The 72,089-nt window shown below is 38.2% G+C and overlaps 1 protein-coding gene across 2 annotated transcripts; it reads left to right on the forward strand.

Moving 5' to 3' along the window:
* The first annotated feature begins 9,059 nt into the window (after positions 1-9,059).
* On the forward strand, positions 9,060-43,610 carry LOC127795319 (probable apyrase 7). Of its 2 annotated transcripts, XM_052326923.1 has the most exons (3): positions 9,060-10,540; positions 42,815-43,004; positions 43,074-43,610. In XM_052326923.1, the coding sequence occupies exons 1-3, from the start codon at positions 9,421-9,423 to the stop codon at positions 43,360-43,362; spliced, it is 1,599 nt and encodes a 532-aa protein (XP_052182883.1). In that variant the 5' UTR covers positions 9,060-9,420; the 3' UTR covers positions 43,363-43,610. The 2 variants fall into 2 exon arrangements, with proteins under 2 accessions (XP_052182883.1, XP_052182882.1); XM_052326922.1 differs by having other exon boundaries at positions 9,061-10,540; positions 42,815-43,610.
* The last annotated feature ends 28,479 nt before the right edge of the window (positions 43,611-72,089 follow it).

Genomic DNA, 72,089 nt, shown 5'->3' on the forward strand with positions numbered 1-72,089 from the left:
TATTCCTAGTCCTTAGATTCTTTGGATGTGAACTCCGATTGATCGAGTATGGACTAGCATAAGGGTTACTACTTCGTTCGATATGGGGATACTGATGGGAGGATGGTGTGTCACGTACTATATGACATGAGATGTGGCTAGTAGACCTACGGGTGGTAGTTGGGGGATGATCAATCGAATATGACATCAATGACTAACGACATGACATGATGGATAATGGTCGTGTCATCAGTTGAGATGGTGTGTTGATCCTTGGACTTGAACCAATACGGTTGTTTTATGTATTGGTGTGCGGGATTTGCTATTAAGCAGAACCATCCAATTGAGAGGTGAGAATGTTTATCTATCTGGCTTTGTATTGCTAGTACATAGAGATAGGTGTTGAGAATAGTATACGTCGCCCTCGTCGGTATTTGATGGGTAAACGTCCTATGTGGTCTACTATTGATGTGACGAGACAATCGCTGACCAGGGTTGATTGAAAGTTAGGAAAGGTGTTTCCTGATGTGTCATCTAGTCACATTAATGAGGTCTGACACATAGTTGTTGAGTTTGTCACTCCATGACTCTCGCTTAGTTGGGATGTTAGGTTATGGAAAGATTATAACACACAGTAATCAACAACTGTAATAAGTTCACTTGAAGTAAGACTTCATTGCTACCTATACTGTCATGAATCATTGTTAAACATTATTTAGGAACTCTCAGAATGTTATCGGGATTTACAGAAGTTTCGATGATTGGTCAAAAGGTTGATCGATACTGAAAATGGTTTCAATGTTATCTGATTGCTAGCGAGTAATGAAGCTTGTAATACCCAAAAAATTTTATGGGCTTCAGTGTAAGTTTTTAGAAGTTATTAGGGCAAAAGTGTAAATTTTCAAAGTTGTGGGGTTAAAGCATAATTTTTGGATACTTGAGGACTTGATGGTAAGGGGCCAAAGTGCAAGAGAATGAAAGAAGAAGGACTGGAATGCAAAAATTACAGTGTGAACACTACAACAGTCGGCCATCGATGTCAAATCCCGTACTATGGCCGCCGACCATCGACATCAAATCACCGTTTCAGGCTGGGTTAGGGCCATCATGGCCTAGGGTATGGCCATCGGTGCAAGGTAGAGCCCTGATTGGCCTGTGGGTTGGTCGAAAAAGGCTATAAATAGTAGGATTTTGGCCGAGGCTTTTATCAAAATTTTGATTGAAAATCCGAGCATTGGGAAAGAAATTGAAAGAAATGGGTAGAGGGCTTTTGTTTTTCAAGTAAGAGAGAGACAATTTGGAAAATTTGAGAAATTTTGGTGTAATTTTGAGGGTGTTTTAAAGTTTCACTCGAAGAATTGAGCTTCATCAAAGATGTACTATAATCGGCCAAATCAAGGGGTTTTTGGCTAGATTTTCAAGCCATTAGGGGATTCATCGTGTTCAAAAAAAAGAATAGAGCAAGAAAGAGGGAGAAAAATAAAGAAAAGAAGCAAAACCAGTCGTCGACTGCGAGGAGAAGGCCGAAAAAGACGAGTAGCAAATCGGGCGCATGAAGTGCACATGCGAGGCAAGCGGGTGCGCGTGCATGCATGACGCATGAGGTAAGGAAAAATAGAAAAAAAAAAAAGGAGAAAAATAGGAAATTTAATTCAATTAATTTTTTCTAAAATTTTGGTTAGGAAAAATACCTAGACACATGTTTCAAGGTAGGGCATGAGTTTTGAGAAAGCTTGAACAATTAAATCAATGTGAATGGTTTGCCCAAAAATTTATACGTGGTATAATTTGCTTAAATAAGCATGAAATTGCGAAGGATTCGCCAAGTTTATGTGACATATGTGCATCTTGTCATACATATACATATTCATTTTATATTATCTCGATAAATGTGATATTGCATTGGGTATGATATTATTGACATATCGTTATTTATGTCATCTATGTTAACCATGATGGTTGATAGAAATGAAGTGCTAGGGCACACAACAAGAGGGGGGTGAATTGGTTATTTTAAATTAATGACTTTCAAAAACTTTAAACAATGTAAAATATTTTTCAATGAAAAATTGATATGAGAAACAAGTGAGGAATGGATAGGTCCTAAAAAGGAAATTAAAGAATACAAGTACACAAAAACACAAAGATTTATAGTAGTTCAGCTTATCCAAGCATAGTCTACTACCTTAGCTCCTCACTAAGGTTTTTAAACTCAATCCACTAAAAACACCTACATAAAACCAAGTAGGTCATCTAGTCCAAAGACTAGAAAAAATACAACCTCGTATCAAATAGATAGGCCCTCAAGCTCTACAAGTTTGGAAACAAGTGAACACAATAGTAAAAAGAGAGTTCTAAGAGTTTAACCTCTTAGTTACAAGTTCTTTCAATAAAGGATAAGGCTTGAAAGAAATTAAACAATAAATATATTACAAGACTTTACAATAAATGAGTGAGAGAAAGAAATGTAAGCTCAATAAATTCTCTTGGACATTTGTTAGCTTGGTAGTTGAATCATCTAAGAGCTATAAATGTTCTTCTAGACGAACATTTATTGAAGTGGGTGCTAGCATCCAAAAATCTGATCGTTGGGGTTGTTGGGCGTTCATTTAATGCACTTTCGAATTAGTCATTGAATTTCCTGTGATAAAAACGGTCGATAGATGCAAGGATCGGTCAACAGATTAGTAAAAATTCAAATATCAGTCGACAGTTCATTTGAAACTGTCGACAGGTTCTTGTGCTGGTATTTTATCGGTCAACAGATGCATAAGCATTGGTTGACAGATGGCTTGCAACCTTTTGAAGCAATAAGGTTGGGCATTCTACCAGTCAACAAATGCATGAGCATCAGTTGACAGATGGACTAAAAAAATAAAAGGTCAGTTGACAGATGATGAGAAATATGTCAATGGATAAATGTCATTTCAAAAGTAAGCATTCTGTCGATCGACAGCCCAACGACAATCTATTGACAACTAGAAGCAAGTTTCAAAAACAAGCATTCTACCAGTCGATAGGCTTTTACCAAATGTCGACAGTTTGGCCAAAATTTGAAAAACGGTAGACATGTCACTTTGACCAGTCGAAAGATGACCTTACTTCTTTGAAAAAGTTTGACTCATTTTGAATCCATTTTAACTAATAGTTCAAGCGATCTTTTAAATATAATTTTTCATAGCTATATGTATAAAGATTGATTTGATCATAATGGCTAGTTTCACAAACATGTTGATTTTTTAACGATAAATTATATTCGATAAGGAATTCGAAAAACCAATTGTCATTTTTCATCATCAAAACTAATCACTCAAATTTGAACATAAAATCGGTGACTTGATTTGAATATCAAGTGGGATGTTTCCCTAATAGTTTGACCTGTATTTCTCCAAGTGTGATTACCAGAATAACAATAGGGGTATCCCGTGTCGTGTGTGCATGCCGAGATGACTACCTAGGGTTCTATACTAGGGCTAGAATTCTAGCAAAAACTACTGTAGGGTGTTTATTGATTTTATGCCCATGCATCATACATTCATGAAAATTGTTTTAAACCCTCATTTAGAAGTTTATCTTCTAATTTGGATCTTTTCCCTAGGATATTCAACGTTCTAGGCGAGACAAGCAATGGGAAAGGAAAAGAGATTGCTGAAATGTGATTATTCTGATAGTTGTGTAATAGGTCCTATGCCCGTGCTAGGCAAGTTGTGAGAATCTTGATAGGTGGTATGTTTTAACTATTTTTATGTTAAATTTGTTTGTCGAATATTATAATTTTTGTGGTTATTGAGAATGATTTTGTACGGATTAATTTCCCTCGCAATTATAATATTCCTTTAGGTTTCGATTTTGCTTCTCCAAATGTTTAATTTACCATTCCTTAGCTTATCATTTAGAATGTTAAATATATATATATATATATTAGGGATTTTTAAATATAGTATTTTGAGAATTTAGGTATGGTATTGTGAGAAAAAAATATATATTTAAAAAAGAATCCCAGAATAGTGACACACCTTGGAAAGGTTGGTCGTTACAAACTTAGAAAGTCACACACCATATAGTGTTGTGTTTTGTATTAATATCATGTGCCCAAAATATCTCTGTAAATGGTTAGTCAAAAGTTGGCACTTGCCCCTTGTCAATAGTGCATAGTGTATAGTGTGAAATCAATTATTGATTGCACAGTAGATTGGCAAGGTGGATTGCAAATAGTGTATAATGCATATTAAAATCAATTATTGATTACATAGTGAAATCAATTATTGATTGCACAGTAACCAGGATGGCTGCGCAGACGTGAGGTTGATTTCAATTTGGAGAAGGAAGAAGGAAATAAAGGGGAGAGGGAGAATTCTTTTTAAAAGTAGAGGCTGTCTCTCTCTCTCTCTACGCTGCTCTATTCTTCCTCTAAAAATATCATATAAATTATACTTGTAATTGTTACACATATAATTTTGAGACGCGAACACTGATAATATGTAGATCATATATGTCTAGTACATGAAGAGGTAACTGGAACGATATCTTGTTGCATACTAGGTATGGATAGACTAAGGCCACCACAACATGAGGTGGAACACGATCTCAATATAGAAATTGTTCCTGTACCCAACCTTACATCAGACAACATATATGCATTTATTTATGTATTCAATTGTTGAATATGTATGTTGCTTAAATACCCAAATTTAGTATGGCGTGTATATTATATTCCACTGTGTGTATATGATACACAATAAAAAAATTTATTTTTACCTATACCACTGTACTAGTGATTCCTTTTAGATTTGACATAGGCACCGAGTTTAGTGAGTTTAATCAGTTCATGACTCTTACTCGGCCATGATGTTAGTCGATTGTAGGATTATAGAGCATGGTAATCGAAGAACCTTAATGGATTCATCTGAAGTTCATATTTCATTGTTGTTAGGATTGTCTTGAGTCTTGGCTAGGGGATACTCGAGATATTTTATGATACTTTGGGGATTTGGAGAGATTCTCATAGTAGGTCAAAGCGTTTGACTAGCATTAAGAAGTTGACATGTCTTGACTGCTACATGGCTATAACCCTAGAAAGTCACATACACACCGAGTGTTGTGCCTATTAGTGATCAATTGTTGTAAGTGTGTCCCTCTTTGATCCACTTGTTGTTGGACAACTTATTGCTACCTTTGGGACTGCTCTAGCTTCGAGTCACATTCTCTAAGAGGGTGCTAGCCATGCTCTAGGGAAGGATTCGGTGGAAGCTTATGCGTGGATGGACTAGGACCATTTCATTTGAGGAAGCGAGTTGGTTACCAGCTTGCAGAGACGTGAGAGCTTCTTGGAGCAACTTTCGTGGACAATTGACAGACTTCTTCGATCATTCTTTTCATATCCACTACCTCGTGAACATTAAATGCTGATGGGTCCTCAATTTTGTTGATTTTTTTCACAAGACCATTTTCTAGAGCTTGTTCTTCTTCAGTAGATGTGCTTTTGATAGTCTCGAGGTACTTCACTTTTTAAGGATCCTTTTGGGCTCCCTTGCGCCTTTTTAATGTGACTTGCGAGGCAATATTTTGTAATAACTAATAACCCAGTAACTTCTTGTAGTGCTCGCATTCCTTCTTCATGTTGGCATCGCAAGGCTTCATACTCCACCCGTGGCACCACAGAAAGAGTTTCTTCGATTGGGTCTGTGAGTCTCGTGGGACAAGTTTTCCATTAACCTTTGGGAATGGATTCCCAACTGGCCTTAAAAGGGAGCCCCCGAAGGGCCCTAGGGCTAAGAATCTTGAGTAGTATGAGGCAGATTGTCTAGTGGTGGTCTAGCAGGGGTGATGGACCGTCTCATGATCCGAGTGAACACCTTAAGGACTGAGCCTCCGCTCATTCTTGATTCTGTTCATTGGTGGTGCTTCTCGTTCGGGGCATTGCAGACTGATTCGTTGGCTTTTCAATGGTGCTAATTGTTGTTGCCACGATACAACAATGAATATATTTGACTATGAATATTGTTGTTTGACTGTTTGAGTTTGCAAAGAAGAAAACAATTAGAGGGCGCGAAAAGATTCCCATGCAAACACTCTTGATAGAGACCTTTTTTGGAATGAAGGGTTGCTTATTTATAGAGGAGAACCAGACAATCCTAATCTTCTTGGTTTGGGATTTTTTATAGATGATATTTATTTTAATATTCTAATATCTTATCAGAATTATGATTTTTAATAGATAATATTTATCTTTTTTGTACAAAGGTTTTTTTAGGATTCCTAAAGGATAATGTCTATTCTTTTTATGGGACCCTCGAAGGGATTTTCACATGTCGGTTTTATCCATTTTGTGCGTTACATTGGACCTTTCCTCCCCAAATTAAGGGAAAGTTTACACCTTTTTAGCTTAAAATGTTATTTCGGCTTTTATTTATTTTTTTGGGGACTTTTAATAGACTTTTGTCTGTGACTATATTGCATAATTGATTATGTCCACTCATCTAAAAATAGTGCATAAAATTCACACATTAGGTATACCAAAGAGGACAAAGAAAGACTCACGTCAACCCAGCTAACATTACTATTAGATTTCATGTCTGGTTCAAGCAGTGTAAACATTGCCATTATCCATGTATATTAGTTTGGAGTTAGTATTATTTTGGGAAATCTTTGTAAAAGTAATATTACTTCAGTAAAAAAAAAAAAAATTGAAAATAAGAGCAAATAATAATTAAAAAGTTAAGTTGGCAATTCAAACGTGTGAAATTAGCATTTAGAATATGCGTGCATTATTAATTAGGTGACAAAGAAACAAAAGGGAAAAGAAGGGAAGCAGGAAATGGAAATTTTCGCAATTTATCACTTTTTTTTAAAAAAAAAATTCAGAGTTTGCCCCTAATTTTGAAGCTATATATTTAAATACCACTTCATTACGACTTATAGCGACTTTTAAAAAATCCCACTTTGTGGTAGAGATAGCTCACTTAAAGACTTATAACGACTTTTAAAAAATCCCACTTTGTGCTAGAGATAGCTCACTTAAAATAGAACGGGGTCGTGTTTTTAAAGGAGTCAAATGTAACTGGACCCCTCTCATATTCTTCCTCCGTTTAATTCTGACTCGTTCAAAAATTCTAACCAAAATTTTCAGACCTAACACTTTTGTGGCTAGTTTTTATATAACAGTTTAAGGTACATCCAACTGTCCCATAGCCATTATTTTTCTAATAATTTATAACTTAATGATTTTTATATATATGCATTGTGATTATAGGTAATATTGTGTATGCATGTAATGGGTTGTGGTAGTAGCGATTTTTCATAAAAGTCACTATGTCCAAAGACAGTTCTATTTTGGCCTATTTAGGTTGCATCTCTTATTTGCCAAATCATTTAAAGAATAAAATTAAAGAATTCTTTCAAGCATGAGGATAGAACTGCCTGACCACAAGAAGCTCTAATCTAAACATATAATTGTCTTTGTAGTAGTAGCAGCTCTAAATGAAAGCTACATTTTCAGTATACCTTTCTTGGATGACTCTTTCTTACCAGGGGTCTGCTTAGCTCTTTGATTTTATTGGAGAAGGTAAATCGTAGGATATGTCTTGTGGAGGTTAGATTTCAAACTTATGACCCATCAAAATAACACCGACATATCATGGCTTATTCTTTGCTATCAGAGCAATGCCCTGAGTGACTTCAATATGTGGAAGGCAAGCTGTTATTTTGTTAAGCCTGCGTTCTATTTACTTTTTAATTTTTAATTTTGAATTCATTTTTAATTTTTTATTTTGCTAGTCTGTTTTCAGAAAATTGAAAACGCGTTATCTTTGTCATTTTAAAAAATTATTTTTCAAAACGGAAAACTAGAAAATGCATTATCTTTGAAATTTTGAAAATAATTTTAAAATAATATTTTATTAAATGAATTTAATTATTTAAAAAAATTAAAATTATTTAATTTTAAATGAATAAATAAATAAATTGACTTGAAAAAAAATAGCTAGTGAAATCATAATATAATGATGATAAATAAGAAGCATTACAATAAAAATTAAAAACATAAACTGATATTACATAATATGATTATAAATGATTAGATTACATCAAACAATTTAATAATAAGTGAGATACAATTACAAGTCTCAATACAAATACTAAAAATAAACATAGTTCAAAAATTAAAATAATAAAATAAATATATTATTTAACATATATACATATATATATTGTTATTATTATTTATTATACATATTATTATTAATCCCTTTCTCTCCTACGCCCCTTTCTCTTCCCTCTGTAATCCTCTCTTTGTCTGAGAGACCCAATCCCTCCCCCAAGAAACCCACACAGTTTTACTCTCTCTCTCTCTTTCTCTTCTTCTCTTTCTTGGCCTCCATATCTCTAGTGACTTAAATCCAGTAATAGATAGGCGTCAAGGAAGAGAAACTAGTAGGTCGACGTGTACCGACGAACAATGGAGTCGTGGCCGAGAGGGGCTAGTCCTCGTTGGCGGCTGTTGTTTGCTTCCGCTGTGACCGACGACTATGAGAAGAGAGGAAGAGAAGGAAGCGGTGGTGGTGAATTTGGCCGGGGATAGTGATGGCCTTGAAGAAATGAAGAGAATAAAGCGGTGGGGTAGTAGATTTGGCTTGAAAAGAAGAAGAGAAGAAAGCAGTGGCTGGCGACGATGGCTTGAAGAGAATAAGAAAAGGAAGCGGTGGTCAACTGTGATGGCGAATCTAACTTGAAGAGAAGGAAGCAGTGGCCGGCGATGATGGTTTGAAGAGAATGAAGAGAGGAAGATGGTAAGAGAATATCAAAATAAGGAAAATAAAACCTATTTTTCGTGTTTTGAGTTGGAGATTTGTTTTGGATGAAAATATAGGTTTTCTTTATAATTTTTTTTATTTTTAAAAATAATAAAGAGAACTCGTTTTCATTATTTTACAAAATTAAAAATTAAAAATGTTAAAGGAACATAATCTAAATAATTTCAAATTAGCGGCAAGTTGTGGGAAAGTGTAAAAATAAAATCCAAGAACATAATGGAAACGACGTCGTTTGCAATTGGTTAGGGAGTGGCTTCCCTTCGTCATCCTACAGCTATGTTGCCTTCCAATTGGTTTCGGTTGATCGCCGCCGGGCCGGCGCTGCAGTTGTCCCAACACTTGCTCCATCCGACGCATAGGCTCAAACGTAGTAAGTGAATTTCATAGATCATAATGAAAGGATCGCAGATTCATTCGTTTGAATTCTGATTGATAAATATTTATTGCTGATGTATGCGGATTAAGGATTTATTGCGAGATACATTCTCGTCATAGTTGATGAATGGTTGGTTCGTTTATCGATTCGATTGAACCTATGTATGTAATTCTCTGTAAGTAACTTTGAATGGGCACATCTTGTAGTTGGAATTAGTTGCAAGATTTGCTCTTCTTTTATGCTGGTAGTTTGGCAATGGAACCGAGAGCGCCGTCAAAATTCAAATTTCCAGTGAGTCAGGCCCTTTTATTCATTCTTTTATTACCGTCAGTCAGTGCGCATGTTGTTTCAAGATCATCGAAGACTCAATACATGCCGAGAAGATCTTTTTTTACTGTGGTAGTGGATTGTGGTAGTACGGGCACTCGGCTAACTGTGTATGAGTGGATCATAAAAGGTGATCTAAGTGACGGCGGCTGGCCTGTTATGATTAATTCTTTTCCTGACAATTACAGTAATAATAGTCATTGGAGTAAAGATGGTTGTCGGTATCACTGCTTGCAAACGGAACCTGGCCTAGACAAATTTGTTGGCAATTCATCTGGAGTCAGAGTGTCGCTGGAGCCGCTGATTGAATGGGCAGAACAGTGGGTACCTCCCGAAAGGCATGGCGATACTCCTATTTTTGTTTTAGCTACTGCTGGGCTGAGGAGGTTATCAAGGGAGGATGCTAGGCGGGTTTTGGAGGATGTGGAGGCTATTGTTAAGGAACATTCATTTGTGTACAGAAAAAGTTGGATAAGGATTTTGAGTGGCAAAGAAGAAGCTTATTATGGTTGGGTTGCTCTTAATTATAAATTAGGCAGCTTTAACAAGTTCACCAAGTTGCCTACTTTGGGAGTTCTAGATTTAGGAGGTTCATCCTTACAAGTAGTAGCAGAAGTAGATGAATCCAAAGATGATGAACACTTTCTGAGATCAAAAGTTGGATTTGTTGAACATCAGATTTTAGCTTACTCATTGCCCGCATTTGGTTTGAATGAGGCATTTGATAGGTCAGTTGTTATGCTTAGTCATTCAGATGCACTCAGAGAAAGTGTTGGTGGTACATTTGAAGTCAGTCATCCTTGTTTGGGTTCCAGTTTTGTGCAAAATTATACTTGCAGTGGTTGCTTTGTTCCTACTTCTACTGATCTGGGAGGTTCACATAGTCAACTGCAGAGAAATAAATTAGATTCAGTACTTCTAGTCGGAGATCCAAATTGGGAGCAGTGCAAAGTTCTTGCAAGGGCTGCTGCAATCAATTCAAGCAGTTATGATTGGCAATGGCTAACAGAAAGTTCAATGTGCAAAACTGGCTGGGCTTCTTCAAATGGTTAGTTCTATGCTCTTTACCTCTATTCATTTGGCATTCAACTGTTAAAATGTTATATTGTAAAATATTGATATCTAGAACAACACAACAATGACAACAATTATAAGTCTTAATTCCACTAGGTGAGTCGGTTACATGAATTCTAGGTCTTCAACCATCTCTATCCATTGTCATATCCTCTGTAAATCCATTATACCCTTTGTCAAGTTTAAGGGTTCTTACTAAGTTTTCTTTAGTTTTTGTTTACCTTGTTTGTTACAAATTTTTTCTATTTTATTCACTGGCCTCTTAGGTACGTCTATAGGTCTTCTTTTCACATGTTCAAATCTTCTTAATCACATTTGGCACAATTTATCTTTAGTAGGCACCACTTCAATCTTGTTATGTACAGTCTTATTTTTAATTATGACTTTTCTTGTATGATTTCACATCAGCATAACATCATTAGCTCAATTATACTCATATTTTGCATATGTTGTATTTACCTACTCAACATTCTGAGACATACAACAAATGATGGTTTTATACCAATCTGGTAAAACTTCCCTTGTACTTTTGAATAGATTTTACAAATCAAATGAAATGTTGGATGCACTTCTCAACTCTAACCATTATTTTGAACAATCGATCTGATAAATCTAAAATGATGTTTTCTAGGAATAACTTGATCTTAAAGTCTCATACAACATCATCCATGCTTCTATTCTTATTGAACTTACGCTCCATATATTCAATTCTCACTAAGATGTTTCTCCATAATTCAAGCTTAATATTCTTGTTCTTTTTTTTTTTTTTTTAGTCATCCACTAAGATAATGTCGTCTTGAAATAGCATACAACAAGGCATCTTATCTTAGATGTTCTTTGTGAGTTTATCTATCTAAGAGCAAAGTGGTAAGGGCTCACCTCAGAGCTTTTAGATAATCAAATTGTAATTGGAAAAATCTTGGTATTGTTTTTAAAAAACCATATGGGTGAATGATTTGTGTTGTTTCTTATTAATACCATTGAGTTAATTATATACAGGAAGTAATGGGCCATGGGCCATGCAGTACAAGTGTTGTATAAAAGCGTAGTACAATTAGTACTAATGTAGTATAATTATTAAACTACAATATATGTATACACTATTCTAACACTCCTTCTCAAGCTGGAGAATATAGATCATATACACCAATCTGGATACAAATAAAACCAATGTGAGGATCTTTGAGAGACTTAGTAAAGATATATGCCCCTTGGTCAGCTAAGTTGACAAAACTAGTAGCAATACATTCGGACAAAATCTTCTCTCTTATAAAGTGACAATCTATTTTAATATGCTTGGTCCTCTTATGAAAAACTGGATTAGTGGCGATATGTAACGCTGCTTGATTATCACAAATTAACTTCATTTGCACTACCTCTCCAAACTATAATTCTTGAAGTAATTGTTTCAACCATATAAGTTCACACGTTGCTAGAGCCATGGCACAATATTTAGCTTCTGCACTTAACCTGGCAACAACGTTTTACTTCTTACTCTTCTAGGATACTAGATTTCCACCAATAAGAATATGTTACGACCCTAGGATTTGCCTAGAGTCTAGGAAGGAATTTGGTAAGAATTAGAGGTAGATAGGGCAGAAAGGGAGGGAAGAACAGAATGGACAGAACTGAGGAAGAAGGGCGAAAGACGGGAGAGAGAACTAGGAGAATTGAGAGAGGGAAAATGAGAGAATTCAAATCATTCATTAAGCTAACTTCCTCTACCTATTCAAGCCTATTTATAGGCTTACAATGGAAGATGCTAACAACAATAACAGAAAATGCAACTATTGCAACTAATAAGGAAAACACATAACATGTATTACTAATATATCCTTGGGGTTCCTTGGGGTTGTGACAATCCCCACCCCTTCAAACAATTCTTGTCCCCAAGAATTGACAGTTGTTGACCCCATTCCTCAGCCGATTCCAGCTTTAGCAATCTAGTTTCTTCTTCGCCTTTTCTTGTGCTTATCTCATATTCTCCTTTTTTTTTGCCTTTCCACATCTTTTTCTCCATAGACACATCTCCCAAACCAAATGGTCGTAACCTCCTCTTCCACAATATCAAAACTCTCGAACCAAATGGCAGCAACCTTTTCTTTCTTCATCATCTGAATCTGGTCCACACCAGGTGAAATGACAGCAATACTGTCATACAGTTCGAGATCAAAATTGCTCAAAACGGCAAGGTTAGTTTCTTCGGCTAGAATTTCCTTGACTTGTGACTCCTCAACAGTAATAGTACTATTACTTGCTGTAACACCAAATCCAGCCTTTGAAGCTCTTTCCTCATCTTCAGTAGGGACCTCCTCAAGTGGAGAAACTTTTACTTGCTGATTGCTGGAGTGTACCCCAAAGGCTCACTTTCAGCAGATTTTTCCTCAAGTGGAACCGCAATCTCTTCTTCAGCAATTGCCTTTCCTTTCTTGTCATTATGAATTGCCTGATCTAATTCAGGTTTTTCCTTATTCTTTGCAGCTACCATTCCCATTTTTAGGACCTCATTAGCCTCATACTTCTCATCAGTTGCATGAACACCATTTTCCTCTTCCACTGCTACTTCATCAACTTCTTGCATTACTTGATTAGCAACCTTAGGAGTTCCTTCGATCTGTTGGTTGCTATTAGGGTAACCTTTAGGCAGTAGCCTATGCTTTTGGTATATGGGTCCCAGCGCCAACTCTTGTAGCCTAGCCTTCTCTGTTGCTTGATGTACCATGGCTGAAAACATCATTCTCACCATAGGCCTCAGTGTATCATTAAGACCATTAATGAATCTTGATAAAAAAAATAAGACTTGACCAAAGTTGGATGGAAATTGAGTACAAGTGCTTTCAATTTCTCAAACTTGACCAGGTATTCCATAACCAAGCCCTCTTGTTTTAGCTTGTTGAGCTCTTCTTTATAGCTCTCATCTCCGATCTGATTGAAGGAAGTAGAGTATTCCCTAGAAAAGCATTCTATTGGAATACTAACCTGAAATTTATGTGAAAATAGAATCAAAAAGTCGTCCAATTGTCTACTGAGGTCCTTGATTCCTTCCCTTGTTGCAGCACATAGTCCTTCATCCATCTCCTCCGTTTAATTCCTTGAAAATTCACTGCTATAACAATCTCTTGCTCACCTTCTAAGGATCTCTTCGGAAATTTATTTCGGTACTAAAATTCAGCAACCTAAGCCAACGTAATGGTTGCTTTCAATTCAACAACGGTTGCTTCCAATTCAGCAACCTTAATTCTTGTTGCCTAACAACCTCCAAATCAATATTTTTTTTGAAATTTGATAGCAACTGCGATGGTTCCAATTGCTTAGATTCACTTCTCACCACTTCTTGCTCAAGAATCAACGTTGGAGATTACCAAACCGAGATTCATCCATCTGAAATTAATAACTGAGGATCGTTAGCCTGTTCTAATTCAGCAACCACCTTCCTGAATCGTCCCTGGCTCGCTTCTGAAACACTTCTGCTGCGCAACTCTTCTTCTTAAACTTGATCGAGTTTGTTTAGCCTTCCGGTTCGCCTACTCACAGCTTCCAACTTCACAAGAATTCCATCACTATAACCTTGCAAAGCAGCCTCGATCAGCCCTATCCTGATTCGCTTAACTCGCAAGCAGCAACCGAGATCTGAATTTCTGCTCCTGATCGCGCTTGCCTTCTTGCCTCAATCACATGCAGCGAGTTTGCCGAAATCAAAGTGATTCAAGGATTGCCTCCTCCTCACCCAATCACCGACCTGTGCTTGGGATTCCCCTGAATTCTTGAATCGCCCACTGTCTCCAGAATTCCTGGAATTTGCTACTCTTGATTTGCCTTCTAATTCCACTCGATATCCCGTTGGAATTCTCTTGGCCTGCATCGTCTTCACTCCCGGGTCGAAGTTGCTTTGCTCGGCTTCGATTTTTAGATCCGAACTTGCTTTGCTCAACTACGCCTTCCAATCCGTGTTCAATTCTGCCTTGCAACTGGTCGCTGTGTTGGATTGCCTAGCCCGCTCAATTTCGGTTCATCTTTTCTACCTTCTAGTCGACTTCTCCAAATTGACAACATGAGAATCGCTGTTAGCGGAAATCTGCTTCTGGACAGTTTCCGATCTCAATTGCCTAAGGCTTTGCTTCTCATCGCGACTTCCTTCTCGCCGGATTCAGTGCCTTCTTCTCTTACCCGATCATCGTCCAAGGCCTAGAGAACCACTAGCTTTGCTGCAATCTTCTTGGAGTCACTGTCGCCACCCAATCACCGACCAAAGCTCCGTAACCACTAGAATTCCTTATCTCTGCCTTGGCTCAAAATCGCAGCACTCCGCTTCTAGATTACAGCTCTTGACTGACTTAAGTCAGAGATCATCTAGTTGCAATTCGCCGGAATTCCACCGACCTTTGTCCAGTCGTAATTGATAGATTCGCCTCAAGCTCCATTGCCAATGCCAACGATTTGTTGTTATGAACTTAATCACTGCTTGCAGAAATCATATTGGACAGGATCACTCACTATGAATCCACCAATTTTGGAAATTGCTTGGTTAGATACGATTTTGCTTCGCCTACAATTTGTCACCTGCTGGAGTTTGACAAACCTCAATTCCGAGCCGATTGTTTGATCTCGATCACTCGAAATTCGCCTTGGCTAATTGCTAAAGCTTCTGGATCACAGCCGAGAGTTGTCGGAATTACTTAATAGAGAGAACCGCCGAAGAGCGGTGGCTCTGATACCAAATGTTATGACCCTAGGATTTGCCTAGGGTCTAGGAAGGAATTTGGTAAGAATTAGAGGTAGATAGGGCAGAAAGGGAGGGAAGAACAGAATGGACAAAACTGAGGAAGAAGAGAGAAAGACGGGAGAGAGAACTAGGAGAATTGAGAGAGGGAAAATGAGAGAATTCAAATCATTCATTAAGCTAGCTTCCTCTAACCACTCAAGCCTATTTATAAGCTTACAATGGAAGATGCTAACAACAATAACAAAAAATGCAACTACTGCAACTAATAAGGAAAACACATAACATGTATTACTAATATATCCTTGGGGTTCCTTGGGGTCGTGATAGAATATAGTACCCTGAAGTAGAGTGTCTATCTGAAGAAGACCCTACCTAGTTTGCATCAGAATACCCAATCACTTGAGTATGCCCTTTATCTTCATACAACAATCCTTGGCCTGATGCTTCTTTGATATATTTGAGGATGCGAATCACAGCATCCCAATGATTGTCACACGGAAACTGTAGGAATTGGCTAACTACACTCTCAGCAAAAGAAATATCTGATCGAGTAATAGTGGGATAGTTTAGCTTTCCAACAAGTCTTTGGTATCTTTTAGGATTTGCTAAAGAGTCCCCTTATCCTAGTAAGAGTTTAACATTAGGGTCCATGGGCGTATCAACAAGTCTGCAATCTAACATGCTTGTTTCTTCAAGAATATCTAAAGCGTATTTTCTTTGTGAGACGATAATACCATTATTGGATTAGGCTATCTCAATACCAAGAAAATACTTAATTTTTCCCAAATCTTTAGTTTAGAAATGAGTAAAGAGATCCTTGTAGAATACCATCTTGATCATTTCCGGTGATGATGATATTGTCTACATGCACAACAAGATAGATGCATTTGCCATGTGATGAATGGCGAAAGAAAACAGAATGGTCTACCTCACTGTGAATCATGCCAAAGTCTCAAACAATGGGACTAAATTGCCCAAACCAAGTTCATGGTGATTGTTTCAGTCCATAAAAGGAGTGGCGGAGCTGGCATACCAAACCAAACTCTCTTTGAGCAACAAAGCCCGACGGTTGCTCCATGTAGACCTTCTCCTAAAGATCACCATGAAGAAAGACATTTTTGATGTCTAGCTTGTCATGCTCCAACCTAGGGTTTGTAAGGGAATTTGGAAGAAATCGGGAAAGGGAGAATAGGAAGGGAGGGAGAATTGTGAAGAATTGAGGAGAATTAGACAGATAGAGAGGGAGATGGTAGGATCACTGAATTTGTAAATATGAAATACTACTTGAATATTGATCTAAGAACTACAAATTATAATGGAAATGAAAGATAGAAAAGGGCATTTGAAAGGCCCTGAATTCTCCTTAATTAACTCTCAATTTCTGCCTGTCTTTCTCTCTCATTTTCCTCTTATTTATAGGTTGCTGCTTTCCCTTTTCTGCTCTCTATAACAGAATCTGTGTTGAAATAGAAAGGAGACAAATCCCTTGATTAGTGGGGATTAGCTCCAATCCCTCAATTGATGGCTTAAAATTTTGAGTTATTGATTATAGTTTAGAATTAGAATATCCTAACTTGTTGTATCCTCCCTCTATAAGAAGAGAGGAGTCATGTTATTCATTTATGGTGAAATAGAAATCATTCTTCTCTTAACTTATATGGTATTAGAGTAGGGAAGTCACCCTTACACCATCAAACCCTAGGCAGCCTTTAGGCTGTCAAACTCTAGGCACGTCGACAACCACTGTTCAACCTCAGACAACCCTTACACTGTCAAACCCTAGACATACCGGCCACCAACCTTCCAACTTCAGACTTGCTGCAGGTAGTGGTTTAGCCACGATGACTTGCAGATCCAACAACAACGATGGCTAAACTTGGGTGGCACACACAACAGATAGCCACTGCAACCATGACCCTTCACCTTCTTGTTCTCCGGTGCTCAACGACAGCAAATCGTTGTCAGTCTTTGCTGCAACCATCGTTGGTCAATGGTCATCTTTCTTAGATCCAACCGTTGGTCTTTAGATTCGGCTATCGTTCCTCAGATTCAGCCATCGTTTGTCCTTATACCGTGCCACCCAACACTGGCCGACATCAATCTTAATTGATGTCACTGCTTCGATCCGACGTCGTTGGCCATCGGATCCTCACCTACTAACACACCTAGATTTGGTCTTCGTAGATATTCGAATTTGGTCATGCAATTGGTGCTGTCCTTACTGCCACTTCAACCACCATGTATGACGTTGCATCTAGTGTCACTTCAGTCCAACAACCACAAACAAGACCCTTCAAAAAAGAGCAACTTGATTAAATCCTAAAATTACTATAATCTAATTCGTTACCTGGAACACCTAATTGTTCTTTGGCCCATTCAGGTAAAACTGCTTTAGCCCTGTCAAGTTCCTTAAAATCTACTCCATGGATCATTGATTCAAGGGCATTTGATCATATGACCAGCTTATCCAATCTATTCGATTCATATATCCCTTGTTCAGGTAGTGAAAAAGTAAGAATAGCAGACGATAGTTTTCTTCTATTGCTGGCAAAGGCCTCATTAAAATCTTTGAAAGTATTGATCTTCAATCAGTACTTCATGTTCCTAAACTTACTTGTAATCTTTTGTCTTTCAGTGAACTCTCAGAAGATTCTAACTGCTGCATTACCTTCTTTGATTCTTATTGTCTATTTCAGGACCAGAACTCGAGGAAGACAATTGGTAGTGCTAGAGAGATAAACGGACTTTACTACATCAATGAGGATTTCTTTGGTAGTAAAAAAGCTCACGGATTGAGTGGTAATAATTCAATTTTTGATTTTGATCCAATAATGCAATTGCATCTTAGGCTAGATCATCAAAGTTTTCCTTATTTAAGACACTTATTTCCTAAATTGTTTAAAGGAGTGGATTGTTCTAAGTTTCAATGTAAAAGCTGCCATTTGGCTAAAGATCATCGTGTTAAATTTGTTTCCAAATCTTACAGTTCTTCAAAACTATTTTATTTGATTCATAGTGATGTTTGGGGACCCTCAAAGCTAACCACTTTATTTGGCAAAAGATGGTCTGTAACTTTTATCGATGATCATACTAGACTATGTTAGGTTTACTTGATTACCAAGAAATCCGAAGTGACAAGAGTTTTCAAAGATTTCTTTTACATGATCAAAACCCAATTTCAAACAAAAATTTGTATTCTTTGGTCTGATAATGGAACACAGTACTTCAATGAATGTTTAGGGGACTTTTTGGAAGAAAAAGGTATTTTACATCAATTAACATGTCGTGAAACTCCTTGGCAGAATGACATAGCTGAAGAAAAAAATAGACATTTACTTGAGGTAACTAGGGCTATTATGTTTTCTATGAATGTTCCAAAATACCTCTGGGGAGATGCTGTTTTAACTACGTGCTATTTAATTAATAGAATGCCCACTTGAGTCTTAAACTTTGAGACACCTTTGAATTCTCTAAAAAAGACTTTTCCTATGTGCCAGTTGTACTTTGAGCTACCTTTAAAAATTTTTGGATGCACTTGCTTTGTTTACATTCCACAAATGTTTTGATCTGAATTGGATCTAATGGTTGAAAAATGTGTTTTCGTTGGTTATGCTCCAAATAAAAAAGGGTACAAGTGCTTTAATCATTTGATAAAGAAAACTCACATAAGCATGGATGTGTCTTTCATGGAGAATCAACCCTACAACAACAACAACAACATATCCAGCCTTTATCCCACTATGTGGGGTCGGCTACATGAATTCTAGACTTTCATGTATTTATGTCTTTTGTCATATCTTTATTTAGGCCCATACACTTCATATCAAACTTTAATGTCTCTCCCAAAGTCTTCTTGGATCTGCCCTACCTCTTTTTTTGACTAATTGTTCCATTTCATCAACTCTCCTCACATGAGCGTCTCTTGGTCTTCTTCTCACATAACCAAACCATCTTAGTTTGGCCTCTCTTATCTTCTTCTCGATTGTCACTACTTCTACCTTATTATGAATAACCTCATTTCTAATTTTATCTTTTCTTATATGGCCACATCCATCTTAGCATCCTTGTTGGAATTAAATGAAGCTTCAATGACACCGTTTTGGAGAAGGGAAGGAAGGTCTTTTGGCAACCCTCATGGCTACCCAAAACGTTGCCGTTTTGGGCCCGTGAGTTGGATGGCCAAAACGGCAACCGCCCTTGCCGTTTCATGAAGGCGTGCATTCTTTGTTGTTTTGCCTGCTTCTTCCCCGATCGTTGATGCTGCCTTTATACGACTCGATCCTCACCGCTGCTTTCCCCTTTATATCTTCTATAGTGGCCTCGAGATGATAAACGCACAGCCTCCGATTTGTCTTGCCTCTGTTAGGGTTTTGCTTTCATTCTCTGTGTTTTACTTTCTCTTTATATAGTTGTGATACGAATATTTTTCTCTCTAGGGTTTGTGCCTCTAATCTGTAGATTTATGGTTATGAGGCCGATTTGATTAGAGAGTTGTTTTGTACAATGAGATTTAGAGAGTGTGGCTTGTGTATTGAGGTTGTAATAATTTTTCCCGATAGTGCGGTGATCTCTCTTTGCTGGAGCTTAACGTGGACGTAACCCTCATTAACGGGTGAATCACGTTAAAAATTGCTTGCGTTCAGTTTATGTTTTATTATTGCTTTCTGTTCATTTGCATGCTAAAGTTATTGAAGGCACTGTGAATGTTTTGGCTCTATTTTGGTTTTTGTTTTTGAGTAGTGGCCGAGAGTTGTCTCGACCCAACAATCCTCATCTCCACTACGCTCGTCTTTTGCTCATGCTGGTATTTGACTGCCTAACATTCTAAGCCATATAACAAAACTGGTCTTATAGTTGTCCTATAGAATTTTCCTTTCAGTTTTAATGGGATTTTACCATCACATAACACCCCCGATGCATTTTTCCATTTTAGCCAACCTACCTTAATTCTATGCGTGACATCTTCGTGAATTTCTCCATCTTTTTGAATCACTGATCCCAAATATCGAAAATGGTTTTTTCTTTGTATGATTTGGTCTTCCAATTTTATTATAACATCCTCCACTCTTGCATTCTTACTAAATTTACATTCCATATATTATGTTTTCCTTCTACTTATTTTAAATCCCTTAGATTCTAAATTGTTTCTCCACAACTCAAGCTTAGTGTTCACTCTCTTTTGTTTCATCCACTAACACTATGTTATCTGCAAATAGCATACACCATGGCACCTCTTTCTGAATGTGTTTAGTGAGTTCATCCATTACTAAAGCAAATAAGTATGGACTTAGTCTAGAACTTTGATGCAGTCTCATTGTAATTTTAAACGGTTCAGTATCCCCTCCACATGTTTTGACCCTTGTCTTTGCACCGTGATACATGTCTTTAAGAGCTTGTATATAGGCTATTCGGACTCATTTTTTCTCTAAAACCCTCTATAATACTTCTCTAGGGACCCTATCATAGGTCTTTTCTAGATCTATAAACACCATATGCAGGTCTTTCTGATGATTCCAATACCTTTCCATTAGGCGCCTCAGTAGGTATAGTTTCCATTGTTAACCTACCAGGCATGGAACCAAACTGATTTTCCAAGACGTCTATTTCTTTTCTAAGCCTTTGCTCTATTACTCTCTTCCAGAGTTTCATGGTATGACTCATTAACTTATTTCCTCTGTAATTTTCACAGTTTTGAACATCTCATTTGTTCTTGTATATAGGAACCAAAATACTATTCCTCCACTCATCTGCCATCTTTTTTGATTTAAGGATCACGTTCAATAATTTCGTTAGCTAGGAGATGCCCTCTTCTCCCGTGCATTTCCATGCTTCTATTGGTATATTATCCGGTCCCATCGCCTTATGATTTTTCATCTTTTTTAATGCTTGCCTTTTTTCTTTTGAACTTATGCGTTGATAAAATGTATAGCTCACATTCCCTTCGGAATTACTAAGATGTCCCAACCTAACTCTTGTGTCCCCACCATCATTGAATAATTTTGTGAAATACTCTTTCCATCTCTCCTTAATCTCTCCCTCATTTACTAATACTTTTTGGTTTTCATCTTTTATGCATTTCATTTGGTTTAGATCCCTTGTTTTTCTTTCTTTTGCTTTAGCTAATTTATATATATCCCTTTCTCCATCTTTTATATCAAGTCGTTTATATAGATTCTCATATGCTTTTGACCTTGCTTCACTAACAGCTCTTTTTGCTGCCTTTTTCGCTTCTTTATAATTTTTTAGGTTTTCTTCATTACTGCACTGATATACCGCCTTATAGCAAGTTTTCTTATTTCTAATTTTCAATTGTACCTTTTCATTCCACTACTAAGACTCCTTAAGATTTGGGGCTCTACCATTTGTCTCTCCAATGACTACCTTTGCCATGCTTCTTAGGGTAGTAGCCATTTCCCTCCACATTTTGTTTGCTTGTCCTTCTCCATTCCATTCCCTTCTACCCCTTAATTTTTCTTTGAAGATTAATTGTTTCTCCCTTTTTAAATCCCACCATCTAATTCTTGGATTTTATTTTTATGTGATTTTTTCTCTTCCAATTTCTTACTTGGATGTCAAGTACCAAAAGTCTATGTTGAGTAGTCAAACACTCCCTCGGTATCACCTTACAATCCCTACAACATAATCGATCCTCTTGTCTCATGAGGAATAATTTATTTGGGTGCTTGATGTGACATTTTTATATGTGCTTAATTGTTCGTCCCATTTTTTGAACCTAGTGTATTGGTTGTGATAAGCCTATATGCCATAGCAAAATCTGACATTTTCATATTGGTTGCTCCTTCAAATTCTCCCTCATTTGATTTGTCTGATCTTGATGTCCCCATTGCCATTAGAAAATGAGTAAGATCTTGTACTAAACATCCTATTGCCAAATACTTGTCATACCAGAAACTGTCTGATAACCATAAGGCATTTCTTTTAAATATTTCTAACTCGCATGTTCTAGAACTATTCAGGATGCCTTAGATGATTTGGATTGGAAGTTAGCAGTAAAGGAGGAGATGAATGCTCTTGAAAAGAACGAAACTTTGGAGATTGTGGAGCTACCAAAAGACAAGAGAACTGTAGGTTGTAAATGGATATTCACTGTAAAATGTAAGGCATATGGGAGTATAGAGAGGTACAAGGTAAGACTTGTTGCCAAGCGGTTCACCCAAACTTACGGTATTGATTATCAAGAGACCTTTGCTTCGGTTGTAAAGATAAACTCAATTCGAGTACTCTTTTCTCTAGCAGTGAATTCCAACTGGCCTCTACACCAGTTTGAAGTAAAGAACACCTTTATGAATGGAAATTTGGAGGAAGAAGTGTTCATGGATCTTCCACCTAGATTTGAGAAGAATCTTAATGCTAACAAGGTGTGCAGATTGAAAAAATCCTTGCATGGTTTGAAATAGTCACTAAGAGCGTGGTTTGAAAGGTTTGGAAAGGCAGTGAAGAACTATGGTTACATTCAGAGTCAAGCTGACCACACAATGTTCTTCAAGCACTCTAGAGATGGTAAAACGACTATTCTGATTGTATCTGTGGACGATATAATAATGATTGGTGATGATAGTGCAGAAATTGGAGAGCTTAAGAGAAAGTTAGCTCATGAATTTGAGATCAAGGATTTAGGCGCCTAAAGTACTTCATTGGGATGGAATTTGCAAGATCAAAAGAGGGAATTTTCATTAATCAACGTAAGTATGTTTTGGATTTGCTTAATAAAACAAGGATGCTTGGATGCAAGGTAGTCGAAACTCCCATAGAACCCAACTTAAAGCTTCAACTTGCCGAAGCCAAAGATGTGGTAAATAGAGGGAAATACCAAAGACTTGTAGGTAGACTCATCTATTTATCTCACACCCGACTTAATATAGCTTTTGCAGTGAGTGTTGTAAGTCAATTTATGCATTCGCTGGATTCAGAGCATTTTGAAGTTGCCTACAAGATCTTAAGGTACCTAAAGAGAACACTTGGAAAAGGATTTCTCTTTAAAAAACGAGGACACCTACACATAAAGGCTTATATCGATGCAGATTGGCAGGCAGAGTTACAGATAGAAGATCTACTTCTGGTTATTGCATCTTCTTGGGAGGTAATCTTGTCACTTGGAGGAGCAAGAAATTGAATATAGTAGCTAGAAGTAGTAATGAAGCCGAATTCTGTTCAGTAGCCCACGGGATTTGTGAGGTTATATGGATAAAAAGATTACTAAAGGACTTGAAGGTTCCTATTTTCTTACTGGAAAAGGTTTACTATGACAACAAAGCTGCAATCTCTATTGCTCACAATTCAGTTCTCCATAACAGAACGAAACATGTAGAGGTGGATAAGCATTTTATTGAGGAGAAACTTGACAATGGGGTAATCTGTATGCCTTACATTCCAACAGTTGATCGAGTTGCCAATGTCCTCACAAAGGAGTTACATAAGAAACAATTTGAAAATCTAGTGAGCAAGCTTGCCATGGAAGATATCTTCAAGCCAGCTTGAGGGGGAGTATTGAAATGGAAAGGAGACAAATCCCTTGATTAGTGGGGATTGACTCCAGTCCCTTGATTGTGGGGAAGGAGACAAATCCCTTGATTAGCCTAAATTTTTGAGTGATTGATTATAGTTAGAATTAGAATATCCTAATTTGTTGTATCCTCCCCCTATAAGAAGAGAGGAGTCATGTTATTCATTTATGGTGAAATAAAAATCATTCTTCTCTTAGCTTATAATTCGGTTGTGCACATGCTGATTGTGATGCAAGCACAACTGTATTACTATTTTGCCCTTGGTTCTTGATGTGTCTCTAGTAGGTCCACTACATTGGGGGCCTATCATTACTCCCCTCCCCAACTTTCACCTTGTCCTCAAGGTGAAAAGTGGGGAATTGCTGTTGAATCATGTTGTAGGGCTCCCAAGTTGCTTCCAATGGTGGTAAACCTCTCCATTGAATTAAAACATCCGAACGACGTAGGTTATTACCCGCTCTTGGGTGAACTCCCAGCACAACCTCTGGTTCAACTAGCATCTCAAGGTCTGCACTAAGTTGATTGGAAATTTCCACACTAGCTTTCAATGTCCCTTTTGCCTCACGTAGCTATGACACATGGAAAAAGGGGTGGATATTGTAATGTGACGGCAATGTTAACTTCTAGGCTACTGGTCCAATCTTCTGTTCAATTGCGAATGGTCCGTAGAATTTAGGAGCCAATTTCTCATTCGGATGGGAAGCCAATGTCTTTCGGCGATAAGGCCTTAACTTTAGAAGGTTAAGTCCCCAACCTCAAACTTCACAACTCTTCTTTTCATGTTTGCCCCCTTCTTCATAACAACTTGGGTCCTTAACAACTGTGTTTTAAGTTCTTTAAGAATTTGATCTCTTTTAACCAACTGATGTTCAATTTCAAAAACAGGAGTAGATCCCTTTTCAAACCTCAATAACTCTAGTGGTTCTCACCCATATACTGCTTGGAATGGAGTTAGCCTCGAAGCTATGTGGTATGAAGTATTGTACCCCAATTCAACCCAAGGCAACCACATATTCCATGCTTTAGGTTTGGATGAAGCAAAACAATGTAGGTATGTTTCTAGGGTTCTATTAAGTACTTTCGTTTGGCCATCTGTCTGCAAGTGGTACACAGTGCTATGATTGAGTTTTGTGCCTTGGAGGCTAAACATTTCCTCCTAGAATCTACTCATGAAAATCTTATCTCTACCTAAAACAATGGAGCGAGGCATGCTGTGAAGCCTCACAATTTCTTTGCCACCCCTCCTACTGTAAAAGGATGTTTGAGCCCAATAAAATGTCCATAGTTATTGAGTCTATCCACCACCACCAGGATTGAGTCCATATTGCCTAACCTCGGTAAGCTTTCGATGAAATCCATGACAATGTCATCCCAAATTTGATTTGGGATAGGGAGGGGCTGTAAAAGTCCTCCTGGAGTTAGGGCTAGGTACTTGTTTTGTTAATAAACAACACAATTACTCACATACTGATGAATATCATGTTTCATTCCAGGCCAATAGACATTAGCTGCAATCCTCTTATATGTTTTCAAAAATCCAGAGTGCCCTCCCACTTTCCCATTGTGGCTATCATGTAGTAGAAGAATTAGAGAAGAACCCTTTGGTAAGAACAATCGCCCTCTATAAATGAGCTGGTTGTCCACCATTTGGAAGTCTGGTCGGGAAGAAGGGTCACGCTGGAGGTACCTAATAACCCTTTGTAGATTTTCATCTATTTCTACTTCACGGGTCAGTTGGTCTAGTTGAATCACTTTAGGAACTGTTATGGCTAATAGGGTTGCGGAATGATTGATTTTGGAAAGGGCATCTGCCACTTTATTTTCCAATCTGGGACGATATTGGATCTCAAACTGAAACCCCATTAACTTTGGCATCCATCTTTGATATTCAAGGCTCACTAATCGTTGCTCCATCATAAATTTGAGACTCTTTTGATCAGTTTGAACCACAAATTTCCTACCAAAAAGGTAATGCCTCCATTTTTGTACCGCCAACACGATAGCCATCAGTTCTCTTTCATAAACAGATTTTCTCCTTCCCGACTGATTAAGAGCATGGCTGAATATGTAATAGGTCTGTGATCCTTCTAATGCCCCTCCCAAACCCTGCCTTGAAGCATCTGATTTTACCACAAATGGCTTGCCAAAGTTAGGTAAAGCTAAAACTGGTAAAGACACCATTGTAGCCTTAAGATGTTGAAAGGCTTGTTCTGCTACCTCGTCCCAAAAAAAGTTATTTTTTCGTAGTCTCTTCGTGAGGGGCCATGCCAATTTACCATAATCCTTCACAAATCTTCTATAATACCTCGTGAGCCCTAGAAACCCTCTTAACTCCTTCAACGTTGAGGGGGTTGGCCAATCTAACATTGCCTGCACTTTGTTGCGATTAGCGGATACACCATGTTGTGATATGATGTGGCCCAAATATTCAACTTCTAACTGCCCAAATAAGCACTTCTTCCTATTAGCGAACAACTGATTTTCTTCTAATACTTTCAAAACACAATGCAGGTGTTATTCATGATGTTCAAAATCTCTATTGAACACCAAGTTGTCGTTAAAGAACACCAACATAAAGCGCCTCAATTTCTCTCTAAATATGTCATTCATCAGAGATTGGAAAGTAGCCGGTGCGTTCGTCAACCCGGAGGGCATGATGAGAAATTCGTAGTGGCCCTCGTGCGTTCTGAAAGCCGCTTTCGGGACATCTTCTGCTTTGACTAGAATCTGATGATAACTCAATTTTAAATCGAGTTTCGAGAAAACCGTGGCCCTGTGTAATTCATCTAACAACTCCTCGATTATTGGAATTGGGAATTTATCGGGGACTCTCACCTTGTTCAAGGCCCTGTAGTCCACACAAAAACACGACCCCCCATCCTTCTTCTTAACGAGCAACACAAGACTAGAGAAAGGGCTGGAGCTCGGTTGTATAATCTCTGCTGCTAACATTTCACGTACCATTTTCCCAATTTCATTTTTTTGAAGGTAAGGGTAATGATAGGGATGAACATTAATTGGAGTAGTGCTTGGTAGCAGGTTGATGGCATGGTCTCTTTTTTTTGGGAGGAGATAGTCCCTCTAGATTTGCAAACACCCCCTCAAATTTAGCCAACACCTCCTCAAGGAACAACGAAGTTTCTACTTGGAGCTCATTGAATTTTGCAGCCAACATCCCTAATTCCAGAAGTACTCCATCTCCATTTTTCTTAAAGGCCTTCATCATTGCCTTCAAAGAGAACAAAGTTTTACTTAGGCTGGCGTCTCCCTAAAATGTTATTTCCATTCCTCCCACATGAAATTTCATAGTTAAATGTCTTCTAGTTTACATTCATCTTCCCCACAGAAGGTAGCCACTTCATTCCAAGTATCACATTATAACTACCTAACTCAAGTGGATGGAAATCTTCCACTACTTGCAAATTTTGGAGGGTCAGCTTCACCCCTTTGCAAATTCTCACCCCTTGCACTGCCATTCCGTCCCCATTATCACTTGATAGCCTGTTGTTTTAGTCCTCGATAGACCCAACTATTGCACCCATTGTTGTGAAAATTGTGAGTTGACTCGTGCAATTTTACGAGTTTATGAGTAATCGGGCATAAAACGAGTCAACTCGCTTGTAGGATTGAGTTTTGGTAAAATTAGACCTCGACTTGCGAGTCAAAGATGTAAAATCGGTAAACTCAGATCGAGTTTACCGAGTTAGTTCATTACTTAGTTTCCAGGTTTTGTCTGTAACTAACATATATATATATATATATACACACATATATATAATCCTTCTTCTGCAAACCCTAAAGGTTGAATTGCGTTCGGTTGCTTTACTCCTCTTCTTCGATTGTTGTGTGCTTTACTACGTCCACCGTCTGTTGCTTTCTTTTTTAATTGTTGTGTGCGTTTGGTCCGATTGTCGCGAATTATGGTGACCGTGAGTATATGTTTTGCATTTTGCTAAGTTTGAATACCCGAATGTCCAATTGCTAAGTCCAAATGTCTGATTATATCATGAGCCATGAGCTCACTCTCCAATTTAGATTATAAATCAAGTCATAAATGATGGCGTATTCCATATAATGATTATAAACAATTTGGTAGCTTCTTCGTCTGATGATTGTGGAGAGAATGATGAATGTTTCCATTGGTGTTACCAACACCCACCATAAATCCATTAATTACAGCATTTGGATAGAAGAAAGCAACCATTTTTAATCTCTTATTTACTATGGTGGCATCGATGTCTCAAAAATTTATGGTTCATTTCCATAAATTTCCAGACAGATCTCTAAAATGCATTTTAATATTTTGAGGGGGAAGAAGGTTGTTTTGCTGCATCATGGCTGTGCTGTTTGTTAGACAACATAAGGAATGAGGAAAAATAATGTATAATACTTTGCTATTTGCTTTGTGCCTAAATTTTTCCTACTTCGTAAGATCATTTTTATGAATTAGTATTTTTATTTATATTTAACAATGTTTGTTGATGATGATGGTAATGTTTGTTGTTTGAAATTTTGATTTTGGATGGATGAATGATGAATTGATGATAAATGGACTTAATATTTAGAAATTTCATATTATTTAGTAATTTTGACATTGATAGATGAAGTAATTTTGAATAGGTACATGTATTTCATTTATAATAAGGATTATATCATTATAAACATATATTTACATAAATTAAAGTGTATTTTGAAATAGGTACATGTATTTTTATGATTCTATTTTATGGACCCTCTTACGATTTCATTTAAAATCTCGATTTTAACAACCTTAGTTGCACTAGCTCGGTTGCTATGAAATTGTGTGTTGCCCCTTCGTCAATAAGAACCACTACTAGCTGCCCCTTTGTATACCCCTTAAGCTTCATTGTTTGTGGTGTAGTCAAACCAACGACGGAGTTTGTAGAGAGTTCAATGACCTCACTTTCTCGTACCAGCTTCCCTTCTTCAGCCTCCAACACTTCCTCCTTAACCCCCACTTCTCCTACCTCTTCATCATATATCATCATTACTTGAAGTTCTTTGTTTTTACACTTGTGACCTATAGAATACTTCTCATCGCAGTGAAAACAAAGGCCCTTCTTGCATTTGGCTTCGCTAAGCCGCTTAAAGGATGGATTTTAGGGGAGAAATTAGGGCTTGTAGCAGGAGGAATGGAAAATCGAGTTGGGGTTGAAGACAAGAATTGGGAATACTTACCCTTAGCTGGATTGGGTAAGACATAATGGGTTTGGAGTGCTACATTCTTATCTTCGATGTGTTGGGCCATTGTCATAATCTGCTCCAACCCTCTGGTTGTTGTACTCGAATCTCGGCCCCTATCTTTGGTTTGAGCCCGTTGATGAAATGGCCTTTAAAAAAGGCGTTAGAGACTTTTGCAAGTAGCACGGTCAATGTCTCAAACAGTAGGCGATAATCCCTGATAGACCCTTCTTGTCGGAGAGCCAGAAAACATTCCTCCAACGTTCCTTCTTGGGTGGAACGACATTTGCTTCAGATCCCTCGTTTGAGTTCTTCCCAGCTCCTGACCCCCTTTCTTCGTTTCTCCCATTGGAACCACGCAAGTGCACCGACTTCAAAACATAGGGCAGCTATCTCAACTTTCTTCTCCTCCGTCAGTTGATTTACTGTGAAATACCGTTCAACTCGAAAAATCCAATTATTAGAATTCTTCCCTTCAAAGATTGGCATCTCTAGCTTTCTACATAGAATCTCCGGCCTCCAATTTCCTCTTGATCCTCCCCCAAACTCCCTACTCTCTTCGATTCTCGGTGATACCTTAGAATTCTGGGTGAATTCTGTGGGTTTCTCCTCCTCTTTCCCTTTGTTCTTCCTCTCCTTTTCTTGTTCCTCCCATTTAATTCTCAAGTATGCAAACTGATCCAACATAATCGCCACATTTTTCTCCATTGAGTGCACCTCCCCTCTCATGGCTTCAAACCCTTTTTGCATACCCCCCATCTTCACCTCCAATTCCACAACTCTATCCGTTAGATTCACCATTAGGATCGTTGGGCTCTGATACCAAAATGGTAGGATCATTGAATTTGTAAAGATGAAATACTGCTTGAATATTGATCTGAGAACTACAAATTAAATGGAAATGAAAGATAGGAAAGGGCATTCGAGAGGCTTTGAACCAAAATGGTAGGATCACTGAATTTGTAAAGATGAAATATTGCTTGAATATTGATATGAGAACTATAAATTATAATGGAAATGAAAGATAGGAAAGGACATTCGAGAGACCCTGAACTTTCCTTGATTAACTCTCAATTTCTGCTTGTCTTTCTCTCTCATTTTCCTCCTATTTATAGGTTGTTGCTTTCCCTTTTCTACTCTCTATAATAGAATCCGGTTGTGCACTTGCTGATTGTGATGCAAGCACAATTGTATTACTATTCTGCCCTTGGTTCTTGATGAGTCTCTGGTAGGTCCGTTGCATTGGGGGCTTATCAGGAGAACAACAATAATAGAGACAAAAAAGGGAAATCTGAAAGGAATGAGAGAGAGATTAGAGTTGAGAGAGAAACAAAAATTCAATTATCATTTCACATAATGATTTCTTTATAGCTCTAGTAGCTTTATATAGCTACTTCTCCTAAGTAAGCAATTATGTAATACCCCGGGAGCCTAGAAGAGAATAGTATATATCGAGAATAAGTAAGGAAGGAAACAACAGCAGCTGGATACCTTTTGGACTGAATGTAGGCAAAGAACTCTGGGGTTAAGCATGCTTGAGCTAGGGTAGCTCAAGGATGGGTGACCCCCCCGAGAAGTTTGCGTAGGCCTATCAGGGTAAGTTGTTCCGGTCCTTCCTATCGCTCAATGTGGGATGTTACAAGTGGTATCAGAGCCGACCCTTGGAGAAGGCGGTCCAATGAGGGCGGGGAGTGGCGCCGGGGCGCGAGGCATGATCAAGGAGCGGCTCCTGGCAGGCCTCTAGGATGACAGCCTCCAAAGGGGAGAAGGTCTGGGACCAGTTGTAAGGTCACATGACAAAGACGTCAAGTGCTCAGGGGAGGGAGAATGTAATATCCTGGGAGCCCAGAGGAGAATAGTATATATCGAGAATAAGTAAGGAAAGAAACAACACCAGTTGGATATCTTTTGGGCTGAATGCAGGTAAAGAACTCCAGAGTTAAGCGTGTTTGACTTGGTGAAATCCAAGGATGGGTGACCCCCTTGGAAAGTTCGCGTAGGCTCATCAGGGTAAGTTGTTCTGGTCCTTTCTATCGCTCGATGCGGGATGTTACAAATTATGTTACAAAGTAAAACAAAAAATACAACTAAAATAACAAAATAACTACTGCTAATTACTATTATATCATTGTGGTCACTTACTAATCAACAGATCATCGGTCCCTACCGCCATCATGTCGTACATTCCTTCCACATCTGGTTCCTTCAACAAAGAGCAATTCAATCAACTCTTAACGTTGTTATTGTCTAATTCGTTACCTAGTACATTTAATGGTTCTTTGGTACATTCAGTTAGAACTACTTTAGCCCTGCCTAGTTCCTTTAAATATGCTCTGTGGATCATTAATTCAAGGGCATCTGATCACATGACCAGCTTGCCCAATCTTTTCGATTCATATACTCCTTGTTCAGGTAGTGAGAAAGTAAGGATAGCAGACGAAAGCTTTTCTTCTATTGTTGGCAAAGGCCTCATTAAAATCTTTGAAAGTATTGATTTTCAATCAGTACTTCATGTTCCTAGACTTACTTGTAATCTTTTGTCTGTCAATAAATTCTCAAAAGATTCTAACTGCTGCACTACCTTCTTTGATTCTTATTGCCTATTTCAGGACCAGAACTCGACGAAGACAATTGGCAATGCTAGAGAGATAAACAAACTTTACTATTTCAATAAGGATTTCTTCGGTAATAGAAAAACTCACGGATTAAGTGGTAATAGTTCAATCTTTGTTTCTGATCCAATAATGCAATGGCATCTCAGGCTAGACCATCCTAGTTTTCCTTATTTAAAACACATATTTCCTAAATTGTTTAAAGGAGTGGATTATTCTAAGTTTCAATGTGAAAACTGTCATTTGTCTAAAGATCATCGTGTTAATTTTGTTCCCAAACCTTACCGTCCTTCAAAACCATTTTATTTGAATCACAGCGATGTTTGGGGCCCCTCAAAAGTTACCACTTTATCTGGTAAAAGATGGTTTATAACTTTTATCGATGATCATACTAGACTATGTCGGGTTTACTTACTTAATAAGAAATCCGATGTAGCAAGTGTTTTTAAAGATTTATTTTACATGATCGAAGCTCAATTTCAAACAAAAATTTGTATTCTTTAGTCTGATAATGGAACATAATATTTTAATGAATGTTTAGTGGGTTTTTTGAAAGAAAAAAGGTATTTTACATCAATCAAAATGTCATGAAACTCCTTAGCAGAATGTCATAGCTGAACGAAAAAAAAGACATTTACTTCAGGTAACTAGGGCTATTATGTTTTCTATGAATGTCCCAAAATACCTTTAGGGAGATGCTATTTTAACTGCTTGCTATCTAATCAGTAGGATGCCCACTTGAGTCTTAAACTTTGAGACACTTTTAAATTCCTTGAAAAAGACTTTTCCTATGTGCTGGTTGTACTTTGAGCTACTTTTAAAAATTTTTGGATGCACTTGCTTTGTTTACATTCTACAAATTTTTTGATCCAAATTAGATCTAATGACTGAAAAATGTGTTTTTGTTGGTTATGCTCCCAGGGAAAAAGGGTACAAATGCTTTAATCATTTGACAAAGAAAACTCACATAAGCATAGACGTGTCTTTCATGGAGAATCAACCCTATTTTACTAGGGGGAGAATATTGTAGAAGAAGATAATTTTTCTAAACCAATAGAAGAAGATAATATTTTGAAAATTTCTAAATCTCTTCCAAATATGTATGATATGATTAACACTCCACTCCACTTTGATAAACGATCCAAGGAAACTGGTGCTCAAAACAATAAAGAACATGATGCGTTTAGTTCATAGGTGCCAAGCATAATGGAGTCGGAACCAAGGAGAGAATAACTAGAAATGAATCAAAGTAATTTGAAACCTGAGGTTCAATTTTATATCAGAAGAAAATTTCAGAGAAATGCTATTGATTCGAATATCCTTTCAGTAACTGAGCAGTTGACATCTTCGGATGATGGTCATTTTTCCACTCAGGGTAATTCTAAACTTACTTCTTTAAATTCTTCCTCAATTGATTTGTCAGATCTTGATGTCCCTATTGCCACTAGAAAAGGAGTAAGATCTTGTACTAAACATCCTATTGCCAAATACTTGTCCTATCAAAAACTGTCCAATAGCCATAAGGCATTTCTTTCAAATATTTCTAATTTGCATGTACCAAGAACAATTTAGGATGCTCTAGGTGATCCAAATTGGAAGCTAGCCGTAAAGGAGGATGAATGCTCTTAAAAAGAACGAGAATTGGGAGATTGTGGAGCTACTGAGAGGAAAGGCAACTGTAGGCTGTAAATGGGTCTTCACTGTAAAATGTAAGGCAAATGGAAGCATAGAGAGATATAAGGCAAGACTTGTTGCCAAGGGGTTCACCCAAACATATAGCATCGACTATCAAGAGACCTTTGCTCTAGTGGCAAAGATAAACTCTATTCGATTCCTCCTCTCTCTCGCAATGGCCTAAGATTGGCCTCTACACTAACTCAATGTAAAGAATGCCTTCCTAAATGGCGATTTGGAGGAAGAAGTGTATATGGACCTCCCACCTGGATTTGAGAAGAGCCTTGGTACCAACAAGGTATGCAGTTTAAAAAAATCCTTGTATGGTCTGAAACAGTCTCCAAGAGCATGGTTTGAAAGTTTTGGAAATGCAGTAAAAAGCTATGGTTATACTTAGAGTCAAGCGGACCACACAATGTTCTTCAAGCATTCTGGTGACGGTAAGAAAACTATTTTAATTGTCTATGTGGATGATATAATAATGACTGGTGATGATAGGGGAGAGATTAAAGAACTTAAGAGGAAACTAGCATATGAGTTTGAGATCAAGGACTTGGGACTCCTAAAGTACTTCATTGGGATGGAGTTTGCAAGATCTAAGGAGCAAATCTTTGTCAACCAACATAAGTATGTCCTGGATTTACTCGCTGAAATAGGAATGCTAGGGGGTAAGATAGCTAAAACTCCCATCGAACCTAATTTGAAGCTACAACCTGTCGAACCCAAAGATGTGGTAGAAAGGGAGAAATATCAAAGGCTTGTGGGCAGACTCATCTATCTGTCCCACACTCGACTTGATATAGCATTTGCAGTAAGTGTAGTAAATCAATTTATGCACTCACCAGGTTCACAACATTTTGAATATGTCTATAGAATTCTAAGGTACCTAAAGAGAACTCCTGGAAAAGGTTTACTCTTTAGAAAACATGGACATCTTCACATAGAGGCTTATACAGACGTAGATTGGGTAGACAGTGTTACTAATAGAAGATCTGCATGGGGTACTACACCTTTGTGGGAGGTAATCTCGTCACTTGGAGGATCAAGAAACAAAACGTGGTGACCAGAAGTAGTGTTGAAGCTGAATTTCGTTTAGTTGCCCACAAAATTTGTGAGGTCATGTGGATAAAGAGATTCTAGAGGACTTAAGGGTCTCCACTCCCTTACCAGCTAAGGTTTACTGCGATAATAAAGCTGTGATTTCCATTGCCCATAATCTAGTACTCCATGATAGGACAAAGCATGTAGAGGTGGATAAACACTTTATTAAGGAGAAAATTGATAATGGGGTAATTTGTATGCCCTACATTTCAATAGTTGATCAAGTTACCGATGTTCTTACAAAGGGGTTACACAAAAATCAATTTGAAAAATTAGTGAGCAAGCTTACCATGAAAGATATCTTCAAGCCAGCTTGAGGAGGAGTGTAGAAATGTAGGAAATGGAGACAATGGATCCATACTTTATGGGATCCCACAAATTGAGGAAACATGTATCCATGTTTCATGGGTTACATGTATCCATGTTTTATGGTTTTTTACTTTTCTATCTTTTGGGTGTGTATATAAGATGTTGCATGTAGATTAGAGTTTGTGTGGAGATATCATTGTATTCCATATTTTTTTTGGTTGGTTATACTATCTCATGGATTATGGCATGCAACTCACCATCCTTTATCAATAGCATCTCATACTAAATCAAAGGTAGTATCCCATGTGTTAGTCCGTACTTGACTAATCATAGTCCTTTTCTGAGAAGTCTAAGAACTGAGAATTATCATTAAGATATCTTTAATACAAAGGTCTTTAGTCACATGTTCTTAACACTTAGGAGTAAGACTTTTAACAGGAAATCTAAGGACTCATTCATATATATATATAATGATTGGAGAGCTATGAATGAAGATATGACCTCAAAATATGAAAATACATTTTGTTGTATATATGTGCAATAATCACATCATTAATTCCATTATTACAATTTGCCAGATGTCATCTAAATCTAGCATTAGGGAACCAACACTAACACTTAGTGCCCTAATGTTAGATTTAGATGATATCTAGTATGAGTATTGGGTCCGATGATATAGTCTTGCTTGTTATTTAAATGGTTATATCTTCATTCATAACTCTTCACTTATTTTATGAATGAGTCTCTAGATATCCTGATGATCTTATTATTAAGTTATTAAGAATATGTGATAAAGATCTATAACATATAATTTCTTAAAGGTATTTATAGTTCTTAGATTTCTCAGAAGGGGACTATGATTAATCGATTACGAACTAGCGCATGGGTTATTACTTTTGATTAATATTAGATTCTAATGATAAAAGATGGTGAGTCACATGCCATATTGCATAAGATGTAGATAGTCGACATGTGGGTAGGTGTTAGTTGAACATTTACTAAATGTGATGTCTGTAACAGATCACGACTTAGAGGATTAATGATCTATTAATGGATTTCGATTGTGTATCTGGTCCTTACACTGGAGGCGACATAATTGTCTTGTACATTGGTGTCGAGGATTTGCCATTGAATGGAACCCCATCCCAAGTGAGAGATGGGGATGCTCTTTGTGCGGCCTCTGTGTAGTGGTGTATGGAGGCAGATGATAGTTGATGGGATCCACTGTCTTCCAGCGTGGGGTAAACATCCTATGTTATCTCAGCAAGTTATGTGGTTATGACTACACTATTTCTTATAAACTTGAAAGAAATGACCAGGTTGCAGATGCCTTGTCAAGACAAAATGCTCTTGCTAGTCAAGAGGAAGGAGAAATTGCTGGCCAAGCTCTCTTTTGATGCCCTTTTCTAGACCAGTGTTTGGGCTCTTACATAGGTTGAAGGAGGAGAATCAAACTGATGAAGAATTGAGAAGCCTGCATTATAGATTTCAGCAAGGGAACTCCAAGATGACAACTACCAAGTACATAATGGGCTCCTATGTTATAAGGGAAGGATGGTGCTTAGTTCAAAATCTCTCTTGAAGGAGCGAATCCTACAAGAATTTCATGATTCTCCATTTATTTATTTATTTTTTTTTTTGGGGGGGGGGGGGGCGCATGCTAGACTTGCTGCTACAACCTACAAAAGGGCTGCAACCCGTTGTTCTTGACCTAACATGAGAAGAGATGTTCAAGAATATGTGCAAAGGTGCACCATATGTGAGCAAATGAAGAATCTTAGAACCAAACCATGGGGCCTTTTACAAGCTCTACCCATACCACAAGATGTCATTGAGGACCTCTCTACAGACTTCATTGTGGGACTTCCAAAAGCCTAAGGGTACAATGCTTTATTGGTGGTGGTTAACAGGTTAACCAAAAATACATATTTTGAACCTCTTCCTTCACAATATACAGCTCAAAAGGTAGCCTCCCTCTTCATACAGCTAGTAGTTAAAATGCACGGCTTTCCCAAAAGCAAAGTGAGTGATAGGGATCCCCTTTTTCTCAGTAAATTTTGGAAGGTTGTCTTTAAGGAGAGTGGAACTAATCTACAAATACAACTATTCTTACCACCCATAATCAGATGGTCAAACATAAGTCCTCAATAGGGTATTGGAATCTTATCTAAGGTCCCGTGTGCAAGGTTTCCCCCAAGAATGGGTCTAGCTCTTGCTTTGGGGCAGAGTTGTGGCATGACAGTGCTTATCATTCAACTATTAAGATGACTCCATACCAGGCTTTGTTTGGAAGAGAACCTCCCAAATTACTTGATTATGTCATGAATGGTACCATGGTAGAAGTTGTCAAACAAACTCTAATCCAAAGAACTGAATTGCTGAAGTTTTGAAAGAGAACTTGACTAAAGCATGTTGAATATTGATTCAAAGTTGCTGATTTAGTGGATTGGTTGGGTCAAAATTCTGTTTCTGTTTGCTGATTTAGTGGGTTGATTGGGTCAAAATTCTGTTTGCTGATTTAGTGGGTTAAGATAATTTCGTTATTTTTTAAATTTAAGTCCAGCAATAAATTCTATTTTTTTGTTATTCAGTTAACATGTATTGTCTATTTAAAGGCATGATGATATGAATAAAAATAATGAGGTTACAGCCTTTCACATTCATGTTTTTTTCAGCTTTTGTTCGTTAACTTCATAGCTACCAATGTCTTTAAAATTCCAATAGTGGTATTAGAGCATTCAATGATCTTAAAAGGCCTGTGAGAGAGAACCCATCAACGCCTTCTTTATTTCTATGGCTTCCACCAACACATCATCTCTTTCACCACTAGTTTTTGATGGAGAAAATTATCAAGTATGGGCTGTCAAAATGAAAGCTCATTTGAGAGGTCTCAATTTATGGCAGTGGGTCGAAAGTGAAAGGGGGATATCTCCGCCTGGCAACAATCCTACGGCAATTGAAGAGGAAACGCTCTTCTAGTTGGTGAGAAGTGCACCAAGAAGAATTTTTTGGAGAGAAGTGCTCCATGAAACTGAATTATTATGTTTTTCAACATATGAATGAAGTATTGATTGTGATGAGAAGTGCATCAAGAAGTGAAGAGAAGTGCTTCACAATTGGGAAGGAATTTGGAGAGAAGTGCTCCATAAAAAGTTGAAGTTTTGCAACTTTGAATCAAGGAGGAATGTTGAATATTGATTCAAAGTTGCTGATTTAGTGGGTTGATTGGGTCAAATTTATGTTTACTTATTTAGTGAGTTGATTGGGTCAAAATTCTGTTTACTGATTTAGTGGGTTGATTGGGCCAAAATTCTGTTTGCTGATTTAGTGGGTTGAGATAATTTCGTTTTTTTAAATTTAAGTTCAGCAATAAATCCTATTTTTTTGTTATTCAGTTGACACGTATTGCCTATTTAAAGGCATGATGATCTGAATAAAAATAATGAGGTTACAGCCTTTCACATTCATTTTCAGCTTTTGTTCGTTAACTTCATAGCTACCAATGTCTTTAAAATTCCAACAAAGCACAACAGCAAATAAAGGCAAGTTATGACCAGCATAAAAAGAAATTACTCTTCAGTGAAGGGGATTGGGTATGGGTCAAATTGCAGCCTTATCGGCAACATTCTTGGCTCATAGACAAAACTACAAGCTTAGTCCAAGATACTTTGATCCATACTCAGTTCAAAAGAAGATTGGTACTGTAGCTTTTACCAATTGGCCCTTCAACTTCAAAAATACACCCTGTCTTCCATGTGTCTCTCCTCAAGCCTTACAAAAGACCTTCCCTAACACAACCAGTGGTACCTTTACCTAAGGCAAGTCATGCTAATCAACCTGAAATTCTTCCTCTTGCCATTCTAAACACTAGAAGGATGGTGCATAAGGCCAGGGTGAAGATAGGAAGTCTGAGTGCAGAGGGAAGGATTGCCCCTTGGAGAGGTCACATAGGAGGATTACCTCCAATTTGTAGCTCTCCACTCTCACCCCAAACTCGAGGGCAAGTTTGATCTTGCAAGGGAGGGTGATGATAATAGGTTGTAGCTGTAACCCCTCGAGCAGGCACCGATGGAGAGGAACAAGGCAAGAGAAGGAGCCAAAGACAGAAAATGATACTAGCAAGATTCTTGGGTTAAGGGAAGGAGGGAATGAAAGAAGGCACTAGATTATCATAGGGGGTATTTTGTAGTAATGGCTTGGGAGTTTGTTGGAGGCCATGTGCCAATTTGTTAGAATTCTGTCCAAATTACCATATTATCCAAGTTAGTTGGAAAAGGGTCCTTAGAAAGCCTACCTTGGTAATAAATATGGGGGAATGAGAATTGAGACCCTTTTTCTTCTCCCCATTTCTTCTTCTATACTCATCTTCTCTCAAAATTCTTTTATGCATTTCTGTTCTCTTTGAATCCAATTTATTGTTAATCAACAAATTCTCAAGGGGCTAATCACTTCCTCTAAGTAAGGCCCTATTAGTGAGAAGAGGCGGTGTTGCACACTCACTGTAGGGATTCTGCTTGCTGTCGACATCTGCCATGTCTGTTGTGCTCCTTGCCTCCAAATTGTTGTCGCCTCATCTTCTTCACTGTAGCCTCAACCACACTCTTGCTCTTTCCCCTCCTATCGTCATAGATTGGGATGAAGCAAGGGGGAAACCAGTGAAAGGCAAAGAGTAGCAATGCCTATGACGAGGCTAAAAGTCCCAACTAACAACCCCAAAAGCTCAAAAAACTAAGAATTCCTTGTAAATCTCTCGGGTCTACAGAAGGGGGTAGGCGCATAATTTGATTTGTTTCCACTTTGATAACACCTTTCCAATATCTTGGGTCTCTAGCTTGTACAAAACTCTCTTGATCGAGGTTTCTCTGTGAAACCCCAATCAATGAAATATGAGGTGATGGGAAGGAAGGGAGGGAGAAGGTGGTTGAGGTAATGGTGGAGAAGATGAGGCAGCGACAATTTGGAGGCAAGGAGTGAGGTGACACATGGGGTAAGCTTGCAACAACTAGAATCCCTCTGGCAAGTGAGCATCCCCTCGTGGTGATCTAGTAACAATTAATTTTAACAGAGTGTAAACACTAGAGTAGGATTATATGTTGTAGTTGCCTATACATAGTTGTTTAGGATGTAATTGAATGTACATTTTTATTATTGATTTTGATATTGAGACATTGAGTTGAGCTTTAGCTTGTTCTTGTTTTCTCCCTGCTTTGCATCAATTGACAATGCAGAAAAAGAAGCACATTACTCTCATTACTATTGCAGCATAACATGTGCCTTTGAAGGAGTGATTGTTCATGTTATTGAGATCTACCAACCAGATAAAAATCCTGATTTGGAAAGGAAGCTGGGACTTTCAAATAAACTTCAGAAGATAATAGGAAGATAGAGATGTGGAAGAGACCAAAACAAGAGGATAAAAAAATATTTACATCAAAACCCACTAGAACCTCCAAGAGTCCAAACCTTGTAATCTACACATGCGCATGTGCCCACACACAGAGAAAAGAAAAATGATGGAAGAAGCAACCATATCAAGTAAACCAAGGAGATCTTAGACTTTCCTATCATTAAAGATTATGATAGAAATGAGAACTCCCAGAAATATAATCAAAGGAAACTAGAGACATGGTTGCAGTGGAGGCAAGGGAGGTGATGATAAGTGAGGATAAGATTGACATAAAGAACCCATCTCCACCCACCATTGTCTTTCCAAGAGTGGACTTTTTCACCCCTACCCACCTTATATTACGTAAGTGAAAGAAACAAAGTAGTTACCTATGAACTTCCCAGCACTTTGATCGAAGGATGGAGACTAGCCTTTGGCTTCCATCCATTCTGTTGGAAGGCACATTTACTTTTAATCACTTTATACTAAAGAGAATTGGGTTCTAGAAGAAAACGACATGGTCATTTGTACATTGGAGAATATATTTTAGAAACCACATTTCCCAGAACCAAACCCCTAGCTAAAGAGGGTTTACACACCTATTCCCATCTCAGAAGATGCTCTCTCTTCCCCTTGCACACCCTAGACCAAGGAAATTTTCTCATTAACCTCTCAATATTCAAGCAACCTTGCCATGGATTTTAAACAAAGACAGGTAGTACATGAGGATAGAGGTGAAGCTAATAAGAAAATCTTTGCCACCTAAAGGAAAGAAAGGCCCGCTCCAGCTAGCAAGATTTTGAGATTCTCTCAACCATCAGAAGCCAAAATGAAAGGTACCTTGTATTACCACCTAAGGGAATTCCTAATTCAAGGTCCAGTTATTAAACCTCATACAGACCAAAGAAGTGAAAGCTTTACTCCGTGTTTCATCCAAATGAAATCTAGCCAAGGAAGATTTAGATAGATTAATTTTAAGCACATATATCTTCTAAAAAATCTGAAGCAAAGTAAATGCATTCAGCAAACATTCTTTGTTATTAGCAAGATTAGAATGGTATTATTAGCAAGCTGCAAATGAGAAACTTAAATGCAATCAGGGGGGCGTGAATACAACCACTACTAACCCCCTTATCAAGCATTCCACTCAAATCATCATCCACCAAAGTCACCAAAAAAAGGGGAAGAGGATAATCTTGTCTTATCCCCCTAGAAGCAGGAAACCAAGAACTAGGCATGCTATTAATGACAATAGAGAAAACAACTGAATTTGAACTGTCCATCATCCATTTACACCACCTTTCCCCAAAAAATTCATCTCAAGGACTTTGTATGAAAACCCCAACTATCCTTCTCAAAGCTATGCATCCATTTACACCACCTTTCCCCAAAAAATTCATCTCAAGGACTTTGTATGAAAACCCCAACTATCCTTCTCAAAGCTATGCATCTTGTTACACTTACTAGGTTAGACACCTGCTGCTTGCTTCATCAATTAAAATTCTATATTGAAAATGTTCAACAAATATAGATTTCGCTTGCATATATTTGCAGATGCTGTCAATCAAGATTTTTTTTTTTTCTTGGCTAAGAAGAAAGGATACAAGAAAGGAAACAATAAACAGAAGCAGGGCAACAAAGGAGAAGATTAACAGGAAACTTTCTGTCTCCACCTGCTCAATCAAGCATTCTGGTATACAAGGAGGAAAAATCAGTCCTTCAACCTTGGATCTAAAGCTCCAAGCTGCAAGGCCATGGGCAAGCTGATTTGCATTTCAATTAATTTGTATATATTTTTTTTCTTTGAATCATTCTTATAATACTCCATCTTGGCGTATTAGTATGTTAGGCTTTATGCTTAATTTTTATCCACTTAAATAAATTTAAAAAAGACGTTTCACATTCACAAGCATGTCTACTTCCAAGGTGTTGTGTTTATATATATTAGATAGATTCAGATATTGATCAATCACATTCCAAATGCATATCAGAGATTGCTGAATTATTTTTTAATATATTTACAAGTAGGCATGTATCAATCACTTGGAGGCCACAGAGATCTCTCAAAAGAGTTTACCTGTTTGTTGCTTAATATGCACAAGAAATTACACATTAAGAACCTAAATTTCTAGTGGAAAAATATGGGAAAAAGTCCATTAATTTCTCATCTTGTACGCTTTTCAATTTTTAAAATTATAAGATCAAAAACTCCAACTTATTTTCAATAGAGTGCTCTAGAAGATGTATTAAGATTAATATGAAAAATGCATTTTGTTTTAGTGTTTTTGGTAGTGCACTTGTAATGTAAGGCATTAAGATATTTTAAAGTGTCTCCATGTATACATGTAAGTACACTTGTATTTAGTCATTATTTCATCCATAACATGTTGCATCATTATTGCATGCAAAGATGTTGCATAGACATACTCCCACAAATGAATTTTTCATTAGTAATCAGACTGCATCAGTGTTTAATGATTTGTTTGCGTTAATGTTTTCATATTTAGGATGATTGCATTCTAACATTTATGTTGAGACTCTTGAGTTTTGGTTGGGTATCATAGAAAACATGGTAATGCTATCATGCTTTCTGCTAAACAAACTATATGGCAAAGGGAGGAGAGGACAAAATAAAACTGATGAAAGATTACTCTTATTTTGTTTAGAGTAGTTATCCAAACGAGTGTTTTAATCTTTTCAATATTTCTTCCTTCAGGCAGTGAGATGCTTAATTTGGCAGTGACTACCCATCCTGTTGCACGTTTTCACGCTTTATCTGGATTTTATGCTGTTTACACTATGCTAAATTTGGAGTCAAGGGCAAATTTGACGAAGATTTGGGAGAAGGGGCAACAGATATGTTCAAAATCATGGCATGAGTTGAACAGTATTTCTGGAAACCAAAAGTATGCTGCACAATATTGTTTTCAGGTTCCCTATTTGGCATCGTTGATTGAGGATTCTCTTTGTCTCAGTGACAAGGAGATCATTTTTGGACCAGGAGATGTTTCTTGGACAATGGGAGCTGCATTGGTAGAAGGGGAGTTGTTGTGGCGTAGTTCTTCCAGAGATGAGACTAGCATTTTAACTCGAACGAATACTGGGGTAATCTCTAAGTCCATTTTTTTGTTGTTTGTTCTTGTATGCCTACTGTTCATTGTTTATCATAGACAAGTCAAGCTCCCTATGCCCAGCAGGAAGAAAGCAGCTGTTGGGGCATTATCTTTGCCATCTTTTGTTCCTTCAAATCTCCGTCCTAACTAATTTTTGTGCCAGCTTGTAGTCAGTCTAAGCTGCTTGTACAACCAAGATACAGCATCTTTCTCAACACTGAAAAACACATTCCTAAAACTTGGCTTTGCTGCAGAGGCAGTGCAAGAAGGGTAGTAATTTGTGTCGGCATTGTGCACTTAGTGATTCATATATAATTATTATTACGTATTGTGTTGATTGCGGAAAGGATTATGCCGTATAGTTGCACTGTTTTGCAAATTCTGAAAACTCATTTTCCACAGGAACTTCTCAATGGTATGGCTGGGCTAAGTTGGCTTTGAGCTATATATATGTTTTTCTTTTCTTTTTTTTTTTCTTGGCGCTGTTAAATCTGAAACTGTTTCCTTTAATTCCTCCTAGGAATTAGGATGAGGATAGTATAGTGCCTACAACTATGGGCGCGCCCCTGTTGCTGCTGTTGTGTTGCTCACTTTGGCAAATATTTCTGCCGTAGTTTATAATTAGTGCTTAAAATTTGACGTGGGAGGTTGACTTAGATGATGTAAAAGAAAGATTTTAGTCAGCCATCCACATCAATCCGAACTTAGTGGTTATTTAAAATACTGAGAGTTTATCACTAAAACGAAACCATTTACTGAAGTATACGTTTTTGCCATTCAGATGCCACAATAGGAAGGGACATATGGACAATGAAAGAGGGATATGTTCAACACTTAAAAAATTAACAGATAAATTGAACCTATATTCGCTGAGATCCCACATAATTTTAGAAAATGGCTCTAGAGATCTTATGTTTTTTTTTTTGTTGCTCGGACATTCCCTCTGTTATAAATGGTGTTGATTAAGCCCTGATTAAGTAAAACTTAATTAATTAAATTTTTTATTAAGTTGAAACTAATCCAAATAAAAAAATAGCAAAAAAGCTCACCAAACTAGAACCATTACCGATAATGGGTTTTAGCTAGCAATTGCACTTGTTATTTGTTTCTTCTTTCTTCATTAGGATCTTCTTCTTTTGTACATGTCCTGCTCTTCTTCTGTCTCATACACACACAAACATATCAACATGATGGGTTTTGGAACGAACCCAATCGATAATGAGTTCATTCTATAATCCATCACAAACCCAATTGCCTAGTGATTTGGGTCTAGAACAAAATAATTTTGTTGCCAATGGGTTCATTATAGAACCCATCACCTTACTTACCTAAACTCCCTTGGCTTCAAGTTTCTCGATTGAGAATGGCGTGTTTCTTTCCTCTTTATTCTTCTTTTCTTCTTGCTTCATCCTAGGTTGAGTAAGATTGAAGGAAGTTGGATCTTGATGTTTTTAAAGGTTTTTCTCTCTTTCTCTCTTTCTCACTCTCTTTCTTTTCTCCCCTCTCTCTCTACCAATAGGGTTGAAAATAAGCCCCTTAGGCTCTCTCTCTCCTTTTTATATGGCCCTTCTATGGCCTTAAGTTTGTTTGTGAGCTAAACACACCCTTAAGTTAGTCTAACCTTTTAGTTTAATTGCGATCTCAAAACCCAACTTACTAACTATCTAGCTTTTATTAATTTTTCATTCTTAGTTTGTCTTTCAAATCTTTACTCACTCGACACCTCAAGAATTATCAACATCTCAATTAGTAATTAGTTGAATTGCTTAGGTTCTATCTCTATACTATTACATGTCCTTTATCTCTCCCAAAACCACTTTAAGGTTACTCCTTATACTAAACTAGGTCCCTTTAGGGTTCTATAGACTTTCCTAATGTCCTTTCCAACATTTTAGTTTTCAAGCTAATATTTTAGTTGTTTGGGTTATGTTCCTATTTTTTTAACCCAATATTATCATTAAACTTGTCTCAAGCCCTATTTCAACACTCCATTCTTTCTTTTGGAAATCCAAGCCCTAGGGTTCTTTGCACATGATTTGGTAGTTTCTCAACTTGTTGGTCACTTAATTTTTGAAATCAAACTTTTAGGCCCTAGGACCACTTGTAGTTCTCTAGAATCACTAGAAGCATGTCTTCAACCTTTCTTGAAACATTATGTGTTGCTACCTAAATACAATAATTAAAATTTGTAGTATGAGAGGAGCTCAACAAGAAGTCGACAGAACTTGGTGAGGGAGCAAGGTCGTCCAGGAGAAGTCAACACAACTGTTAAGGGGCTCAATCTATTATTCGGGAGAGCTTTTTGGGAGAAGCTGATTGTCCAAGGTGTTAGTGTTAGTGCCCAAATGCTAGATTTACATTACAAGAGATCTATGTAAGTGGCACTAAGGATGTAATCTTGTTCATAAATAAAATGTTATATTTTTATTCATATTCTCCGTCTTTCTTTATGAATGAGTCCTTAGATTTCCTGGTAGAGATCTTATTCTTAAGTATTAAGAATATGTGACAAAGATCTTTAGTTCAACATTTCTTAAAGGAATTCACTGTCCTTAGATTTATTAAAAGGGGAATATGATTTATCAATCATGGATCGACACATGAGCTACTACCATTGATTAGTATGAGATGCTAATGAGTATGAGTAGTAAGTCACATGCCACATTGCATGAGATGTAGAAAATAGACATGTGGGTAAGTGTTGGTTGAACATCTACTGAATGTGATGCATGCAATAGATCGCATGGCTGTGAGGATTAATGTTCTGTTGTTAGTTCTCAATTGTGTATTTGATCCTTTAACTGGAAGTGATAGAGTTGTCTTGTGCACTGGTGTCAGTAATTTATCGTTTAGGGGAACCATCCAGAGTAAGAGGTGGGAATGCTCTTCATGTGGTCTTTATGCAATGGTGTATGGAGGCAAGTGCTCACTGATGGGATCCATTGTCCTCCATTAGATGGGGGTGAACATCCTATGTGGTCTAAGTTGGTTATGATTGGAAATCCCCTGGCTAGGGTGAGTGTGATTAGCAAGGAACTACCTTAATCACGTCATATTGGATTTGACATAGTTACCGAGTCCTGTGAGTTTAATCAGTCCATGACTATCACTCGGTGATGCATTACTCACCCTGTAAATCAGAAACACTTTTACTAAAATATGGGTGAGGTGTTTATATTCGTCAGTACACGACTGTACGTGTAGTATTTTTAATTTTACTGGATGAGTCCAAGTCGGTTCACTGGGAGACTATTTATCGGCAAAAATAAACATTCTAGAACAATTGGATTGGTCAGAATATGTTGGAATGAATCAGATTCAGGTTTAATACTGAACTGAGAAATTAACTAATGGATGCTAAGCAAATAAATAAAACTAACTGATGTTGGTGTGAATTGATTGCAGGAGATTAAATTGAACTAATAACTAAACTTGATTGGTAAATAAACTTAACTGGTTACTGGATATGGAAAGTCTTGGGTCAAGGCAATTTTCTATGCCAATCCCATCTGATTCCCATACAACAGTTCGAATGACAACATCAACTTGAGATAGCTTGAGGTTTTGTCATTAAATATACTTCTGGATGATGATAATTTTAGGTCTAGCAATCCCCATCCATGATATGAGGGATTCTATGTTAAGCAATTACCATAAACTGAAGTGTAAATAATACAAAACAAACGGCTATAGAATACTCAATTGGGCTTGGGTATGATGACATTTTCAGGTCTAGCAATCTCCATACGTGATATGAAGATTTTAAGGTAGGCGTATGGCTTAATCCAAACTCAAAGATCTAATTTAAGAACATTTGTTCAAGCTAAATTAGGTTTCTGTTTTCAACATTTGAGGTTCGGCTTTCTTGGGAATCAGTGGCTTGGACACAGTCTTTGCCTTAGCCCAAGTATGAACTTAGCCACACATCCTCAAAATGACTTAACAGAAACAAAGTAAACAAACATTGTAAATGACCAACTACTGAATAAATTAAATAGAGAACGGAGAGTAAAGTGAATGATGAAGCAATTGCATTAAAAAAATAGTAAAGTAAATACAAAAATGTAAGTGCTAACTTAGTTTAATAGAACAGTGGGATATGGATGCGAATAGAACAGAGTTATGTATTGAAAATTTAAGTCTAAGTTAATACAGAAGTTAAACAAAGCAAGAATAGAATGAAGATGAAATACAGAAAGTAAAAACCCTAATTTAGAAAGTTGTTGTGAATTCTTCCTAATTCCCCCAAAAGATCTCCTCCCCTTTTTGGTGTAGACGACAATGGATTTTTATGGAATCATCCTCGGGAATTGGCCCATGGTTGGATGAGAATTTATAGCTTGTGTCATTGCGTTCATTTGTGCAAGAATCTCTAAAATGGTTTTGACACATCCGGATGAGTAGTGGTGCCATTCGGATGTGTTTCTTTGATTTATCTCTTTCATCTGGATGAGTAGCTTGATATTCAAGTGTCTTGAGTGGTCTTTGTGTTTGATATCCAGATGCTATAGTTGCTTCATCCGAATGGTTTCCTTGTGGCTTCCGAATGTAAAGTGTGGCATCTAAATGCGACTTCTTGAAATCCCTTCATCCAAATGTCTGAAGATATATCTGGATGGACGGCATGGAGTATGTGTCTGGTATTCGGATGCATAGCTTGGTATCTGGATGGCTTCGCCTTCACATTTAGATGTGTGTCTTCCTATTCGAATGAGCCGATGCTTCCATTGATAGATATCCAGATGGACTCCTTGTTATCCAGATAGATTTTCCTCCTATTCAATTATGGTATCCATGTATCTGGATAACACCTACAATCGTGAATAATTGACAATTTAGCACATTAAATTGATAAGAAATGGATAAATATATAAAAAAAAACTACATTTTCAAACATTTATCACTCAGTCAGGATGTTGGTTAGTGGAGGGATTCTAGTGCATGGTAATCAAGAGATCCTTAATAGGTTCATCCCAAGTATCGAACTTCATTGCCATTAGGATCGTCTTGTGTCTTAGCTAGAGGATACTCAAGATCTTTTAGGATGCTTTGCGGACTTTGGGGAGATGGAGAGATCCTTTTAGTAGGTCAAAGTGTTTAAACATCATTAAGGAGTTGACGTGTTCTGATTGATACATAGCTATGAACATAGAAAGTCACATGCATATTTAGTAATGTATTGAATTAGTGAACCTCTACTGTTAGTATGTTCCATTTCATTAAGAGTTAATGATGTATGGTGCAATTAAGAATTAACTGGTTGGATTAACATGTATAGGAGATCGCTAAGAGTTAGTGGGGCACATTGTTAAGAGTTAATAGTGGCCTTGGTTCCATTAAGAGTTAAAGGAAGGGCTATTAATTATTAATAGCAAGGCCTAAGTGCAATATGTAAAAGAAGTGGTGATAGCTGACAGAATCGTTCGACTGCTCTTTTCATATGTCGATAATTTTGCGTGTTTCAATAGTCATCCACTTTGTTGCATCAAAACAATTAATGCTCTGATGCGTTATTAATGAAGAGAGAGGATTAGAGGAGAAGTCTAAATGGCTAAGAAAAATAAAGAAGGCAATTGCTAAAGAAAAATTGGAAGAAAGAAACAAGAGAGTCTCGATTGCAAGAGTTGCATCTTCTTCCTCCTTGCTTGCTTGCTTCTTCTTTTTCTTCTTCCTCATTGCTTGCTTGCTTCTTCTTCTTCCTTTATTGGTTGAGCCAATAGCTTCTTCTTGCTCCAAGCTTTGGTTTAGCATTTTCGTCTTCTTCTCCCATTGTTGGTTTTGCTATGGGACAACAACGTGCACCCGAAAGGAACCTGAACAACTCCGATTCACCTTCATTGAGAGGGTCCTGCATGGCTCTGGTAAAGGGTTCTGAGGTTGCTTAGGCGTGGACTAAGTAGGTCTTCTACAGTTGAGGAGGAGGGCTTGTCACCCAAGCTTCACGGGTAAGTAAGAGCATATTCAGACAACAAAGGAGAAGCAATGAACCTTAGTGCATTGGACAATCGGCCAAGAGAATCATATGTGGAGGTATATTGCTAAACATCCTATGGTTGGTTTTTGTTTTGGATGCATATGGTTGATTTACTATCGGAACTTGCAAGGGTTTTTGCTAATTTTTCCATCGCGTTTTGTGTTCGATTTTCAAAACGTTTTAAAACCTGGTACCCTTGCATTGGTCCACCAAGAGTTGATTTTTTGGGCTGTCCCCTTTTAGTGGTATCAGAGCCTCAACTCAGTATTTTCATCCTATGCGTGTGTTGGTGTTTTGTGTGCATGTTTTGGCCATTGTTGCTCTCTGTTTTATTGTAGGTTTACAGTGACTGTAAACAGTTTCGTCTAAACTGTCAACCAGTTTTGGTGTCTGAAGGAGGAGTTGGTCGACTGCCTTTGGAAGATCGATCGATTGCTCCCAAAGACCTAGAAGTCGGCCAACTGATCTTGGAGATTGTCGACTGGTTATGTTTAAACCAACTTAAAACAATCAAAAACCTTGAGATGCTGTCAGTCGATTATTCAGTGGGATGAATGGTTAATTGTCTTGGAGACGGTCAACCATTCATGTAACACAAGGGAAGAACGATCGACTATTTCATGCTGTTGGATTGCCGGTTGTCTGCTTCTTATGTGTATGGCTAAATGTAATAAGATTACATTGGATGGCTTAAACCGAAAGAATAATGACCTGAGATGTCATGAGTCCGAAAAGTGTCATGCATTACATAAAGACAAAAAATTATTTGAAATTGGTTTCAAATGTGCCAATAGGTTCAATGAGATTGAACAAGATGATTATGGTCTAATTCAATGTGATTGAATGAATGATTGAATGTGGTTATAGGTATTTTTGGGTGAAATTGTAATAATATTCTTTCATTTGGATTGTATGAGAGACATAAGTCTCCATTTGATCTTCATTTTTAGAATTAAGTGTACTGTACAAATAGTTCTTGTAAAATGAAGAAATGAGCATCAACGATTGATGTGATGGAGTGTAAGGCATCAAGTGTGGCGCCCTCGGTCCCACCTCTGGGGTGCTATCGTAACCCACGGTTACAATTATGGCTACCTATCGAATTTGAAAGTCAACTATGCCCCTACAAGTTAGGGTGCCTAGGGTGGGATCCAGATTTTGCCACCTTTGCTCGCTGAGATCTCGAGCCCTAAAAGAAAAATAGCAGCGGAGGGCACTCGAAACTCGGTCAGGTTACATGCTCGGACCCTCAGAGTTGTTACAAAAGTATGATGAGATCATGGGAGCAAATTTACATAAAATTCATTATTTACCAATAAATAGTAAAAATTTCAATTTCACCACATGATTCGTTTGTTCTACACACATAAAATACAAGCAAGACAATTTAATCATAAAACCCAATCTCTTTTAATTTCTCTCTCTTCCAACCTCACGTTGAGGCTATTTGCCTATTTATAGGTAATAAATTTTGAGTGGAGACTAGTATAATTAAATTCCTACTTTCATTATTGCCCACCACTCATTATTCACTAAATTTCCTCCACCAAGCTCCCACTAATTCCATTATTACCCACTTATCCTTTTTTTATTAATTAATCTTCTATTGTCTACTACTCTTTCACTTAACCTCTAATTTTGATTAATTATCATCCACGTCTTCCTCCACTTAGTATTAATTTATTCTGCTACCTATTTTGTGTGCGCCAATCTCCACTTAGTATTAAATTATTCTGCCCAACCTACCTATTTTGTGCGTGCCAACCTCCACTTAGTATTAGTTAGTATTAAATTATTTTACCCAACCTACCTATTTTGTGTGCCCTATTTTGCGCTTGCCAACCTCCAAAAGTAATTACAAAAAATATGCTCTCCTACCCCTTCTTTCTTGTGTGCACGCATGATAACTTGACCTGCAAGACTACTTGCTAATGTTTATACTCCCACGGTTCAAACCCACAACCTATCAAATCCCTCATGCGGCACATAACCACCAAACTACAAGGCTCTTTGTTTATATATTTGCAAAGATTAATTTTTATACTAAATCAACTCCCGTAAAATCACCAAGGGTAGTTGTGTACAGAGATGTCTCAGCTAAGAGGTTCTTGGGAATATTTTGTAGAGGGCATGTAGATTGAGAATTTATTTTGTAATTTACATTGATTACCCATGTATTTTGTAGTATGGCCATTGTGCCCAGCTAGATATGTAAATCCAATTATGGTTAAACTGTATTATTTTGGCTCCTGATATTCATTGAGCAAGGAAAAAGAACTGTGCGTGTCCATGTTTTATTTGAGTTATTAAATCTGTATCCATTTTGAATGGACATTCTCTTGGATTTCTTATTCTAGCGGGTAAATCCGGGAGCAGACCTTGACAGCTCTTTTGACCCAAAATTTTCGTAACTCTTTGCAATGTTCTATTTCTTTATGTATACAGGCTTTACAAATTTTTCAGGTATAACACTCCATCTCATCAACTCTTGATGCTCCTTCTCAATTTTACAAGAACTATTTGTACATTACAACAAATTCTAAAAATGAAAAGGAAATGGAGACTTATGTCTCTTTTACAAACCTGAATGAAAGAATAATATTACAAAATAATCAAATAAATACCTGCATTCATTCATTCATTCATTCATTCACCCATCCATTCAATTACATTGAATTAGTCCATGATCACTGTTCAATCACATTGAACCAGTTGGCAGATTTGAAATCAAATTCAAATAATTTTCGTGTTTATGTAATTGTGCCACTTTTTGGACCAATGACATCTCATGTCAAATTTCTTTCAGTTTAAGCAATCTAATATAATCTCATTACATTTAGGCATGCATCTAAGGAATGGACAACCGACAAACAAATAACATGAAATAGTCGACTGTTTTTCCTTTGTGTTATAGGAACTGTGGACTGTTTCCAAGATAGTAAACTATTCCTCCCACTAAAATAACCAGTCGACAACTTTTGTGGCTGTTGACTATTTTTGGCTGGCATCAACATATCGGTCGATAGGCTCCAACATCAGTTGATAGACTTTTAGGTCTCGAGGAATCATCAACCGATCTTCTCAAGAAATTCAATTGACTCACACTTTGGACACTAAACGGCTTGGACAAAACTATCAACCGTCACTATAAAACTCCAACAAAACAAAGAGCAAACATGTCTGAAACAAGAACATAAAACACCAAACACATGCATAGGATGAAAACACAGAGCCGAGGCTCTGATACCACTATAGGAAAGAACACGGGGTCTTGAGGCCAAAAAACCAACTCTTAGTGGATCCATGCAAGGGTGTACCAGTTTTTAAAACATTTTCAAAACCAAAACAAAAGCACAGTAGAAACAAAAACAAAACCCTTGAAAGACTCATTATTAAAGATCCATATGCATCAAAGAGAAAAACCAACTGTAGGGCGTTTAGGGATATACCTCTATGGATGATATCTTTCACCGATTGTCAATTGTACCATAAGCTCCCAGCTTCCTCTCGGCTGCCTAAATCTGCTCCTGCTCCTATAAAGCTCAGGTGACTAGCTCACTTCCTTAATTGTGGAGGACCTAGTCTGTCAACACTTGAGCCGCCTCAGAATCCTTCACCGATGCAATTCTATGTCCCTCTCAATGAATGTGAACTAGAGCTCTTGGGGTTCCTCTCAGGTTGCAAATGGCTGTCTCATAATCGAGATCAACAAAGGGAGAAGAAATGGAGGTGGTTAGCTTCTTAGTGCAAGAAGAAGAAGACTGAACTAGTGGAGAATGAGAGAAAGAAAGGAAGAAGATGAAGGCTGATTGCTAGAGGCTTCATAAGATCTCTTTTCCCATCAATATACTTCTCCTAATTTTGCTTCTTCCTTAAGCTTTATCTTTCTCATATTTATTGTTGCATCATAGCACTTAATACTCTAATGTGACGAAGTGGCAGAAAGTAGAAGCACCCGTGATTAATCCCATTCTCAAAACTATTGATCGCATGAGAAGAATGGTCGATTGAATCATAAAGATCGGTTAACTGGGACATACACCTATCGACCATTGGTGCCAGCTTTTGATACTTGTAATATATTGCACTTAGGCCTCGTTATTAACTCTTAATAGCCCTTACATTAACTCTTAATGGAACCAAGACCCTTGTTAACTCTTAATATTTTGTCTCGTTAACTCTTAACGGTCTCCCAATCGTATTTACCTATTTAGTTAACTCTTAACTGCAACTGACATCATTAACTTTTAATGAAGTAGAACACAGTAACAACAAAGGTTCATTCATCCGATACATTACTCAGTATGTGTGACTTTCTAGGTTCATAGCCATGTAGCAATCAGGACACATCAACTCCTTGGCACTGGTTGAACACTTCAACCTACTAAAAGGATCTCTCCAGCTCCCTAGAGCATCCTGAGAGATCCTGAGTATCCTTTAGCAAGAACTTAGAACGATCCTAATGGCAATGAAGGCTATACTTCGAATGAACCTACTAAGTCTCTTCGATTACTGTAACACCCGGTGTAACCGGTGTTAAGAAAATAGGAAAGGAAGTAAGTATACTTCCAAAAATGCCCTTGAGGAAGTGATGATCCTTGAGATTGAGAATGCCCATGAGAAGGGTATTTCGGTAATTTGGATAGAGAAATCCAATAAAGGGGTATTTTGATAAATTAAAAATAATTCCTATGTGGAATTAGGTGAGTAAGAGAATAAAAATCCCAATTTCATATTTATGAAGAGATATGTGGGATTAATAAATTCACAAATAGTAATTGAGAATTTTGGAGTGATTCCATGAAGGAAATTAATTTTGGAAATAGGGAAAATGATGGATAATAAATTATTTGAGGAGAATAATTAAATTTTCCCTAAGTTAGTGAATTAATGTGGTAATGCCACATGGAGGACCAAGATAAAGAATTGGAAGCCAAGTTTGTGTCTTAAAGTGACACTTGGCATAATCTTGGAAATTTAAGAGAAATTATATATGTGGATTTATGAGTTGGAGAAGGAATTAATTAAATGCAAAAGAAATATTAAATGGTCTTTCAAGCATTTAATAAGAGGCATGATTATATGGATTAAAGAAAATCCAAAAAGAAAATGGTAAATGGTCACCATTAATGCCTTGGAAAATATGAGAGTTATTTAAATACATAAGAAAGTATTTATGTCTCTCAAATGTGATGTTGGAAATTAGTCCCCTTAATTTAAATGAGAAAGAAAGGAATTATGTCTCTCAAGTGTGATGGATGTGAAATTAGTCCCATTAATTTAAATGGGAAAGAAATGGAAATTAGTCACTCATTTATGAGTGAAAATGGGAGAATTTATTTAAATGAGAAATAAATAGAAATCTCCAAGTGATCCAAGGGTTAGGATCAAGTCTTGAAAAGGGTGAAATATATCCAATGGCTTGGATTAAGTCTTGAAAATGATATATAATAGTCTCATTAAGTAAATGAGAATTTAATGAAAAATTCAAGGGATCTAATGGATGAGATGTGTTCTTGAAATAGAGAATAAATCCAATGGTGGGGATTTAAAGAGAAGAAATGGCATGGATTGCCATCCTAATGAAAGTGTGCTTTCTTTTAATGGTGGAGATGAAATCTTGTAAAGGCAAAGGTAATCCAATGGATGAGATTAACCAAGAAAAGAGCACATGGATTGTGCTTCTTGTGTTTTCTTCAAGAGAGAAGCCTTATTTATTAAAATGGATGGTTGAGATCAAGCCTCCCATAAGCACATGGATTGTGCTTTAAATGGATGGTGAAGATCCATTCTTGAAATTTGAAAAATGGTAGTATAAAAAGGCAAGTGTGGGAGACTTGTCTCCCTTTTGGCCATTTGTAGAAATGAAGAAGGAAGGAAAGAAAGAAAGAGAAAGAAGTCTTCCATGGAGGGAAGAGTGAAGAAAGAGAGAAGATAATGAAGAAATCAAGTAAGTATGCTTTCTTCTCTTCATTTCTTGGTATGATTGTAAGCAAAAATTTAGTGGCTTGTTGAAATGCCATTTTAGATGGGAGCAAATGAAGAGGGAAGCTCTCTTGAGAAGAAGAAATAAAGCTTCAAAGAGAAGATTGTTAAGGTAAGGGATGGCCCCAAGTGGTGGAGGCCTTGCATTGCATTGTAAGTAGGTTGCATAAATCTTTATGTATCTTTTTGCATGCTTTACTTGTTGATGAGACCTATGGCCATGGGGGTGGGAAAGAAGTGGTAGGTTGATGCCTCAAACCATGTTGGGTTGTGAGGATGGAATGACCTAACCATACTTGCATGCATTTGTTATTACATAGACTTGTTATGCTTTTATTTACCTTGCATATGCACCCTTACTGAGCTTTGTGGCTCATGAGGTTTTATCCTCCCCTTGTAGGTTGTTCTTATGCCAAAAGAAGAAAAGGGAATGTGTTGGAAGCTTGTGGTTGAAGCTCATGGTGTATCATTTATTTTTGTTGTAAAGCTAAGGTTATGGCTTGAGAAGCCTAGGTTTGTGGTGTTTAATTTGTGGTTTAATGGCTTAGGGAAGCCTATTATTGGTAAGTGCTTCATGTGATGTATGTTAAGGGTTGCAAGGGCTTGTGAAGGCCTAGAACCATGAATGTAATTTATTTGGAATAAATTGTGAGGTTGGAGAAAAGAATTTTTGTTGTAAAAATAGGCTTGGAAATTGGAAATGTGGAAATTTTTCAATGCATTTTTTGGAGTGGAATTTCTGAAAAATTTGGGGTTTTATGGCCCAAAGAAAAGAAAAAAAAAAGAAGTGAAAAGGAGTGGAGGAGCAGCTAGAGGCTGCTGGAAAACAGCAGCCTGCAGCCTGCCCCCGGGCAGGCGCGCAGCCGCGCGCGTGAGCAGGCGGTCGAGCGCGGGCGGCCGTGCCAGCGCGCGGGCAGGCGCGCGCGGGCGCGGCCAGCCCGCGGGCAGCGCCTGGCGGGGCCCCGGGCGTGCCAGCGGGCCCCGTCGGCCAAATTTTTTAAAAAATTTGAAATTTTGGGAAATTAAGGGGCATTTCTAAATCGATTTTGGGCCCCGGAGGAATTTTCAAAATAAAAGGGATTTTTCGGGCATTTTGGAGAAAATGCCGAAAATTTAAAAATTTGAAAATGATGAGTTTTTCCTCCAAAATTGGTGATCCATCAATGGATTGGTTTAAGCGGTGGTTTTTGGAGCCCGGTAAAATTCTTCGATGAAGAAGAATTAAATAAAATGAGAAAATGGCGATTGGGCGCCTGAAGGAGATTTTCTTTATAGCCAAATGCGGTGTGGCTAAAGCCCAATTCTGCTAGTGAATCCTGGGATTCAGCGAAGGGAAGGACGAGCCTAGTTCCCACCTAGGGCGTTTCATCTTGAAACATGGTCCACCCTTCGCTAGAGGCTGGGCAGGTGGACAATTCGGGTGATTGTTCACGAGTAACACCCGTAAGTGGGAGCGGGGCGTTACAATTACTATGACTATTATCCTTCCATTGACCAAAATCCCAATTGAGTGAGAGTCATGGACTGATTAAACTCACATGACTCGGTAACTATGCCATATCTAGTACGCTGTGATTGAGGCAGCATCTCAGAACTCCTTCCAACATTGAAAACTCCTTTCTGATTAAGCTTACCCAGGCCAGGGGTTTTCAAACCACAACCAACTAAGACCACATAGGATATTCACCCCCATTTGATGGAGGACAATGGATCCCATCAGCAAACATCTGCATCTATACACCACTACACATAAACCACACAGAGCATCCCCATCACTCACATTAGATGTTTTTGTTCAATGATAAATCCCTGACACCAATGCATAAGGCAACTCTGTCGCTTCTAGTTAAAGGATCAGATACACAATTGAGAACCTATAACAGATCATTAATTGTCATAGCCATGTGATTTGTTACTGGTTTCACATTTAGTAAATATTCAACTAACACTTGCCCATATGTCTATTATCTGCATCTCATGTAATACGGCATGTGACTCACCAACCATTATCATTAACATCTCATGTTAATCAATTGTAGTAGTTGATGTGTTGGTCCATGATTTATAAATCATATTGTCCTTCTAATAAATCTAAGGATCGAAAATTCCTTTAAGAAATCTAGAACTAAAGATCTATGTCACATATTCTTAACACTTAAAAATGAAATCTCTGCTAGGAAGTCTAGGGATTTATTCATAAGGAAAAACATAGATTATGAATGAGGATATGACTTTTTATTTATAAACCAGATTACATCATTAGTGCCTCTTACATACATCTCATGCAATGTAAATCTAGCAGTTGGGCACTAAAACCAATAATGGGTAGGTCCTCAGGGGCCATGGAAATTAAGAGTGTTGTTGTCAGACTACAAGAATTAAATTTGTTTGTCTTGGGAATAGTAAGGGTAGAGCTTCCTAGGAGAACAATGAGGTCCGAAGCGCTACTTAGAAGATCAATAGAGGTTGGACTCGATTCATTGTTGTAATACCTTGGAACTTGATATAAAGCTTGGATGTTGTAATGGAAAATGTAGTAGCAAAAAAATGGTATTTTGATTCAGGGCATTAACATAATAAAGGAAATAATTGCAATGATGATTCCTTACCCTAGAAGACATGACTTGGAGAGATAAGATTGGATTTGGAACTTCACCTTAAAGTCTTATGGAAGAATGATTAATCTTACACCAAAAGTCTTAAGGAGGTTTAGATTGGAAGTTGTAATAATGAATGTTACTCAAAAGTCTTAAGGTGGCTTAGCTTGAAAGAATAAGGTTAGCTTGGAAAGGAAGAGATAAGGGCCATGATGGGTTCTTACCCTAGAAGCCATGTGAAGATAAGATTTGGAGGTTTGGGATTAGAAGAAAGGAGAAGCTTGAATAGGAAGAATGGTTGTAATGATTAATTTTACCCTAAAAGTCTAAGATAACATAACTTGGAAGACTAGGATTGGCTAGAATTGGTTTGCAAAGGAAGAAGATGATAGTGCTTATCCTAAAGGCCACGTGGGGGTGAATTTGGAGGCTTTGGATTGGAAGGAATGGTGGCTTGCTTTGAAAGATAGAATCAACAGAGGAAAATTTCAAAGATGGTAATGATTGCTAGGGTAGAAAATGAGGTAACTTAGGGGCTAAGAGATATCTTGGAGATTTGGGATTTGAGAGGCTATATAAAGGGGAGGAGGAGAGGCCATGTGAAGCTAAATTGTAAGAAAGAAAACAAGGAAAGAAAGAAATCCAAAGAGGGGAAGATAGAGATACCTAGTTGGAAAGCAGCCAAAATGGAAAGAAAATCCAAGAGGTAAGTTGAATTTCTTTCCATAGGGTCGTAGAGCATGAAAAGAGGAGTCCGTAGGTTCAAACGAAGAGTGAATCGGAGCAAAAATGAGCAAGTTATAGCATTTTTAATTTTAGGTTGTAGAATCCGTAATAAGGGAGGAGGGCCAACCTTCTAGGGGCGCGTGAGGGCGCGTTCGGCCTTCGTTTGGCTTGAAATTTTCACCGTTGTTCTCCTATTTTAATTACCTACAATCCTATATAAAAATATTTAAGGTTTGGTTCACTAAAATCCGTGATTTCTGTAGAAACAACCCCTAGTGCTTGAAACTAGGCTGTGAACAGTGCTATCGAAGGGAAACGATCAAGGTGAGTGATTCTTGTATGTTTGTGACACTTCGAGCATTTGTTGCTTCACTTGTGTGTGGATGATGGATTGCATATCATGCCTTGGTGGTTTACATGTCATAATTTCCCTTGGTTATGCATATTCCTTTTGCTTTGTTATATATCATGTTCATGTTAGTGACTGTGGCTAGTTGTTAGGCCATCATGGAAGAACTAGTGCTCTTGCGGTGAGCCAAGGGGTGACTATGATGACCGCGGGGGTGATTGCAACACCTTGGCATTGCTACCACAGGGGTGGATTTCATAATGACATTATTGTATTTGCACGCATGTACTTTACTTTTCTGAGTCATTCACTTAGATGTAGTTATCTAACTCGGGTGTTTCATACCCTTGGGACATTCAACGTCCCAGATTTAATAGAAGTGCTAGGTGTTCCAGGTTCTGGTTTGAGCAAGGGCGAAAAGGTGGTACTTGGCTAGCTTTGGGTTTCGCAGTCAGCTTTGGCCTTTATTTTATTATGTTCCTTTGTAAACCAAGTGATGTATTATAATAGTATCTAGGATGCTAGAGCTTGTATTAAATGCATGGGTTGTGTTGGTGTAATATCTCAATTGGTGCACTTCAAATGTTGTATGGGGAAGTTTCCATTATGAGGGTTTATTCGCTAGCTTGGGCATGTGTTGTAGTTATAACTACAAGTAGTGAGTTATGTCTTTTGAGTTTATTAAAAGTTATGTGTTTCCCGTACATATAAAGGAATCTAGTGGAAACCCCTTTATTTAGCTTTGGTTAAGCTTTCATGTTTGATCCAAATGCTTCCATTGGCAAGGGTTTCCATAACGCCCGGGGTGATGTTGGCTTATATTTTACATAATTGTGTATTTGAAAAAGTGGGGCGTTACAATTGTCTTGGGGAGATGAGGCTTTGGGGGACTCGATGAGTCTTTGTATCAGTTGCCCCTAGAGAGTCTTTGGGGGGACCAAGGTCAGGAGAGTCTCAGAGAGTCTTCCAAGGAGGGTCCTGATCAGTCATCTTGGTGGCTGCTCCGATGGGTTATTAATCAAAGAGATAGTCAAAAGGCACATGGGGATTTTCCCCACTCGGGCCCTCCGATGCCTAATTTAGACACTAATGTTTGGAAGTAAATATGCAAGGATGCATATGATGTGTGGGTTATATGTTAGTTATGGGTGAAGAGGAACGCCATTAATAGGTGTACCAATGCAAGGGTTTAAGCTATTTTTAAAAAATAATTTTCGAAAACATCAAAGATAGCAACATAAACAAGAACGAAAAACACCTTGCAAGACCCATTTCCAATGTCCATATGCATATTAGAGCCAAACCATGTCATATGGGGTTTAGTTATTTTACCTTTCAATTGTTGAAGGCTGATGTAGGGTTGAAATCCACCTGAGGCAACAACACTTGCTCCAAAAGATAGCTTCCAAACTCCTTTTTGGTTAGATCGGGTCTATGCTTCGGTGAGGTAGTGAATCCCACTACTCTTTCTTTGTGTTAGACAGAAAGAGTAAGGGAGATTATGGCTAAAATGAAATGGGTTCTAAGTGAAGAACTTTCAAGCTTGATAGTCTCACTATCAAGAGAAATGAGCTACAATAGCTAAGAAAGAATTAAAGGAGCAATAGATTAGGGAGCTAGGGTTTCTAAAGGAAGAAGAAGAAGTGCTAGTTATGAGAGAAATCAATCAAAACGAGCTCTAGCCGTTTCTTTACTTCAACATAGAAAACTAAACATATATATCCCCAAAATGGAAACCCTAGGGCATTCTAATTGGGAAAACGACAAGGGGACAAGAGGGGGACAAGGGAGAGAGAAGGAGACGCGTCAAGGATGCACGCCAACCTTCCTCGTCCTTTCGTTGTTTGCCATTACCACATGCCCTAGCTTTTTCGTTGCACAAAACGATAAAACATCGTGTAATTCGCCAGCTTTTGGAACATAAATTGTCGACAGTTTGGCTTGACATTTCAAAGGAAACTGTTGATAGTTTACCAAGGCTGTCAACAGTTTACTGCCCTTTATGCCAATTTTCCAAAAATTACATCTAGGCCCTGCCATTAACATTTAATGACACTTTCACCATCTCATGATGAAAACGAGGTTGCCGTTAACTTTTAATGGCATGTCCATCAACTTTTGATGATTTCTCCTTATTATTAATCATTTAAACCTACCCTGTTAACTCTTAATGATAAACATCATTAACTCTTAATGACGGTTTCAACCTAATCACTTAGTTAACCATCACACTCGGATATGCGTGTGACCTTCTAGGTTCACTACTATGTAGAAATTAGGAAATGTCAATAGCTTTGACATTGACCAAACACCTTTAGTCTACAACAGTGATCTCTCCATCTCCTTGAAGTACCCCTAAAAACCTTGAGTGACAACTAGCATTATGTTAGGGCGATTCTACTAGTAATGAAGTCTTACTTCATAAATAGAACCTATTTAGACTTTCAATTCCCATGTACTATAATCTCTCCATCAATTATCATCTCGATCGAGTGAGAGTCATGGACTGATCGAGTGAAATCGCTGGCCAGGGGTTTCTATAATCAAGACCACCACTAATCGCATAAGATGTTCACCTTATGCCAGAGTTCGATGGATCCCATTAGCAATCACTTGCCTCCATATGCTATTGCACAGGGACCGTACAGTGCATCTCCCACCTGTTAACTAGATGGTTCTTAGAAACGGTAAATCGCTGGCACCAACATACAAGATAACTATGTTACCTTTGGTCTAAGGACCAGTAACACAATCGAAGCATGTGATAAACCATAGATCCTCTCAGCCATGTGATCTATCATGTGCATCACATTCAGTAAGTGTTCCATTAACACCTACCCACATTTATACTATATCCATCTCATGGATTATGGCATGCAACTCACCATTCTTCATCATTAACATCTCATAATAATCAAAGGTAGTATCCCATGTCTCAGTCTGCAATAGACTAATCATAGTCCCCTTTTGAGAAGTCTAAGCACTGGAAATTATCATTAAGATATCCTTATTACAAAGGTGAATTGCCACATATTATTAACACTTCAGAATAAGACCTTTAGCAGGAAATCTAAAGACTTATTCATATATGATGATTGGAGAGCTATGAATGAAGATATGACCTTAAAATAGGAAAACATATTTTATTACCTATTACAAAAATTACATCATTAGTCCGATAAATATAAATGCCAGATGCCATCTAAATCTAGCATTAGGGCACCAACACTAACAATGGGTCTTCTGAGAAGTAAGTCCAAAGTCTAAGTCTTTGGGACTAAGGTCTTAGAGAGAAGGTGAGATTCTAGATAAGTTGCAAAAAGAGCATTTTTCTATGGAATGGGCGGATATTTATAGATACTTGGTGATGGGACCTACTGTAACGGCCCGCCTCTCGGAGCCCCCGCTAGCATAGAGGATCCGTGAGAGGGTTATTATTTGAGTGATACCGAACAATAACACAAACTAAAAACTTAGATACCGCCCTTATTAAAACCATATCTTTTTAATCACATAGCATTCCATAGATGTTCTTGCATAAACATTCAGACCGTGAGCCCGCTTGGCTTACATAACATTTATCTAACTGAAAATTATAAAACATTATACAATGATACCCAGGACCTAGGTTCGGGAGAGCTCAGCACTTGCTATCATGACTCAATGATTTGGAACCCAACTCTATCGGACGCACCTACGATCTCAGGATACTCTTACCTGGAATGATGGAAAGAAAACGTGAGTCGCGAGATTCAACAAGCTCATGAAAGAAAGGCAATTGGTTACGGATAGGACTCTTCCCAATAACCCATGCAATTCATGCCAATGCAACCACACTATGTTATGATCCATACGTGCCTTACTTCTAAATGCATAACATAAAATCAACTGCACATAAGGGGTTCTTGGGGCCCATATAAGCCACACATTGGCACCCAAGTCCTGCATACAAACCTGTTGGCAGCCTTCTATAGGCTACCATATCATCACTATTCCAAACATGCTTTCTCTTGTTATCATATCGTCTTATCTTGCCGTTGCCGTGGGACTCTAACCCCCGGTCTTGTTGTTGCCGTGGGTCTCCCCCCATGGTCTTACCGTGGGCCACGCCGTCGTGGGTCTCACTCCCAAGGTCTTACCGTGGGCCACGTCGTCGTGGATTTCACTCCCAAGGTCTTATCATGCACTAAGAGGCGGGCCGTTACACCCACGTAACACTTGGTATGCTGATGGGAGCTTGCTGACTCTTAGTGGAAGATGTGTTGGGTAAGGTTGGAGGCCTTAGAGATTTCTTGAGGGTGAAAGTGCCTTGATGAGTGTCTTCGGGTAGGTCCAATGGGTCTTTAGAGCCACCGGGTAACTTAGGCATGGATGACTCAAGGTGAGTCTTCGAGCTATGCAATGTTGAGGTTTGAGCACCCTGGAAGACTCTCCAAAGGCTTCGGGGGACTTTTGCCACAAGAGACTCTTAAGAGTCATTTGGATCTTCGAGCATACATAGGTTATTTTCTACGAACTTGGCTTTTTCTAGGGCACCCTACAACAATAGCTCCCTACTCTTACCTTTGGTTGTAAGGAAAAGGGAAGAGTAAAAATGTGGGTGATGGATATCCATGAATTAGGATATGGGATGACTTAAGTTTGGCTTGGATATGCGATAAGAGATGTGAGTATTTAAAGAGATGGTACCTAATTTTCATTACTCACCTTTATGCTATGAAGGGGCATTTAAGGACTATCACTTCTTGGGCATTCGTGTATTTCATCATTAGCGGGTAGTGTTACTGCCATTTTCGCAACTAGGGGGATGGATCTACCATATCCTTTGAGATTGCCTCATACTTATGGATATTTGTGAAGATTTAACAGTTGTCACCGCTATTCCCTAGCTTATTCGTCACTAAGGAGCCTAGGAATTTATTAGTCCGGTGCGTCTTCTCACGAAATGTGGGAGGGAGGACACTAATGTTCATAAAATTTCTTCGAGAAAGGTCTAATCCTGAACGGGTGTGGTAGTATTCATCATAGGAATGGAGTACCCCCATCACTGATAATTGTTCGTAGGATTGTAGTTGTCCTTAGCAGGAATTGTTCATTTTATGCACACCTGTACTCATCTAGAGATGCAAACACGTTAGAGAGACCCATCTCCCCAATGACTACTATTCTGGGGATACCGGCTCTTCCCCCCTTTGGAGAGAAAGGGGATAAAACAATTACATAGAAAATGAATCATGTGCTATAAGATGAAATGCTCTATCGAGAACCTCGAGGCTAGTGAGGGGTATTGCTACTTTAATAGCCATTAAGGGAATGGATCACACTTTGTTTTCCTAGGTTTCCTTAAACTTGCAGATATCATTGGGGTTTATTGGTTATCACCTCTATTCCCCGGCTTATTCTTCTCTAAGGAGCTTGGGAATTTGTTCGTCCAGTGTGTGCCCTCGCGGAATGCTAGAGGGAGGACACCGAAACCTATAAAATCTCTTTAAGAAAAGGCAAACCTCGAGAATAGACGATAGTGTCCATTATGCGCCCCATCATGGTGTGAGGAGATACGTTTTTTCCCTCACTACCTATCACATATATGACCATGAATAAAGGAAAATGTAGTATTATACCTGACCATTTATAGTTATAGTAGCAGGTAAATTATGAATTCCTGACATTTTGTACCGCCCATGTCGAGCGTTGTATCTTGTGGTGCTTTCATAATTCAACTTGCTTGGAGCACGCCTACTAGGGAAGGATGTAATTTACTTCTACCTGGTGAAGTAGTTTTCAAGTTCGTTGCTTTCTAAGTTTTACCAACTATTTCCCCTTGAAGCATTTGGAGAACATAGGTGTTCGGGCCCAACATTTCCTAAATCCTGTAGGGACCTTCCAATTTTCTTGAAGCTTGCCTTTTTCATAGAGAGTGCCTGTGATAACATATTTTCTAAGCATTAAATCACCTGGCTACAGTGGTCTGTCTCCGACGCAAGCGTTGTAATAGTTAGCTATTCTCCAATGATAGGCTGTCAATCGAATGCCAACTTTGTCTCTTAACTCATCCACTAAATCCAAGTTTCCAAACATTTGCTCTGAATTTCTCTACTCATCGAAGGCTAGGACTCGTGGAGACTGAATATCTATCTTAACAAGGATGAGGGCTTTGGTTCCATACACGAGGTTAAAAGGAGTCTCTCTAGTGGATGCTTGGTTGGTGGTATGATAGGCTCATAGGATAGTTGAAAGTTCTTCCACCTAAGCACCTTTTGCTTTATCCAACTAGGTTTTAAGGTTGCAGAGAAGATTTTGTTAGTTGCTTTGGCTTGGCTAGTTGCTTGTGGATAAGGAAATGACACCATATGAAGGAAGATTTCCCTCTGCTACAAATGGTACTGAAAGCATCGAAATTGAACTGTGTACCATGATCTGTGTTGAGGATTCTGGGGATTCCAAAGCAATAGATGATATCCTTCCATACTACAATCTCCACCTTATTTTCTGTGATGGTTGCTAAGGTCTCTGCTTCAAACCCCTTAGTGAAATAGTCGATGGCCACAAGCAAAAAATTTTGTTATCTAAAAGCAATGGGAAGGGACCAAATATATCCAACCCCTATTGCGCAAAGGGAATAGGATGGAAAATCTATTGGATATTTGTTACAGGTGAGGAAGACAGTGATGCATGCCTCTGACATTTGTTGCAAGTTTGAACCTTTGCAGAAGTGTTTTTATGTAACGTGGGTTGGAAAAATACTGCCCACATGCACCTTCATGTACTTTAGCTAGTGTTTGCTATGCTTCTTGCGGACCAAGGCACCTCAACAATGACATGGAAAAGGCGTGCTTGTATAGAATATTGTCTATAATCACAAAGCGAGCTGCCAAAACTTTTAAAATTGTCTTCCGTGGGGAAAGTGGAAACCTCCCCAGTGAGCAAATATTACATGATGCACGATCTCTAATCATTGGTTGTTTCAATGATTTGCATTGCTTTTGCCTCTTCGTTTTCTTCTATACTGGGTCTTTGCATGATTTACATGTGGATTAAGTGCCCAAGGGCATCTCTTTCTGTTGCCAACTTGGATAATGTGTTTGTGTGGTGGTTGACGGCACGATTGATCTAAACTAGTTGAAAGTCATGGAAAGAGTGTGCTAACTCTGGTAGCTTCTATAGGTATCGAGTAAGCGTGGGATCCCTGGCTTCATAGGTACCTTAAAACTGTTGCACTACGAGGTGGGAGTTAGTATGAGCTATTACCTTTTCTTACTTCCAACTTTTTGGCAATAGGTAGGCCGGCGATGATGACCTAGTAACCTGCGACATTATTTGAATTAGGAAAGGTGAATCGCAAAGAGTACTTTAAAACTGCGTCCTCAGGGGAAATCAAAACAATGCCGACTCCACTACCTTGCACATTTAAGGCTCCATCCACAAATAATTTCCATTCGAGCGGGGATTCTTTCTCAGGTTTTGGTGAGTGAGTGCATTCCACTATGAAATTGGCTAGCACTTGACCCTTGATAGCTCTTCGTGGCTCATACTAGAGATTATATTCATTAAGTTTGATGGCCCATTTGGTGATAATAACAGTACACTGATCGCTGCTTGGTTGACTCCAAGGTAAGGGTACAATGTTTCCCCTATTTCTAGCTTGGTAAGCAGAGGTATTTCCTGGAGATAATCCTTTAATGCCTGAAATGCTTGTTTGCATTTATCATCCCATTGAAAATTCATTCCCCCCTTTAATTACTAGAAGAATGGTAGGTTCTTTTCAGCGGATTTGGAGAGAAATAGATTAAGAGTTGCAAGATGGCTAGTTACTTGCTAAATTCCCTTTATACTAGAGGGTGATTTCATATCCAAAATAGCTTGATTTTTTTCTGGGTTAGCCTTTATCTTGTACTGTGTAATAAGATAGCCTAGGAACTTGCCTAACCTAACACTAAAGGCATACTTATTTGGGTTAAGTCGCATATTGTATTGATAGCACATTGCAAGAATAGTGCTAATTTCTCCACGTGCGACTCCCTCCTAACGATTTTGACCACTAAATCATCAATGCAAGCCTCCATAGTGGTTCCTAGAAGTTCCTTGAATATCTTGTTAATCATTTGCTGATAAGTCACCCCTGCGTTCTTGAGCTCAAAAGGCATGACCTTATAACAATAAGTCCTAGTTTCTATGATGTAGGAGGTCTTTTTAGTGTTAGGTGGAAACATGCTTATTTGGTGGTTTCCTGAGAAGGCATCCAAAAAGCTTAGCATGTGATATCCCAAAGTGTTGTCCACTAGACAATCAATTCGTGGTAGCAGGTAAGAATCCTTTGGTTATGCCTTATTTAAATTAGTGAAGTCTACACAGACTTTTCATTTCCCACTAGTCTTTTTCACCATTACAATGTTAGCTAGCCAGTTAGGGTAGTGGACCTCATGAATGAATCTTGCTTTCAAGTGTTTGTTGATGTCTTCCTCAAGGGTTAGTAGCCTATCTAGGGCAATATTCCTTTTCTTTTGCTTGATAGGCTTGGCTCCAGGCTTTATGTTTAACTAATGGAAAATTACCTAAGGGTCAATCCCTAGCATATCAGCGGGTGCCCTTGTAAAAATGTCTATGCTATCCTGTAGACACCGTACAATTTACTATCTTTATTCTAGCAATAGTTGGCTTCCTATGTAGACTATCTTTTCTTCTTCATTTCCATAGAGTTTGATTGGTTCCAGGGCTTCCATAGGCTGAGGTTCAGCAATGCTTGTTTTGAAATAGACACGGTTTCTTTAGGTGCATGGGAAACCTCTTTGCCATTTATCGCTTTGTTGGATGAGATACAACAAACTCGGGCCTTCTTCTAGTCACCCCTGACTTGACCCACACCAGCAAGAGTAAAAAAATTCATTAGGAGGTAGCTGGGATGTATGACTGCCCTCATATTATTAATGAGTGAACTCTTGAGAATGACATTATAAGCTGTGGACATTGTGTTGATCACCATGAAGTTCACCTGGCAGGTAACGTTGGGAGGATGGGATTCTAGAGTTATCAGTAACTACAAAGAACCTACCACAAGTACTACCTCTCTAGTAAATCTATGTAATAGTGAGGAAACGGGTTGAAGGCGATCATGAGTGATGTGCATACGTTCAAAGCAATTCCAGTAAATCAAATTGATAGAAGTGTCGCTATCCACGAGGATACGATTAATTGGGTGTTTGGAAATTACTGTAGAGACAACCAGGGGGTCATAAGTATATTCCTTTGGTTTGCGAGAGTGAAGGTGATAGGTTCCTCGTCAGGCACAACATGTGCCGTGAAGTCCATGTACAGGCCTTTGTGCGCATATGATTTTGGGCCGATAAGAGTCATCAGCTAAAGTCTCGCCTCCTGAAATAACGTGGATATGCTATCGTGTAGGTTTCTTCTCCGCTAGGGGTGTAAAGGTTTCTTTCCCATGGGGCCCCTCAGCTACTTTGGTGGGGCCTTGTATTGCTAATTTCCACCACCTTAGGGCTATCCCCTTAATAGACCTTGAATTTCCTTGGAAAATCTATCTTATCACAGTGGATTGTTGTAATGGAGTTCCCTTTGACGAGTTGGGGCCATCATAGGTCGATTTGGGAGGAATTGGTTGATCTTAGCCTCCCTGGCCAGCTTTCTGACCTGTTTACAAAAAGTGTGGCAATTTTCTGTTGTATGGCTTAAATGTTGGTGGAATTGGAAGAAAGGTTGTGGGTCCCTCTCTTTCAATCCATCCGAGGATGAGGGAAAGTTGACGAGCCTTATATGAGGAATTGTAAGGGTTGTGGGGGGCAGAATTCTGACCGAAGGTGGCACATATGCTCGGTGACGATATCTGAGGTAGTCATTGGGCTTGAGAATCTTTATGTCAAGTTGCCTACCCTCATCACCTGTGGGTTGGCCTATCTTCTTTGCCCTTTCTTCAGGTTGCTCAAGTAAATCATAGGTTCGTAAAATGTCCAGCTGTACATGTAATGTCCCGCCTCCCAGAACCCTCGCTAGCATAGAGGATCCGTGAAAGGGTCATTAATATAATAATATAAAAGCAACTTAAACCAAAACCCTCATTAACATACCGCATATCTCTCATATGAAAACATCATAACATAACATTAAGCATATACATCCCATCGGAATAAAAGATACATCCTCTAAACGTTATACATCAAGTCATAGCCACAAAACATATATGTCCCTTTAAGGAACAAAGGTCTAACTAGCTCTAGCATTTCATCACAAAAGTTCCCAAGACCTTTTCCTTTGGTGAGCTTTGTACATATCTACCAACAAGAGATCAGCCCCTGCTAGACTCACCCTTAGCCTTATCTTGGTCTTTACTTGGAATGATGGAAAGCAAGAGTGAGTCACAAGATTCAGCAAGTATATAGAAAGAATAAGAAATGGTTACGACTGGACTTCCCTAGAACATCATGCAGTATATTGAAACACACGCCAACCTCATATATATAAACGACACACAATCCATGCCATGCGATTACATATCATGATACCCAGCCATAACATAAATGCACATATGCACACATAAGGTCATTGGGGCTCACATAAGATGCATACACTGGCACCCAAGACTCTGTATACAAACCTACTAGTAGCCAAGGATAGGCTACCAAATCAATATCATGAGCCTAAGGCTCTCATAGCACATCCACAAATAACATATCCATCACCGTCGTCATCACGTGCCAAAGCATTCACAACCACATCACATCACGTTGAGCCCCCGGCTTGTATATTAAGATATCATATCACATAACAACGAAAGTTGCGCTTCCTTTCCATCATTACCCATAACCTCTCCATGCAATGTTATACATAAGGAATGCAATGGCTCTTGTAGCATTAACGTGATGACAAGGCCCCTATAAGCCAAGTATCAGGCCATGCTATGCCCACGTAAGAATTCACACAGAAGCGAATGCTCTAAATGCATATGCACGCCTATCATACACAAGTCATCACTTAATAGGCCAACTGTGTCATGCCAGTGCTCATACCACTAATACATACAAAGCATGACCCCCAATGAATGCACCCCATGACCCAACATCATCATGCAAAGCAATGTAGTAGCATAACCCAATGCAATAAAACAATAAGGAGAATTACAGAACCAACCATCGGGAACCTATCCCTTTAGGGTGCAACATCATTCCACAAAGAAATGTAGGGAGGAAAAGCCTTACTTGGCTAGTGAATACAAAATGCATCAATAATGCTCAAGAAAACCCTTCAATAACGCTCAAGAAACCCTTCTAACCTCTCAAGGAACTATATCTAGAAGCATTGTCATTTATTCTATAAATTTATCTCATCATACTCCAATCATATCCCAAAGTAAGTTATTTATCTCCCAAAAATCAGATCAAGGCAGATCGCTCAAAATGGAAGAACTCCATATTCTAGGCCAGGATTGGCAGGGTTTCCATGAATTCAAAACATAATCAAATTATCCAATATATATACCAAAACAAAGCTTAAGGAGTCTAGTTTATGGAACAAAAAGCGGATTTGAATTTGGATAATACCATAGGAATTTATGCCCCAAAAATTGGAGCGTTATCGGATTGAAATAGAAATTCCAGATTTCAAGGTGGTACTTCACAGGGCATCTACAGGTTTTATACATCTCCAAATAACCCAAATCCTATATCAAAACAAATCCTATCGAGTTTGGATTACAACACAAAAAACGGATCTCAAATCGGATATAACCACAGAAAGTTATACCCAAAAGAGTACAACATGCACAAGCTGCCAAGAAAAACGGGAAGGAACGGTAGACAGTTGTAGGCAACCTGTTGACCGTTTCTGCAAATGGTCGATAGTTGCCTTGCTATCTGTCAAACGACAACAAGGAAAAAGGCCCCGAACCATACCTAAAAGCAAGCCAACACCCAAAAACACTCGCATAATCCACCCCCCTTCAAATATCATCTCACTTTTTATGGATTATAGGGTGGAATAGCCCCTATTTGAAGTTCCAAAACATCTCAAAGAAGCCAACCACAAGTTGAGGGATATTTACAAACCTTTCTACATAGGTATTAACATGGTCCTAGTTTAGCAAAACATAAAGGTTTTTAACTCAAATCCTCACTATACCAAGTTCAAAGAATTTAAAAGAGTTTGAAAGGAGTAGAACTTGCCTTTGGAAGCTTTTCCTTTAGGGTCTTGCTTGGGAGAGGTCACTACAATAGCCAATACTTCACTTTTCACTTTAAAGCAAAGGAAACTCAATCAAAAGAAGAAGAAACTACCACCAACTTGCTCAAACCCTTACCAAAAGCTTAGAGGATCCAAGATGTAGAGAAAAAAGTGAGCCCTAGCCCTCCCTTTTGGTTCTCCCAATCACCCTCTCTTCTTTTCTTCTCTTTTTTCCTTTCTTTCCCACTTATATGCATAACCCAACTCACACACACACGTATATATATATAAAATACATCCCTAATTACCAATATGCCCTGAATACATAATAAGTTAAATGGAAAATGCTTATATGCAAATAATAGCTTGGCTTGAATTAAAAACCACAAACTCTTCAAATAATAGCAATACCCATACCTTGCGTATGGTTGTGGGTCCCACTTCCTCTAAAGTCAATCCTTTGACTTTCTTCATTTTTGCCTCTTTTGCCACATCATCTAAGACATCACATATCATTGCTCATAATTATTATCCCAATCAAAGAAATATTCTATCTCCACGATAATATCACCCGAGCAACTTAAACCCAAATTTGGTTCGTTACAGTACAACATATCTGTTGGTGCGGGAAAACAAGTCAGTCAATGTGGTCAACTATTTGAGAGCGAGGGACTCTCTAAGTTGCACTAGAGTAGTCCCATACAAAAACAATGATACTGCCACCCCGATTGATAAATCTTGGACCTCCAACATAGCATTTCTAAAGCGATTAATGTATTGCCTCAAAGTTTCCTTGGGGTCATTCTTTCTTGAGGCATAAGCTGTAAAGGCTGTAACAAACTCCACTTGTTGTTTGTAGAAGTGATGTAACCGGAGGGTAGTTCAACAAACTAGGCATAGGCGTGCTCTATTAATGACTACGAAAAAACCAAGCACACGGTGGCATTGCCCCATTTGTATAAGTACGGTAAGGATTCGAATCATTGAGCGTGGAGGATGGGATCTTCTTTCCCACTATACTCAAGTAAGTGTAGGGGTTTAAATTTGGGAGGAAGAGCATGATTGAGCACATCCTTGGA

Source organism: Diospyros lotus, chromosome 2 (assembly GCF_014633365.1).
Source record: "Diospyros lotus cultivar Yz01 chromosome 2, ASM1463336v1, whole genome shotgun sequence".
Classification (NCBI taxonomy): Eukaryota; Viridiplantae; Streptophyta; class Magnoliopsida; order Ericales; family Ebenaceae; genus Diospyros; species Diospyros lotus.

Excerpts from the sequence above, each read along its gene's own strand:
- LOC127795319 (XM_052326922.1), top strand. The coding sequence starts at position 9,421 with ATGGAACCGAGAGCGCCGTCAAAATTCAAATTTCCAGTGAGTCAGGCC. Across the intron at positions 10,541-42,814 it reads TGGCTGGGCTTCTTCAAATG|GCAGTGAGATGCTTAATTTG; the intron begins GTTAGTTCTATG and ends TTCTTCCTTCAG.